This window comes from Bufo bufo, chromosome 8 (genome assembly GCF_905171765.1).
Source record: "Bufo bufo chromosome 8, aBufBuf1.1, whole genome shotgun sequence".
In the NCBI taxonomy this organism is placed as follows: domain Eukaryota; kingdom Metazoa; phylum Chordata; class Amphibia; order Anura; family Bufonidae; genus Bufo; species Bufo bufo.
The window spans coordinates 193,900,954-193,972,893 of record NC_053396.1 but is presented as its reverse complement, the minus strand read 5'-3'; the positions used below and the strand labels follow the sequence as shown (position 1 = coordinate 193,972,893).

Here is a 71,940-nt window from a genome sequence, read left to right as displayed (position 1 = left end):
GTTTTCCGTGCATCTGCAGCCAGCCAGTCGCAGGGGCAACACGTGAGGTGCACGGTGGACCGATGAGGGGCCAAATAGTATAACACACAGTTCATCAGTTTACTCCCGGTTAGCAGATAGCCTCCCTGGGCTGGCAGCACAGTGTTGAGGTGGACAGCACGAAATCCTCCAGGGCACGCTCTGTGGTAGGAAGTATCAGCCAAGATGGTGGTTGAGGTGCCCTTGATGTTAGGGGTGCTTAGGGTGCTTGTTGCGGCTGAGTCCCTTGATGGTTTTTGTCGTGACGCCAGTACCGTTAATGGTGGTACAACCATAGGTAGTAATAATGAGGTAGACGGTGATAAGATGCAACTCACAACTTTTACTGTTGATGTCTTTTGGTTGCAGCAGTACAAATATGCAGTCTTTAGATGGTACAGAGTCAATTCTGCAAATCCACTGTTTTAGACTGTTTAGGCTTCGTGGCTTTGGAGCAGTGGATTAGGTGTACCTGGTTCCTTTAGATGTGTTGGATCTGATTCCTTGACTTTCCCTACAAGCTGAATATTTTGGACAGGAAAACTCAACTGTCCCTTAGAAGGTTGGTGTGGCTGCCTGAAGCTATAAAACCTCCACCATGCAAAGGTGTCTGTGGCCCTCAAATATGGCTCTTATCACCGATGAATTCCTAGGAATGCTTGTCTCTTTTCCAGGGAGGCAAACTCTTCTCCTACTGGTCAGGGATGCAAGTCTATAGTCCGGCCACAGAAGGAAAACGCTCTTCTGCGCCTAACATCTGAGTATCGCCTACTAGCGAAGTTGGCTCCACTCACTAATCTGTGTCATGAAGTCTTCACTCTATCTTCTCTCACTAATCTAATCTGACTCCCTCAGATCTGCTCTCATCTGAACTACATCTTCTTAACTTACTAATCTCAACTCCCTCACTAGGCCTGACCTGGATATATATAGGACCTGAACTTTATCCCCATCTAGTGGCAGGATGTATAAATTACACCTAATAGGCCTGTTTACAGGGATTTTACTGATAAATACATACAAAATTATACATTACAACCTAGTGCTTTTAATACTGTAAAAAGTGCTTTTAAGCAGTGCCCACACACACGTAGTGGGACGCTGCACATCTGGGTATTAGGCTACTTTCACACTGGCGTTTTGGTTTCCGTTTGTGAGATCCGTTTAGGGCTCTCACAAGCGGTCCAAAACGGATCAGTTTTGCCCTAATGCATTCTGAATAGAAAAGGATCCGCTCAAAATGCCTCAGTTTGCCTCCGTTCTGTCTCCATTCCGCTCTGGAGGCGGACACCAAAACGCTGCCTGCAATCCGTTCAGTATTCATCAGGATGTCTTCCGTTCCGTCCCTTGTACGGCATGCTGCTGTATTTTTTCTGGCCAAAATTCCGGAACACTACCGCACTTGCTGGATCCGGTCTGCGCATGCGCAGTTCTTTCTAGCTTTGAAAAAAATCAAATACTGGATCTGTTATCCCGGATGATACCGGAAAGACTAATTCGGTATTTCAATGCGTAAGTCTAACGAATCCGAATTTTTTAAAAAAGATATCCGCTTGCATACGGATTTCTGGATCCGGCAGGCAGTTCCGGCAACTGAACTGCCTGCCGCATTCTTCTAACACTAGTGTAAAAGTACCCTAAGATAGATAAATAGATAGATAGATAGATAGATAGATAGATAGATAGATAGATAGAAGGTAAATATTAGAAAGATAGATATTAGATAGATAGGTAGATAATAGATAGATATATATGAGATGGATAGATAGATAATTGATAGAGAGATAGATGATAGATAGATAGATAGATAGGAGATAGATAGATAGATAGATAGATAGATAGATAGATAGATAGATAGATAGATAGGAGATAGATAGATAGATAGATAGATAGATAATTGATTGATTGATAGATAGATAGATAGATAATTAATAGATAGATAGATAGATAGATAGATAATAGATAGATAGATAATAGATAGATAGATAGATAGATGATAGATAGATAATTGATTGATAGATAGATAGATAATTAATAGATAGATAGAAGGTAAATATTAGATAGATATATAGATAGATAGATAGATAGATAGATAGATAGATAGATCTCCTGGTTCCTGTCTATTTTTATCTCTTTGACAGGTAATAACTTATTTGGAATCTCTTTATTACGTCACGTGGTTTTATCTCTCAGATTTGTCTCCGTCTGTATGAATCAAGCTCTGAAGTCACCTCCAGCAGTCTACAGAGGTTCCGTACAATCCTTGTAAGTGACAAGTCAGGATGACATTGTCCGATACGGGGAATTACAACGTCTATGTTCTCATTCATCTGGATTTCAATGGCAGCAGGAGAACAGCCCCTTTTGGAGATCCGCCAGTCAGCGGTGCCACAAGCCATTAATCACTGCGATTGCACAAGAGACATCAGTAATGATGCTACCATGACTAACACCGTATAGGTAGGGCATGACGCCTCTGAAGAAATCTACACACCGTTGCCAAGCGGTCTTAAAAAAAAAAAAGAGACAATTATGGCAATTATGGCTTGTGGTTGGTGTGACCTAGTTTTAATAGAAGCTGGTCTCACACTAATCAACCACGCATTGTGCCCGAATTGAGGAGCACATTATGTCCTTAGGCCAAGAGAGATTTTGTTCTGTATATTCTAGAGCCAATGAGGCCACCCTGCCAATGGATAAAGCCTATGGATGAAGGCTCCAAGCTCAGGTCATTCCAACATTGGGGCCTTGTGTTCATTACGTCAGGGAATGGGCCAATTTGATCTCCTTATAGTCCAGATAGACTATTCCACTCTTCTCCATGGTATGGGAAAGTCATCAACAGGTGAAGCTCACCTCCTCTACTACCCTAGGTTACGAAGAGGTGCAACAAAATAGGCTAAAAGCCCCAAAGACAGGGTATGGTTAGACTGGAAGACCATGGGAGACATTGTTGGGACAGTGTGGGCTGTGTGTGCAGTCGGCCAGAGTTGGGGTGTCCTGAGGCCTACTGTGAGGCCTGTCCAACCAAGTTTAGGGCTTAAAAGGGGCTGCCTTATCAGAATGGGCCATATCAGATTGGTGGGAATCAGACCCTTGGCACCTCTGACGATCAGCTGTTGGAAGGGGCTGTAACATCACATCCATGAGTCACATGGCCTTTACGCAGCTCAGTTCCATTCAAGTAAATGAGATTGAGCTGCAATACCAAGAACAGCCACTATATAATGTACGGCGCTGTACTGGGTATACTATGAAGAGATTGCACCAACTGTCCGCTTTCGAACAGCTGATCGGAGGGGAAGTTGAAAGTCAAGCCTTCGACAATCAAACATTGTTGACCTACCCTGAAACTAGGACATTAATATTCGATTCCCTGAGAACTCCTTTAAGAGAAGTTTCAAGTCTTGCATTTTGCTCTTCAAGCAGAAGAGAACCTGTGTGGAAGTTATCACTGTATTCAGAATCAAGGTTTTCCAGGACCCCTATACACCTATCCCAGGACAGGTCACCAGTGTCTTATCGGTGGGGATCTGACCGCCAGCACCACCACTGATCAGCTGTTTGAAGAGGCCGCGGTGCTCGTTGAGCTCTGTGGCCTCTTCACAGCATGCCGGACACAGCACCACACCTTGGATAGTGGCTGTGCTTGGTATTGCAGCTCCATTCACATGAAGGGGTCTGAGCTGTGCGTAGGCCATGTGACCGGTGAACGTGCTGTCACTAGAGTAGGAAGAGGCTGCAGTGCTCACCGGCCTCTTCAAGTAGCTGATTGGTGGAGGTCCCGGGAGTTGGATCCCCCCACTGATCATATATTGATGACCTATCATGAATATATGAATTCTGAAAACCCCCTTTAAAGCAGTGGTACCCCTTTTCTCAAAAGGACGGACTGTGTTAGGGTTAGGTTCACATCTCTGTTTAAAGTGTAACTATCATTCTTTTTTTATTTTTATTTGTGTAACGTATAGGGGCAGTGATACTGACCATTTTTGTAATATACTTTAATTACTGAAATTGTACATTTCTATTTGAAAAATACCCTTAAAGTGGCCCATTCTGAGCCTTAGCAACGCTCCTCTGTCTTCTGTTTACATAACATGGCCATTGTTGAGCAATTCTCCAATGTTATGTAAACAGAAGACAGAGGAGCGTTGCTAAGGCTCAAAATGGGGCACTTTAGGGGTATTTTTCTAATAGAAATGTACAATTTCAGTAATTAAAGTATATTACAAAAATGGTCAGTATCACTGCCCCTATGCATTACACAAATAAAAAAAAGACTGATAGTTACACTTTTACTGACCCATCCTGCTGTTTCAGCCGAGAACAGCCTGCTGGAGTTCACCGGTCCGGCCTCGCCAGATTGACTCCATTGACTATTATAGGATCCGGCAGGGAACCGTCCCCTTTCCGGCGAAACACTAGAAAGCAACCAGACAAAAAATGTTGCTTTCACCAGTTTTTGTCTGGCTAAAAACCAGCATTTGTCCGGCCAAAAACAAGATCCCCGGCTGCAGTATTATCTGGCTAGGCCAGATCCGGTGAACTCCGGCAGGCATTCTGATCAGTTAAACGGATGTGTGAACCTACCCATAGCTACTGTGTGGTCTAGGGACCATTCTCCTATGGGTGCAGTGTATACGCATGGCCAAAAGGTGTACATAACAGGTAGTGAGGGCCCATGGAGGTGGAGGGAACATCCATACAGGGCGACAGGTACAACCCCGCTAGCAGCACATAGATAGGGCAGGTCATGACAGTCGTTTATTAAAGACTCCCAGCGGGACATTAGGACGGGCAAAAGATGACACTTTGGTGCAACCTGGTACCTCTCCGACTTATATCGAGGTCACCATCCCCAGTGTATGGACCAACCTTCAACCTTTCAGGGGGAGATTTCTTGCAAGCTAGAGGTGAAAATGCAGATTGAGATCCCATACACATTGCCTGGAAACATTCAAAGGATCCTGAGGACACATGTGGGAATCCGTCATGGGATATGCCCAGAATCAGAAGGGAAAACCCCCTAAGTCCCTTCCTCCTGACACACGTAATTAAGAGCGCCGCCTGCCTCCCATGCCTGCAGCTCTGCCTCCACCCTCTCCTCGCATCCAGGCAGGAAATCGCTTACTTACAGGAAAAGCTTGGGGTTTCCCTGTGACATTTACACCATGCATTAAATTATATGATAGAAGACGAATTGTACAAGCATCTGTAATGTGGGAACCTTACAATCGGTGGACACAAAGAGGTCCTTCATTCCCAGCGGCCTGGAGATTCCAGATAGCCTCGCTTTATGGCGTTTTTCCTGCCTCATCAGCTGTTATTGTATTTGCCACTTTTGTTCTGAGAATCTAGAGCGGTTAGAGGTTACAGCAGGACATGCTGGGAGTTGTAGTTTTAGCACAGTTGAAGATCAATAAGTTAGAACTTACTGAACAGTTATGGCCTCTGGAAACTAAAGGATTAAAAAATTATAAGTTTTATAAGGTAAAGTTATAAGGGTTTTCTGAGATTTAAAGGGGTTATCCAAGACCTATAATGCTCCCCCCCCCCCCCCAAAATGCCCGGGTTCCTTACACAGATTGTACTTACCTCGCTCCCCGGTACCCACATCGCTTCTAGCCGCCGTTGCATCTCCCCGTTGCGCCGATGAAAACATCCAGCGTCGGGTTTTGGGGCAGCCTATAGCAGGCTGTGACGGGAACAAGCCTCCCTAGCGGCTCGTTCTCGTCGCGACCTGCTATAGGCTGTCCTACAACCCAAGCCGGATGTTTTCATCCGCGCAACGGGGAGATGCAATGGCAGCTAGAAGCGATGTGGGTACCGGGGAGCGAGGTAAGTACAATCTGTGTTAGGGGCCCGAGCATTGGGGGGGGGGGGGGGGAAAGAATTATAGGTCTTGGATAACCCCTTTAAATACTGATCACCTATCCACAGGATAGGTCATCAGTTAAGTCTAAGAAAACCCCTTTAAAAAACAAAGCCGGTCATTATAATCTTATAATGTTACATGACTGCCCCTAATGAGGAATTCAAAGCGCCACCTTAATAATGAGAATTATGGTAGCGCACCCTGCTGTTCCTTCTGATCCACCTCTTTGCATTCAAAGGTGGACTGACATGCTCAGTAGCTTCCCTGCTCCTTCCCCTCCCTTCAGTGCCGGCGTAGTGATCTCATAGATAAGCAGGTGAAGCGGTCCAGACGCCTTTCCTTCACTCATCTCTACTTCTACTTTCATTGTAATGTATATTTGTATCACTCTCTAGACCGTGGAGAAGGACATTATGGGGGCCTTACATATCATAATGTATCTCTGGGGCTATATGTGTGGGACTATTTACTATGCAGGGAAAGTAGGGGTTAACATGAGCTAATTGCAATGCGTCCTAGGAGATGCAGCTGCTTGATGAGCTGCTGCCCATCCACATAAAGGGAAGAAGGTCCTCCAGTAGTGTTGAGCGAGCCCGAACTTTGCGAGTTTGGGTACCCGGACCCGAACCTTGCCGCTAGTGGCGTGCCTATGGGTTGTTGGTGGGGGGGTGGGGGGTGCGGTCCGCCCCGGGTGCCGACTCTCAGGGGGATGCCAGAAGCAATGAGCACTTCCATCAATACAGATGGAAGCGCTCATTACTGGAGCGCTGGTGCCCACATACTGCGGAGGGGCACGGGAGCGCATAGTTCCCTGCCCCGCCGCCGATCACCGCCATTGGCTTCAGGCCTGAGGCCTATGTGGTAGTAAAATCCCGCCACAGGCGTGAGTGATGACGTCATCGCGCGCGCCTGTGCTGGGACGCAGCACAGTGAAGTGTGCGTGCCTGGACATAGGTGAGTATTTAGCTTTTATTTTTATTTATTTTTTATCTTATTTTATGTGCCAACTTTGGGGGACATTGGGGGGGAAAGTACATCGGGGGCAGTATGGGGGCAAATTACTATGTGGGGGGAAAATATTATGGTGGGATACTGTGTGGGGGCAAATTATTATGAGAGGGATTACTATGTGGGGGGAAATTACTATATGGTGCAATGTGGGGGAAACTGGGGGGGCAGTGTGAGGGGAAACTACTGTGTGGGGGAAATAACTGTGGTAGGGAAATTACTGTGGGGGAGCAGTGTGGGTGAAATTACTGTGGGGGGCAGTGTGGGGGAAATTACTGTGGGGGAAACTACTGTATGGGGCAAATTACTGTGTGGGGCAATGTGGGGGAAATTACTGTATGGGGGCAGTGTGGGGGAAATTACTGTGTGGGGGCAGTGTGGGGGAATTTACTGTGTGGGGGAAACTACTATATGGGGGCAGTGTGGGAGAAATTACTATGTGGGGGAAAATACTGTGTGGGGCAGTGTGTGGGAAATTACTGTGGGGGCAGTGTGTGGGAAATTACTGTGGGGGGCAGTGTGGGGGAAATTACTGTGGGGGGCAAATTACTATATGGGGCAGTGTGGGGGAAATTACACTGTGGGGGGGGCAGAGTGGGTGAAATTACTGTATGGGGGCAGTGTTGGGGAAATTACTGTATGGGGCAGTGTGGGGGAAACTACTGTATGGGGGCAGTGTGGGGAAAATTACTGTATGGGGCAGTGTGGGGCAAATTACTATATGGGGCAGTGTGGGGGAAATTACTATGTGGGGGAAATTACAGTGTGGGGGCAGTGTGGGGGAACTACTGTATGGGGGCAGTGGGGGGGAAACTACTGTATGGGGGCAGTGGGGGGGAAACTACTGTATGGGGCAGTGGGGGGGAAACTACTGTATGGGGCAGTGGGGGGGAAACTACTGTATGGGGCAGTGGGGGGGGGGGGACTACTGTATGGGGGCAGTGTGGGGGAAACTACTGTATGGGGGCAGTGTGGGGGAAATTACTGTATGGGGCAAAAAACGATATTGGGGCAGTGTGGGGGAAACTACTGTATGGGGGCAGTGTGGGGGAAACTACTGTATGGGGGCAGTGTGGGGGGAATTACTGTATGGGGCAGTGTGGGGGAAATTACTGTATGGGGCAAAAACGATATTGGGGCAGTGTGGGGGAAACTACTGTATGGGGGCAGTGTGGGGGAAACTACTGTATGGGGGCAGTGTGGGGGGAAACTACTGTATGGGGGCAGTGTGGGGGGAAACTACTGTATGGGGCAGTGTGGGGGAAATTACTGTATGGGGCAAATAACTATATGGGGGCAGTGTGGGGGAAATTACTGTGGGGGAAACTACTATGTGGGGGAAGTTACTATGTGGGGGAAAATACTGTGTGGGGGCAGTTTGTGGGAAATTACTGTGGGGGCAGTGTGGGGGAAATTACTGTGGGGGCAAATTACTATAAGGGGCAGTGTGGGGGAAATTACACTGTGGGGGGGGGGGGGGAGAGTGGGTGAAATTACTGTGTGGGGGCAGTGTGGGGGAAACTACTGTATGGGGCAGTGTGGGTGAAATTACTGTATGGGGGCAGTGTGGGGGAAATTACTGTATGGGGGCAGTGTGGGGGAAATTACTGTATGGGGCAAATAACTATATGGGGGCAGTGTGGGGGAAATTACTGTGGGGGAAACTACTATGTGGGGGAAGTTACTATGTGGGGGAAAATACTGTGTGGGGGCAGTTTGTGGGAAATTACTGTGGGGGCAGTGTGGGGGAAATTACTGTGGGGGCAAATTACTATAAGGGGCAGTGTGGGGGAAATTACACTGTGGGGGGGGGCAGAGTGGGTGAAATTACTGTGTGGGGGCAGTGTGGGGGAAACTACTGTATGGGGCAGTGTGGGTGAAATTACTGTATGGGGGCAGTGTGGGGGAAATTACTGTATGGGGGCAGTGTGGGGGAAATTACTGTATGGGGCAGTGTGGGGGAAATTACTGTATGGGGCAGTGTGGGGGAAATTACTGTATGGGGGCAGTGTGGGGGGAAATTACTGTATGGGGGCAGTGTGAGGGAAACTACTGTATGGGGCAGTGTGGGGCAAATTACTATATGGGGCAGTGTGGGGGAAATTACTATGTGGGGGAAATTACATTGTGGGGGCAGTGTGGGGGAAACTACTGTATGGGGGCAGTGGGGGGGAAACTACTGTATGGGGGCAGTGGGGGGGAAACTACTGTATGGGGGCAGTGTGGGGGAAACTACTGTATGGGGGCAGTGTGGGGGAAACTACTGTATGGGGGCAGTGTGGGGGGAATTACTGTATGGGGCAGTGTGGGGGGAATTACTGTATGGGGCAAATAACTATATGGGGGCAGTGTGGGGGAAACTACTGTATGGGGGCAGTGTGGGGGAAACTACTGTATGGGGGCAGTGTGGGGGAAACTACTGTATGGGGGCAGTGTGGGGGAAACTACTGTATGGGGGCAGTCTGGGGGGAATTACTGTATGGGGCAGTGTGGGGGGAATTACTGTATGGGGCAAATAACTATATGGGGGCAGTGTGGGGGAAATTACTGTGGGGGAAACTACTATGTGGGGGCAGTGTGGGGAAAATTACTATGTGGGGGAAATTAATGTATGCGGGCAGTGTGGGGGAAACTACTGTGTGGGGGCAGTGTGAGGTAAATTACTGTATGGGGGCAGTGTGGGGTAAATTACTTTATGGGGGCAGTGTGGGGAAAACTACTATATGGGGGCAGTGTGGGGGAAATTACTGTGTGGGGCAAATTACTATATGGGGCAGTGTGGGGGAAACTACTATATGGGGGTAGTGTGGGGGAAACTACTGTATGGGGCAGTGGGGGGGAAATTACTGTATGGGGCAGTGGGGGGGAAATTACTGTGTGGGGGAAATTACTATATGGGGCAGTGTGGGGGAAATTACTGTGTGGGGGAAATTACTATATGGGGCAGTGTGGGGGAAATTTCAGTGGTGGGCAGTGTGGGGGAAATTTCTGTGGTGGGCAGTGTGGGGGGAAACTACTGTTGGGGGGCAGTGTGGGGGAAATTACTGTGGCGGGCAGTGTGGGGGAAATTACTGTGGGGGCAGTGTGGGGGAAATTACTGTGGTGGAGCAGTGTGGGGGAAACCACTGTATGGGGCAGTGTGGGGGAAATTACTATATGGGGGCAGTGTGGGGGAAATAACTGTGGGGAAAATTACTATATGGGGCAGTGTGGGGGAAACTACTATGTGGGGGCAGTGTGGGGGAAACTACTGTATGGGGCAGTGTGGGGGAAACTACTGTATGGGGCAGTGTGTGGGAAATTACTGTATGGGGGCAGTGTGGGGGAAATTACTGTATAGGGCAGTGGGGGAAACTACTGTATGGGGGCAGTGTGGAGGAAACTACTGTATGGGGGCAGTGTGGGGGAAACTACTGTATGGGGGCAGTGTGTGGGAAATTACTGTATGGGGCAGTGTGGTTACTGTATGGGGGCTGTGTGGGGGAAACTACTGTATGGGGCAAATTTCTATATGGGGCATTGTGGGGAAATTACTGTGGGGCAAATTACTATATGGGGCAGTGTGGGGGAAATTACTATATGGGGGCAGTGTGGGGGAAACTACTATGTAGGGGCAGTGTGGGGAAAATTACTGTGGGGAAAATTACTATATGGGGCAGTGTGGGTAAAATTACTATATGGGGCAGTGTGGGGAAAATTACTATATGGGGGCAGTGTGGGGGAAACTACTATGTGGGGGCAGTGCGGGGAAAATTCATATGTGGGGAAATTAATGTATGGGGAGACTACTGTGAAATTATTGTATGGGGAGACTACTGTGTGGGATAAATTACTGTATGGGGCAGTGTGGGGTAAATTACTGTATGGGGCAGTGTGGGGTAAATTACTTTATGGGGCAGTGTGGAGGAAACTACGGTATGGGGGCATTGCGGGGGAAACCACTGTATGGGGGCAGTGTGGGGGAAATTACTGTGGGGGGCAGTGTGGGGGAAATCACTGTATGGGGCAGTGTGGGGGAAATTACTGCGTGGAGGAAGTGTGGGAAAAATAACTGGGGGGCAGTGTGGGGGAAATTACTGTGGGGGGGCAGTGTGGGGGAAATTACTGTGGGGGCAGTGTGGGGGAAATTACTGTGGGGGCAGTGTGGGGGAAATTACTGTGGGGGCAGTGTGGGGGAAATTACTGTGGGGGGGCAGTGTGGGGGAAATTACTGTGGGGGGGCAGTGTGGGGGAAATTACAGTGGGGGGGCAGTGTGGGGGGAAATTACTGTGGGGGGGCAGTGTGGGGGGAAATTACTGTGGGGGGGCAGTGTGGGGGGAAATTACTGTGGGGGGGGCAGTGTGGGGGGAAATTACTGTGGGGGGGGCAGTGTGGGGGGAAATTACTGTGGGGAGGCAGTGTGGGGGAAATCACTGTGGGGGGCAGTGTGGGGGAAATCACTGTGGGGGGCAGTGTGGGGGAAATCACTGTGGGGGGCATTACTGTGGGGGGCCAATTACTGTGGGGGGGCAGTGTGGGGGAAACGACTGTGGGGGGGCAGTGTGGGGGAAATGACTGTGGGGGGGCAGTGTGGGGGAAATTACTGTGGGGGGCAGTGTGGGGGAAATTACTGTGGGGGGGCAGTGTGGGGGAAATTACTGTGGGGGGCAGTGTGGGGGAATTTACTGTATGGGGCAGTGTGGGGGAAATTACTGAGGGGGGGCAGTGTGGGGGAAACCACTGTATGGGGCAGTGTGGGGGAAATTACTGTGGGGGGGCAGTGTGGGGGAAATTACTGTGGGGGGGCAGTGTGGGGGAAATTACTGTGGGGGGGGGGGGCAGTGTGGGGGAAACTACTGTGTGGGGGCAGTGTAGGGGAAATTACTGTATGGGGGCAGTGTGGGGGAAACTACTGTGTGTTGGGGCAAATTACTATGGGGGGATTACTATGGGGGCGTTGCTATTGGGGAGACACTGTAGGGGCAATTCTATTATTTCTGGGGACACTATACAGGGATTATTACCTGGAGCACAATATAGGGTGTTATTATTACTGGGGGCACTCTAGGGGACATTATAGCTGCTGTGGACACTATAGGGACATTTGGGGTAATTTATCAAACTGGTGTAAAGTAGAACTGGCTTAGTTGCCCATAGCAACCAATCAGATTCCACCTTTCATATTTGACAGCTCTTTTAGAAATCCAGTTCTACTTTACACCAGTTTGATAAATGACCCCAATTATGTCTACTGGGGTCACTATTTTTTCAGCAGTATAGTACCTGGGGCATTGGGGGGCACCACGGGCTCAGTATTGGTGGTGGCAGCAGGATGACATTGTTGTGACGCCAGGATGGGGAGGTTGATGGAAAAACTGAGAAACAGAGTGTGTGTTACAAACTCTGTAGAGACGAGATGTGGCTGAAAGAATTTGTCATGGCGGTCTAATGGAGGAGAAGAGGAAAGAGAAGGTCTACATGACAGGAGATGTCCCTGGATGTAAGAGGTATGTGGGGGAGGGGGGGGGGGTGCCAGAGAAAGGACCTGCCCCGGGTGCCAAACACCCTAGGCACACTACTGCTTGCCGCAAAAGTTTGGGTTTGAGTTTGGTGTTCGGGCATTTAATAAAGCTTGTTGAAAGGCTGCAGGGCAGCCAATCAACAAGCTTTTAAGCTGTGGGTACTTAGAAGCAGTCACAGCCATGCCTAGTAATGGCATGGCTGTGATTGGCTAGTACATCATGTGACCCAGCCTCTATACAAGCTGGATCACGTGTAGCACCGCCCATCAGCTCTGAGTAGTGCAGGGACAGGAAGCAGGCAGCTGGAGTGAGGGACAGTGTTAGGAATCTCATCTGGCTATTTATTCTGTGGGTGACCTATAGCGATTTTTTTGTGGGTGCAATACACCAGTTTTGTACCCCTGACACAGAAATATAATAATTAATCTGGCTGTGACATATACCCATTTCTGGTGTGAGGTACACCTGCACTCTATACGTGACAGGAAAATTAATATAGTTATCTAATAGTTGACAGGCACTCACTCACTCGGATACACGTGGATGCAAAAGTATTTATTATACTAAAATGTAATGCAAAATAGATAAAATAGAGTAAAATAAAATATATACTTTAAAAACAATATATCTCAATGGCTGTAGAAAAAAAACTAGATATTCAGTACATAGGTAAGTATTCAGATTGCAAAAAAAACGCATAATGTTCGATCCTGTCATATATATAACATGATCAATTAAATCCCACTATGTGCAAAGTAAAACCAGTGTAATACACTTAAAAGTAACTCGCATTTAGCGAGTCAAGAGTAAGACAGGTAGTATTGGTTTGGTTTTCTCAGCACATAAATGGGTATTCACATTGAAGTTAGAAAAAACGCATGGCGAATCACTCACTTAGTTAATATTTATATCGCAGTCAGAGAATCAGAAATCCTAGAATAGAACAAGTAGTATTATAAATGGTTTCTCTCAGCATATACATGAGTGTTCACATAGAGGTTAGGAAAACGCAGGGTGGTTCATCATTTCATATATGTAGTTGGATTTTTTGTATCCCAATATATAGGATATAGGGTAAAAGAGTACGGTCCGCTTAGATATATACCGTATATAAGTTAATAATCAAGTCGCAGTTAGAAAATCATATGTTGGCTCATCATTTTATATTATCTTACATCCGCCTGGAAAATAGTGTAGGCTAAGTAAAGGAAAGAGCCCTCCTTTAGATCGGTGTTGTATTCAACCACTTCTATCTTTTCAGGCTGTTACTCACAGTTCCGTAGTGCTGTGCCTCGGCGTGGCGTCCCACGTGGTCACCGGCACAGATGTCTCTTCTGCCGCGGGAGTAATGTTCAGCCCGCTGCTTCTGTGTGTTTTATTTATTTATTTTTTTAATTCTTTTTATTGAATTGAGATTCCATCGCACATAGAATACATATTACACATGGAGCAGTATACAATATCAAAGCTTCCAATAATGTCGACATACATTAATCCATTTGATCCAATTTTACGTTTTATCCACCCCAATAACAGTCAAAACCTTCCCACCTCCCTACTTCATCATAACAGCGTGAACACCAATCCCCTCCTCAAAAGTGACCTTTTCTCCCCCGTGTAGTACAGTACTCCATCCCTTTACCTTAACCCGCACCCCTTACTTTTTCATCCTGCCAATTTCCCCAGTTTGTTCGCAATTTGCGACTCAAGATACCATTTCGTTGCTTTGAAAGGGGCCATAAGTTCCCGGATTTCATCTTTTGATAAAATAGTCTCGATAAATGCCCTCCATTTATTGATGTATTTCTCTATAAACCTTTCTTTGTCCCGTTCTATTTCCAGTTTTTCTAGGTATAACACATTTTACATAGTCCCCATAACCTCTTCCCAAGTTGGTGCCTCCGTTTGCAACCAGCGCCGTAGGAGTGACTTCTTGACTGACATAAGTAGGATATGTATCCCCCCCCCGTCGATACCACCGTCCCCAATTCCTCCTCTTGGTTTTTCGGTATGAAATGGAAGATGCACTGCTGTGGTGTTAGTGCCAGAGTTTCATCCCATATCTCTTTAACGGTTTCCACCGCCTGTTGCCACAGAGGTTGTACCCAGGGCCGGGCCGACACAGAGGCTGGGGAGGCTCCAGCCTCTGGGCGGCAGGCAGGCCACTGACCACGTCGCTGCTGCTGCCGCGCCTGCCGGGCTGCGCTGGAGGACGGAGGGAGTAGTGAGCACTTGGCACTCACTTATGTGCTCCCTCCCCACTCCGCTGCTCTGGTCTCTGCTCAGTCGCCTGCCTGACTGGCTGCGTACAGCGCGCACTTTGACCTGACGCGCTGTACGCAGTCAGGTCACATGTGCGCCCTCTGGAGACCAGGAGCAGCGCGGGCAGCAGCAAAGCACTGTGTCACGACCCAGCCCAGGCCCCAGCAGGGATAGAGCGTGAGAGTCTGCCCTGAAGTGAAGTAAGATAGTTCTTAAATAAAGAAAATATTCTTTTCCGTCTGATCTGAGGTCTGATGAGGTTCTGGATGGGGCAAAATTACAAGGAATTGCCGGGGTGTGGGAGGTTATTTGAGGATCAGGAGGTGTTCTTGGGATTCAAATTAAGGCGGGCTGGGCACTGCAGGGGGGCGTCACTGGGCACCGGAGAGGAAAAAAAACGCAACCCCCTCCCGAGCGCATAGGCACCCGCTGCGACCTTCTGACCCCAGGCACAACAGGATCAGCGATAGGTCGTGACACCCTAGTGGCAATATGTGACAGGGAAATTAATATAGTTAATCAATCTGTTAGATTGGTGGGTGGGGGTGATCACAGACAAGCGCAGCCGCCTGTCCACAGCCAATGTGGACAAGCTCACGTTCATAAAAATGAACCAGGCCTGGATCCCACAGGACTTGTCCGTACCTTGTGCTGAGTAGACAAGTATACCGGCTGCACCCAGCCATTGTTAGGCCTCTTTCACACGGGGGTCATGGATTTGGGCCGGATAAGATGCGGGTGCGTCGCGGAAAAATGTGTTTTGCACGCGCGTGAGAAAAATCGGCATGTTTGGTACCCAGACCCGAACTTCTGTGAAGAAGTTCGGGTTTGAGTTAGGTGTTGTGTAGATTGTATTATTTTCCCTTATAACATGGTTATAAGGGAAAATAATAGCATTCTGAATACAGGATGCATAGTAAAATAGTGATGCAGGGGTTAAAAAAAAATATATTTTTAACTCACCTTAATCCACTTGTTCGCGCAGCCCGACTTCTCTTCTTTCTTCAGGACCTGGGTAAAGGACCTGGGGTGACGTCACTGTGCTCATCACATGGTCGATCACCATGGTGATGGATCATGTGACGGGCCATGTGATGAGCGCAGTGACGTCACCACAGGTCCTCTTCCTCCTGCACAGCAAAGAAGAAGAAAGAAGAGAAGTCGGGCTGCGCGAACAAGTGGATGAGTTGAGTTAAAAAAAAATTTAACATTTTTTTAACCCCTCCAGCCCTATTTTACTAACCATTCTGTATTCAGAATGCTATTATTTTCCCTTATAACCATGTTATACACTTGCTTGCTTGCAATACACTTGCTTGCGATTTTCACGCAGCCCCATTCACTTCTATGGGGCCTGCGTTGAGTGAAAAATGCACAAAATAGAGCTTTTCACACAACGCACAAGTGATGCGTGAAAATCACCGCTCATGTGAACAGCCCCATAGAAATGAATGGGTCCGGATTCAGTGCGGGTGCAATGCGTTCACGTCACACATTGCACCTGCGCGGAAAACTCGCCCGTGTTTCTCTTTGTGTTCTCTTTTCCATTTCCCAATGTTTTGGGGCCTTCCCAAATTTATAAAAAAATAAAGGGGAAAAAAAAATAAAAAATAAAATCAGTGTTGGCTACCTCCTCCTCCTCCACGTCCACCGCCTCCTTAACCTCCTACTCCACTTTGACCTCCATCTCCTAGTTCAAGATTATAATTTTTTTATTTTTTTCTATTCTATGATATTTTAAGTAATTTCCCTATCCACATTTGTTTGCAGGACAACTGTCCTGCTCTTACCCCCATTTTGCTTCCTTTTGCAGCCCTCCAGCCCTTACTACGACTATTTTACAGCCATTTTAGTACCCCAAAGTTCGGGTCCCCATTGACTTCAATAGGGTTCGAGTTCGGGTCCCAAACTTTGACCTGAAGTTCGGCCGAACCCGGCGAACCCAACTATCCACGGGTCCGCTCATCCCTACTACAAAGCCTAAGCCTAAGGCCACATGCACACGACCGTTGTTGTGTTCCGTTCCGCAAAATGGGGTTCCGTTAAGTTTGCCATGCAAATGATAGGAAAAAAACGGACGCGGACGCGCGGACGACAATCTTTTTGTGCCTCTGCGTTTTTTCACGGTCCCATTGACTTGAATAAGTCCGCGAACCGTTTTCCGTGAAAAAAATAGGACAGGTTATATTTTTTTGACGGACTGGAAACACGGATCACGGACCCGGATGACAAACGGTGCATTAGCCGAGTTTTCAACGGACCCATTGAAAGTCAATGGGTCCGCAGAAAATCCCGAAAAACGGAACAACGGACACGGAAGACAACAACGGTCGTGTGCATGAGGCCTAAGATTGCATTATTAATCCGATTTTTCTAAAGAATACATTTAGCTGGAAACTTCATTGGTTTGAAATAAAACGTCAATTAGCATGTTTTTCATCTAAATGATGTATTTCATTCTTTTTCCCCCCATCGGAAGATGTGTCACCACCGACATATAGAACAGAGTGGGGACATTTCATGAAATCACACAGATGTTAATGTCCCGCCACCAGGTTGTGGTTTATACAGTATGAACTTCTGTTCTAGATTTCAAAAATAAAGCGATAATGTTCCATTTTCACCCTATTTGACATGACACGTGAGTCAACCTAGTTTTCGCTCAATGTCTCCTGTGGGCTGGTGTCCTCCATACACGGTGTCTCAGCTTGTGGTGGCGTACTGAAAAATCTGATTGAGGCTACATGCACACGACCGTTGTGTGTATTGCGGGTCCGCAAAGCAAGGACGGCGTCCGCATGCGTTCCGCAATTTGCGGAACGGCACGGACAGCCATTAATATAACTGCCTATTCTTGTCCGCAAAACATATTTTTTTTGGTGGACCACGGAACGGAGCAACGGACGCGGACAGCACACGGAGTGCTGTCTGCGAATTCTTTGCGGCCCCATTGAAGTGAATGGGTCCGCATCCGAGCCTCAAAAACTGTGGCTCGAATGTGGACCAAAACAACGTTCGTGTGCATGAGGCCTAATACTGCAGGACTGACAAACAGTACTGTGAGAAAATAGGACAGCCTGGGTCTTCAGAGAATGTAAAAAAAATGTCGAACCTGGGAAGGAATTCTCTTAGGGATGACCTCTTATAAGACTATGTGCACACTGAAGACCCTCGGCCCCACCCTCTATGTATATAGGACCTTAGGACCTGTTTTATTAGGGGCAGGGGTGCACCTAGCCTTTCTGCTGCCTGAGGCGAAAATTTAAATAGTGCCCCCCTCCAGCTCTCACACTGTGATACAGTTGACTATAGAGATGGAAGTGCTCATTTCCCATGGCCCCGTCACCGCCGCTAAATGTCTCTAGGTTTGGCCCCACCTTGCCTCATTGGAGGTGCACCCCCGATTAGGGGTCTATTATTGTCAAAGCGTGGGCCCACTGGAGGATCTTCTGGTTCTCTGCTGGGCCAGTCCAACCCCACCGATACTGAATAAAAAAAAAAAAAACACTATACCAAAACCAGCATTACCAACAAAAACATTTAGTACTATAACGAATAATACTGTCATATTACACCATGATATTGGGGGCCCTATTCTTCGCAATCTGATGGAGCGGCCACTTCATTCATTCACCATGGGACTGCCGAAGATAGTGGAGTACATTGCTCGGCTATTTCCGATGGTCCCATAGAGAATGGGTGGAGCTGCAGGCCACATGTCTAACCTGTGGGATCAGTGGGGGTCCCAGCGCTCGGACCACCACTGCTAAGTCCCCTATCCTGTGAATAAGGGATAACTTCAAAACTTGGTACAACCCCTTTAAATTAATTCCCAATCCCCTTTTAGGCCCCATGCGGCCCCCAGCCAGCCCCACAGAGAGAGTAGACTACTAGGCAGCGAGCAGAGTAGTTTTCAAGGAATAGAAGGTAGCGGTAGCGCGGCCTACGAGAAAGCCAGGCACGCGCACTTCTGATGACTCATCATTGCGCTCATCCCGATGGCGCCATTCTGTTAATGATTCACTGGATGGTGATGGCGGTATGCACTCGGCGCGCAGCCTGCCAGAGAGTGAGTGGCATTGTTAACAAACAGTGCCCCGGCGGCCAGACACCCCTCTGCCAGTTTCGGACCCTCCGGCCGACCACTGCCCGCAGGAGTGTTGGATGTCAGACCTCTGCTGATCAGCTAGTGATGGTGGACATTGGTGGACAACCCCTTTAATACTTCTAATACTGCTGCATGCTATGGTAACCACAACCCAAGCACGAACAAAGCCCCTTAACACAGGCAATTATAGGAACTGACCTAACATTCCCAATAATAGCCTGATTGCTGAGCTGAGGTGATTGGTGCATTTAGGGTGGTTGCACAGGTAGGTGTTTTTTTTCTTCGGTTGTATTTTTTCTTTTTCTTTTTGCAAAGAACGCCGTGGCCAGATGTTACCCAATGGGAACTTTTAAAAAACACTGGTGTTGTTTTTTTTAGGCATTTACACATAGACAAAAAAAAAGGTAAAACAGGTGTAACTAAAAAAAACACCCAAAAAGGAGCTTTTAAAAGATGCATGAGTTTTATAGTATTTTTACCATAAAAGCATAAAAAAAAAATAATAATACGGAATCGCCATTAAATGCATCAATCACCTCCTTTGTATGGGGATGAACGATTGCTGCTGTGATCGCTCCTCCCCATAAAGATTCACTGATTCTCATCAATACATCCCGGTTTACACAGAACAATGTGCTGACGGCAAACAAAAATTTCTATGCGCCACATAAAAGATGCGATCACTTGGCAAATGAGTGTTTGCAGATTAGTCAGGTGATCGCCAGCACCTTTACACGGAGCATTTATCGGACATGAGCATTCCTTTAACCACCTCAGCCCTCAGTGCTTAAACACCCTGAAAGACCAGGCCACTTTTTACACTTCTGACCTACACTACTTTCACCGTTTATTGCTCGGTCATGCAACTTACCACCCAAATGAATTTTACCTCCTTTTCTTCTCACTAATAGAGCTTTCATTTGGTGGTATTTCATTGCTGCTGACATTTTTAATTTTTTTGTTATTAATCGAAATTTAACGATTTTTTTGCAAAAAAATGACATTTTTCACTTTCAGTTGTAAAATTTTGCAAAAAAAACGACATCCATATAGAAATTTTGCTCTAAATTTATTGTTCTACATGTCTTTGATAAAAAACAAAATGTTTGGGTAAAAAAAAAAATGGTTTGGGTAAAAGTTATAGCGTTTACAAACTATAGTACAAAAATGTGAATTTCCGCTTTTTGAAGCAGCTCTGACTTTCTGAGCACGTGTCATGTTTCCTGAGGTTCTACAATGGCCAGACAGTACAAACACCCCACAAATGACCCCATTTCGGAAAGTAGACACCCTAAGGTATTCGCTGATGGGCATAGTGAGTTCATAGAACTTTTTATTTTTTGTCACAAGTTAGCGGAAAATGATGATTTTTTTTTTTTTTTTTTCTTACAAAGTCTCATATTCCACTAACTTGTGACAAAAAATAAAAAACTTCCATGAACTCACTATGCCCATCAGCGAATACCTTGGGGTGTCTTCTTTCCAAAATGGGGTCACTTGTGGGGTAGTTATACTGCCCTGGCATTCTAGGGGCCCAAATGTGTGGTAAGGAGTTTGAAATCAAATTCTGTAATAAATGGCCGGTGAAATCCGAAAGGTGCTCTTTGGAATGTGGGCCCCTTTGCCCACCTAGGCTGCAAAAAAGTGTCACACATGTGGTATCTCCGTATTCAGGAGAAGTTGGGGAATGTGTATAAAAAAATGGGAAAAGTTGTCTTTTGCCAAGATATTTCTCTCACCCAGCATGGGTATATGTAAAATGACACCCCAAAACACATTCCCCAACTTCTCCTGAATACGGAGATACCACATGTGTGACACTTTTTTGCAGCCTAGGTGGGCAAAGGGGCCATTATTCCAAAGAGCACCTTTCGCATTTCACTGGTCATTTTTTACAGAATTTGATTTCAAACTCCTTACCACACATTTGGGCCCTAGAATGCCAGGGCAGTATAACTACCCCACAAGTGACCCCATTTTGGAAAGAAGACACCCCAAGGTATTCGCTGATGGGCATAGTGAGTTCATGGAAGTTTTTATTTTTTGTCACAAGTTAGTGGAATATGAGACTTTGTAAGGGAAAAAAAAAAAAATCATTTTCCGCTAACTTGTGACAAAAAATGTAAAATTCTAGGAACTCGCCATGCCCCTCACAGAATACCTTGGGGTGTCTTCTTTCCAAAATGGGGTCACTTGTGGGGTAGTTATACTGCCCTGGCATTTTCCAGGGGCCCTAATGTGTGGTAAGTAGGTAAATGACCTGTGAAATCCTAAAGGTGCTCTTTGGAATGTTGGCCCCTTTGCCCACCTAGGCTGCAAAAAAGTGTCACACATGTGGTATCGCCGTATTCAGGAGAAGTTGGGCAATGTGTTTTGGGGTGTCTTTTTACATATACTCATGCTGGGTGAGAGAAATATCTCGGCAAAAGACAACTTTTCCCATTTTTTTTTATACAAAGTTGGCATTTGACCAAGATATTTATCTCACCCAGCATGGGTATATGTAAAATGACACCCCAAAACACATTGCCCAACTTCTCCTGAGTACGGCGATACCACATGTGTGACACTTTTTTGCAGCCTAGATGCGCAAAGGGGCCCACATTCATTTTATGAGGGCATTTTTAGATATTTGGATCCCAGACTTCTTCTCACGCTTTAGGACCCCTAGAATGCCAGGGCAGCATTAATGACCCCATTTTGGAAAGAAGACACCCCAAGGTATTCAATGAGGGGCATGGCGAGTTCATAGAAATTTATTTATTTTGGCACAAGTTAGCAGAAATTGATATTTTATTTTTTTTCTCACAAAGTCTCCCTTTCCGCTAACTTGGGACAAAAAATTTCAATCTTTCATGGACTTAATATGCCCCTCACGGAATACCTTGGGGTGTCTTCTTTCCGAAATGGGGTCACATGTGGGGTATTTATACTGCCCTGGCATTCTAGGGGCCCTAAAGCGTGAGAAGAAGTCTGGAATATAAATGTCTAAAAAATTTTACGCATTTGGATTCCGTGAGGGGTATGGTGACTTCATGTGAGATTTTATTTTTTGACACAAGTTAGTGGAATATGAGACTTTGTAAGAAAAAAAATAATAATTTCCGCTAACTTGGGCCAAAAAAATGTCTGAATGGAGCCTTACAGGGGGGTGATCAATGACAGGGGGGTGATCAATGACAGGGGTGTGATCAATGACACGGGGGGGGTGATCAATGACAGGGGGGTGATCAGAGAGTCTATATGGGGTGATCACCCCCCTGTCATTGATCACTTCCCTGTAAGGCTCCCTTCAGATGTCCGTATGTGTTTTGCGGATCCGATCCATGTATCCGTGGATCCGTAAAAATCATACGGACATCTGAATGCAGCCTGACAGGGGGGTAATCAATGACAGGGGGGTGATCAGGGAGTCTATATGGGGTCATCACCACAGTCATTGATCACGCCCCTGTAGGGCTCCATTCAGACGTCCGTATGCGTTTTGCGGATCCGATCCATCTATCAGTGGATCCGTAAAAATCATGCGGACATCTGAATGGAGCTTTACAGGGGGGTGATCAATGACAGGGGGGTAATCAATGACGGGGGGTGATCAGGGAGTCTATATGGGGTGATCACAACAGTCATTGATAACGCCCCTGTAAGGCTCCATTCAGACGTCCGTATGCGTTTTGCGGATCCGATCCATCTATCAGTGGATCCGTAAAAATCATGCGGACATCTGAATAGTACTTTACAGGGGGGTGATCAATGACAGGGGGGTAATCAATGACAGGGGGGTGATCAGGGAGTCTATATGGGGTGATCACCACAGTCATTGATCACGCCCCTGTAAGGCTCCATTCAGACGTCCGTATGCGTTTGGCGGATCCGATCCATCTATCAGTGGATCCGTAAAAATCATGTGGACATCTGAATGGAGCTTTACAGGGGGGTGATTAATGACAGGGGGGTGATCAGGGAGTCTATATGGGGTGATCACCACAGTCATTGATCACGCCCCTGTAAGGCTCCATTCAGACGTCCGTATGCGTTTTGCGGATCCGATCCATCTATCAGTGGATCCGTAAAAATCATGCGGACATCTGAATGGAGCTTTACAGGGGGGTGATCAATGACAGGGGGGTGATCAGGGAGTCTATATGGGGTGATCACCACAGTCATTGATCACGCCCCTGTAAGGCTCCATTCAGACGTCCGTATGCGTTTTGCGGATCCGATCCATCTATCAGTGGATCCGTAAAAATCATGCGGACATCTGAATGGAGCTTTACAGGGGGGTGATCAATGACAGGGGGGTAATCAATGACAGGGGGGGTAATCAGGGAGTCTATATGGGGTGATCACCACAGTCATTGATCACGCCCCTGTAAGGCTCCATTCAGACGTCCGTATGCGTTTGGCGGATCCGATCCATCTATCAGTGGATCCGTAAAAATCATGCGGACATCTGAATGGAGCTTTACAGGGGGGTGATTAATGACAGGGGGGTGATCAGGGAGTCTATATGGGGTGATCACCACAGTCATTGATCACGCCCCTGTAAGGCTCCATTCAGACGTCCGTATGCGTTTTGCGGATCCGATCCATCTATCAGTGGATCCGTAAAAATCATGCGGACATCTGAATGGAGCTTTACAGGGGGGTGATCAGGGAGTCTATATGGGGTGATCACCACAGTCATTGATCACGCCCCTGTAAGGCTCCATTCAGACGTCCGTATGCGTTTTGCGGATCCGATCCATCTATCAGTGGATCCGTAAAAATCATGCGGACATCTGAATGGAGCTTTACAGGGGGGTGATCAATGACAGGGGGGTAATCAGGGAGTCTATATGGGGTGATCACCACAGTCATTGATCACGCCCCTGTAAGGCTCCATTCAGACGTCCGTATGCGTTTGGCGGATCCGATCCATCTATCAGTGGATCCGTAAAAATCATGCGGACATCTGAATGGAGCTTTACAGGGGGGTGATCAATGACAGGGGGGTAATCAATGACAGGGGGGTGATCAGGGAGTCTATATGGGGTGATCAGGGGTGATCAAGGGTGAATAAGGGGTTAATAAGTGACAGGGGTGTGTGTGTAGTGTAGTGGTGCTTGGTGCAACATATTACTGAGCTACCTGTGTCCTCTGGTGGTCGATCCAAACAAAGGGGACCGCCAGAGGACCAGGTAGCAGGTATATTAGACGCTGTTATCAAAACAGCGTCTAATAACCTGAGGAGGTTAAACGCTAGCCCATGTAAAATTAAAGGCATTAAAGGGGTTGTGCCAGCCTTAAATGTTACTTTAATACTATAATTCAGCATTAAAAAACTAGTGACTTTTGTCATTTACTTTCTGTTAGAAAAATGCTCCAGTTACTTCGTTAGAATGGTGCCACCTGGTGCTTAACTTGTATAGTAATTTGCATGTCCACCTACTGAGGTGGTCGCACATGCTCAGTTTCATCCTTCAAATGCCACTAGCGATATCTAATGTTAGACGCTGTGACAGTTACAGGGAAAGAGCTTCAGCAGAAAAACATACATCACGCCTCCCTCGAGCTGTGATTAGTAAGAGAGCTGCAGCAGAAAGGGCACACCCTAAGCTGTGCTAGGGGGAGAACTGCAGCAGAAAGGACACACACCCCTGAGCTGTGATAGGGAGAGAATTGCAGCAGGAAGGATGCCATCAATATCAAAATCCTGGACAACCCCTTTAACAGGTAATGGTATGGGCAGCATGTAACCTGATCCCTCAGCTGATAGGCCATGTCATCTGTCAAGACAGATTTTAGCAGTGAATTGAAGGTGAATGATCAGTGTAGGAGGCAAAGTAACTGATAAGTGGAAAAAGAGGCATTTTTCTCTAACAGATATTACAAATTTTCTTTTTTTCTCTTATGCTATTGGCTTACTCAAATTTAGTGGAAGGTGCAGTGTTTGTACTATTACAGCGCCCACTGCTGTTTTCAGAACCAGCTAAAGTCTATGGGGCTATTATTCACATGGGCGCTTTTTAATGGCTAGTGAATAACGGCCAGACAGACCCCACTGGGGGTGTTAAAAACCGGTTAAAGTGCCTTTCAGTGCAGAACGTGAGTTACCCACTTGATCGCGCTGCAGCAGTTTCTTCTATTTTCACTGAACAGGACCTGCGATGTGCGTAATGCCGTCACCGCGCTCTCCCACGTGGTGACATCATCACGCATATCACAGGTCCTTTGGCAGGTCCTGCAGCGCGATCAAGTGGATGAGGAGAGTTGTGTGGGTTTTTTTTAACCCCTAAATGGCCATATTCTTTTGGAATGCTATTACTGTATTTTCCTATATAACCATGTTATAACGGAAAATAATAAAATGAAGTTCAGGTACCCCTTGACTTCAATGTGGTTCGGGGTCTTCAGGTCCCGAACCCCAACTTTGACCTGAAGTTCAGGCCGAACCCGAACTTCCACGGGTTCGCTCATCTCTACACAAGGGACATATCATTTATCAGATCGAACAGATCATTTGTCAGTCTGTAAGAAACAGGCCCTAGAGATAAGTGACTAGCCACAAAGTCACCTCCAAAACAGCTTGTCTTCTGCTCGAGCTTTGGGACCTTTAGGCTGGGTTCAGACCTGAGCGTATTTGATATACGCGTTTTTGTCGCGCGTTTTTATGCGCGTTTTTTGCAATAGTAAACGCGCGTTTGACGCGCGTTTGTGTGATTGACTGCAGTGTCCTATGGCCACAAACGCGCGTCAAAACGCCCCAAAGAAGCTCAAGAACTTGTTTGAGCGTAGGGCGTTTTTCAGCGCGTTCAAACGCGCTGTAAAACGCTCAAGTGAGAACCAGGGCCATAGGGAAGCATTGGTTTTCATGTGTTGAGCGTTTTACAGCGCGTTTGAACGCGCTGTAAAACGCTCAAGTGTGAACCCAGCCTTATTGTCTCTGATCTGTGGCCCACTGGAAGATCCTCCAGCTCTATAGAGGGCCAGTCTGATCCCAGGGTGTTCATATTCTGCAGCTCCATTATTGTGAGTTTTTTTTTTTTTGGCCAAAATGTAAAAAAATTGCAAACCTAAAAAATTCTTACATACTTTTAACCCGTCTTCCGCTGCAGCTACCACTTTTTTGAAAGCACCGCAGCCTCTATTCTCACGATCGTGGTACCACGGCGTGTTGACATGACCAGCTCACCACACAAGTGGAGGACTGCCACGTGGGACTGGAGCGGAATCGGGGAAGCATATTACAAACTTTCTAGGGGTCAATTAAATTCTATTTTTAGAGGTTGGAAAACCCGTTTAATCGGATGGAAACGTACAGTCCAGGACTGTATAAACAAGGATGTACACACTGACCCTGGGGGTACAAAGTTGTTGCTGTTTTTTTTTTTTTGTTCTTTAAGGAACATAATATTTAGCAACTCGTTTCTTCCTTCCCTCACGCCGCGGTTTTCTAGTAGGAACTGAGTGTTCTAGGACTGAATCACGGCAGCTGGAACAGAGAAGTGTAAAACAGACAAGCTGTAAAGCGTGGAAAATCCCCAGGACGCGTTCCATCAGGAGAAGATTGTCAGGGGCGTCATTATAAACAATGCCGTAGCAGCTTCTTAAAGGGCCGTTACACTCATGAGTGATATTGAAGGGAAGATCCACTGTCACAATCAGTTTTATTTTTCAGGTGCATCTGCCATGAAAAATGGCGCAACTTGGCAAACGGTACTCTTTCACAGGAGCGTGACGGATTAGGTCCGGATGCGTTCAGTGAAACTCGCACCATTTTGCAAGCGAGTTCAGTCAGTTTTGTCTGCGATTGTGTTCAGTTGTTCATTTTTTTTCCCACGCAAGTGCAATGTGTTTTGATGCGTTTTTCACGCGCGTGATAAAAAAACGGAAGGTTTACAAACAACATCTCCTAGCGACCATCAGTGAAAAACGCATGGCATCTGCACTTGATTGCTTTTCACTGAAGCCCCATTCACTTCTATGGGGCCAGGGCTGCGTGAAAAACGCTGAATATAGAACATGCTGCGTTTTTCACGCAACGCAGAACTGATACGTGAAAAAAAAAATGTACACACAGCCATTGAAATGAATGGGTCAGGATTCAGTGCGGGTGCTATGCGTTCACGTCACGCATTGCACCCGCGCGGAAAACTCGCTCGTGTGAAAGGGGCCTTATCCGTGCAAATCTTCTATGCAGAACTGTGTGTCTTTGCGGTACAAAAACTACAAATGAACCTTGCGACGTCCGATTCTGCAGTCATATGTCCGTCCATTCGCCCCTTTACTTCTTGCTGACCTACAAACTGGATGGTAGTAAGAAGTAGAGGATGGATGGGAGTATGGCTGCAGGATCAGACTACATGGGGTTTGTAGTCTGTCACCATGACAACACATTTGCAAAGTTGGTTCATTTTTTCCATTTCAGATGGAGTGGAGCAAAATTATGGGGGAGATTTAAAAAAAATAATAATATCAAAACTGGCTTAGCTACCCAGAGCAAACTGGATGGTAGCAAGAAACCGATGACAGATGGGAGGAAGTATGGCTGCAGGATCAGACTACATGGGGTTTGTAGTCTGTAACCATGGAGACACATTTACAAAGTTGGTTCATTTTCCATTTCAGATGTAGTGGAGCAAACTATGGGAAGGAGTATGGCTGCAGGATCAGACTACATGGGGTTGGTAGTCTGTCACCATGACAGCACATTAGCAAAGTTTTGTTTTTTTTTTACATTTTTTCAGATGCCTTGGAGCAAAATTATGTGGGAGGTTTCAGATTGAGCCTTTTTATTTTCTGAAAAATGAAGGGTGGAATCTGATTGGTTGCCATCTCAGTTATACCATTTGTATTGTGAAGTGAAGACTAATGGTAACTGCATGTTCCTGGCACACAAAAGTTATTTTCACTTTTTAAGGCCCTGATGTCATCAGACCCGGGCTAAGTTCACACTAGCCTTTCCCATCAGTCTTCACCCTTAAATTTTTCCACTTCTGGGTATCCACCTCGCAGTCCGTTTTTGTTAGGTTCTCCCACGATGAGCTGATCACAGGGTAATGTGTGAAGGATCATGGTAGCAAGTGTACAGTTTTCCTGCAGCGCCTCTACAGGGGAAGCAAAGAATTACACATTTAAACCGATGGGCTTTCCATGTAATAGACATGCTAAGTCCCTGCTCCTGGAGTTAAATGAGGATCTTGACTGGGGAGAACTTCTTTATTAATTCAGTTTTTTATATTTTTTTGCATTCATAGGTAAATGATAAATGTGGCTAAAGATCTCTGATGCCGGACCAAATAAAGCCAAGCTGGACTGTGCCTGTTGGCATTGCCAGTCCTGCCCCCGCACACACACACAAACGGACGCATGCTCAAAATAGTTTTGGGCATTTGCATCATAACTCTGGGGGATTTTTCAGATTTTGTATAATTTCTCTTTTTTTTTATCGGCTTCCAGTTCTCCTTCTTCGTAAACGGCAGCATTACACGTGTTCCTTCCTTTTTCACAAGTACAAAAATTTCGGACAAGATGAACAGAAGAAGGAACCTGCCTTCACGTGACGATAATAAAAAAAAGTATGGTGAAACATAAAATGGCTTCTAAATAAAATGAGGACACGAGTCCATCAAGTTCGACCAAGCGATAGGTGGGGACGGAATTTTAGAAAAGGGAGCGATTAATGTCGTTTACTTTTAAGAATTGATCTAAACCCTTTTATAAACCACCCACTGTTCCTGCTGTGACCACGTCCTGAGGACGTCTATTCCACAGATTCACTGTTCTTACAGTAAAGAAGCTTTGACGCTTCCGGAGACTGAACTTTTTCTTCTCCAGTCGGAGGCAGCGCCCCCTTGTCTTTTGGGAACCGTTTTTCACCGTATTTTTTGTATGGCCAATTTATATACAGTTGAAACCAGAATATTTGACATGAAATCAGAATAAACCTTTCCTGTTTTTGGTCAATTAGGATTACCATAATTATTATTTGCCATACTGAGGTGAACCCGGCCCTGGCGGCGTGATAAACTGGACCGTCCGACTGTGGTCCGGGTCCGGTCCAGTGAGTGACTGTCCCTGAGTGAGTCCCCCGACCCGCCTGGTGGCTGACCCAGAGTGCCGGTGAGATGGTGATAAACTGCCAGACCAGTCAATACCCCCTTAGGAAATCGCAGTCTCATCAGATGTGACTGCAGCGATTGATCATCCAGGATTAATGTGCACAGTGGGAGGCCCCCCCTTTAGGTAAGTGACAAACTGCCCCACCGCCCCTCAGTCTTAGGCAAGTGACAAACTCAGCTCTGCTACATCTACAATGAGCAACTACAGCAAATGTAATGCCAAACTGCAGTTCCTCTATGTGATGCCTTGGACAGCTTCCACTGGACCCACATCCTCTTTGCACCAGGGCCCATGAGCCTATAGCTACGCCCCTGACATACATTTTATACAGTTTAAGGGCAATGGTGCCAAATATTAATGAAATGTATGTAAACTTTTGATTTTGCAGAAAGTAATAAAAATGCCTTAAAACATTGTCTCTTCATTATTCTGGCATTTGGCAAATAATAATAATAATAATAATTATGGTAATCCTAATTGACCAAAAACAGGAAAGCTTTATTCTGATTTCATGTCAGATATTGAGAAAAACATGTATACGTGTCATTTTATATTGTGTATGGAAACTTCTGGTTTCAACTGTATTTGTATAGGCTAACCACGTCCCCCCTTAGGCCTCTTTCACACTTGCGTTGTTGGGATCCGTCGTGCACTCCATTTGCCGGAGGTGCCCGCCGGATCCGGAAAAACGCAAGTGTACTGAAAGCATTTGAAGACGGAGCCGTCTTCAAAATGCGTTCAGTGTTACTATGGCACCCAGGACGCTATTAAAGTCCTGGTTGCCATAGTAGTAGCGGGGAGCAGTATACTTACAGTCCGTGCGGCTCCCGGGGCGCTCCAGAATGACGTCAGAGCGCCCCATGCGCATGGATGACGTGTCCATGTGATCACATGATCCATGCGCTTGGGGCGCCCTGACGTCACTCTGAAGCGCCCCGGGAGCCGCACGGACGGTAAGTATACTGCTCCCCCGCTCCCCACTACACTTTACCATGGCAAACAGGACTTTAGCGTCCCGGCAGCCATGGTAACCACTCTGAAAAAGCTAAATGTCGGGTCCGGCAATGCGCCGAAACGACGTTTAGCTTAAGGCCGGATCCGGATCAATGCCTTCCAATGGGCATTAATTCCGGATCCGGCCTTGCGGCAAGTCTTCAGGATTTTTGGCCGGAGCAAAAAGCGCAGCATGCTGCGGTATTTTCTCCGGCCAAAAAACGTTCCATTCCGGAACTGAAGACATCCTGATGCATCCTGAACGGATTTCTCTCCATTCAGAATGCATTAGGAGAAAACCGATCAGGATTCTTCCGGCATAGAGCCCCGACGACGGAACTCTATGCCGGAAGACAAGAACGCAAGTGTGAAAGAGCCCTTAGACGTCTCTTCTCAAGACTAAATAAATGTAATTCTTTTAATCTTTCTTCATAACTAAGACCCTCCAGGCCCCTTATCAGTTTAGTCGCTCTCCTCTGTACCTTTCCCAGCTCCAGGGCATCCTTTCTATGGACTGGGGCCCAGAACGGCATATTCCAGATGAGGCCGCACCAACGCTTTGTAAAGTGGCAATAGTGGTAGACACGGTTTATCCTGATCTTCCTGTTTCATGAACAGAACACTAGCTTTGCACACTGGAGAACAACTTTCCATGCATGCTCGATGTAAAATCAGAGGTGCACGAAGGTGTATTATGGGGCCACATAATTGTAGGGGTGCTATATGATGGAGACAACCCTCCCAGACATGGGACCTCTTCTATCAGCCACAATGTGGATCGGGCTCGTCCATGAGTTCCAGTGGCTGTCATACGGTAAAACTGCTCTGCAGTGTGTGAACACATTGAAAATGCAGAACACGTAGCGTTCATACACCCTATAGTTCCCGATTCCTCCATACACATGCACCCTCTGCCCAACCAAGCATGCATGTGCTTTCAATACGCAGAGGAGCATAGGCACTTTGACACGGGCGATGACCTGCTGAATGAATAATCATTCCCGAGAGGTGCTCGGTGTAAATATCTTAGTTTGCCGTTTAGCACATTGCGTTGCGGCTCGGCCGCGACATGTACGTGGAGGATACAGCGTGAACGGGGGGTCTTTTTCTGTAGACGTAAAAATCATTATCGACAGCTCATCTTCCCATGTGAACAAGGCGTGGGCTGGCGAGAAACCACCTATGGATGGACGATCATAAGAATGATGGGTTCGCTCAAACCCCTCCTGGTAATTGCCCTGTGAAAAGTAAACGAGCGCCGACTGACTTCCGAAATCTCAAATCAGCCCTCGGTACAGGTTAACCCATTGAAGTGAATGGGTCCGCAACCGAGGTGCAAAAAATGCGGCTCAGATGTGGAACAAAACAACGTTCATGTGCATGAGCCCTAAGGGTAGGTTCACGCTTGCGATCTGGCAGGCTGTTCGAGATCTGGCCCAGCCGGATACAGCCGTTCTCCACCAGACCCTATTGATTACAATAGGATACGACCGCTCTCCGGCATAAGTGCCAGTTTTTAGCAGGAGAAAAACCACTGCATGCAACATTTTCAGTCAATGGGGTCTGGCGGTGAGCGACATTATCCAGCCAGGCCCGATCCGGTAAATTCCAACAGGCTCTTCTCTCAGCCTGCCAGATCCGTTTAAGGTCTCATGCACACGGCCGTGTTTTGCGGTCAACAAATCACTCACGGATCTGCAAAACACAGATGCCGGCGGGGTGCAAAAACCCTAGAATGGGCCAAACGCCGGACCTGCTGTATAGTCCCGGGTGCAATGACGTCTCTTTAATCTGATAATCCAGTAAATGTGACAGCCACCACAGATCTGTCATAGAACGTGAAATTTCACAAGAGCGGAGGAGAAGACGGAGATGAGAAATCCCCGATTACAAAACCTCAACATAGTTTATATTTCAATCGGCAACTGATTTTTACACCGATAATCCAGTCATTTTACTGTATAGGTGGAAACTAAAGGGTTAAGTTCGCTCACAGGTGAATGGGGTGGGGGGGGATTATTTCGGAGATTTAAACAAAGCAGCGGTCGGCGGTTTGAATAGTCCCTTTGCATATCACAACATGTCTGTACTCCGCTCCATCACACACAGCAGGTAAGATAGTCCATGGCCCCGCGGCACCGAGCAGAGGGCAACTGCATAAAGGACAATTCCCTAACATAAGTATTATAAGACGGGCTGCTATAGGGGTGTCTGTAGCAGATGCCGGTTATTCCATAGACTATACCTGACCATACCTCTGCAAAGGCTGGCCGTTAGCTATTCCTCCTGAATCCCCTACACACCTGTATGCTTGGTCCGGCCAAGTATGCACGTGTTTGCTGTGCCAAGAGAGGAGAAGTTCCCAATCCTTCTCTGCCCTGGCATTGTCCGTCGGCGAACAGTTGGGAGCCCCCCATACACAGTAGATAGATATAATGTGTATGCAGGGGCTTAAAACTCCAGAGCAATTTAAATTTGCATGGGGGGAAAGTTGGGCAAAGGTGCTCCTTGCAGGTCTATAGTAGCACTAACCGATAAACTGATGTCCAACTGGTGGCCCCACGTGGCCTGTGTTGTCCAGGTCCCAGCCGGAAGAAGATGAATCGGGTGAACTGCCTTCATCAGGATTAAAAACGAAACAGGATTGCTTCTCTAACAATGCCGCAAAAAACGGACAAGAATAGGACATGTTCTATCCGGCCATACAGAAAGGGAATGAACACAGTCATTTCCGTTGAAGTGAACGGTTCCGCATATGGGTCGAAAAAAACAACCCATGGCTGCTTTCTTCCAAACAGCAACACCCCTGTGGGGCAGAGCTGCAATACCAGACGTAACCAGTGGACACGGGTGGTGCTGTTTGTGGAGGAAATCAGTCATGTCTTGATAATCCCAAACGACCTCTTTAAGGCTAAGGTCATCCCAGAAACCATTGGGGACATTGTCGGAGAGCCGGTCTACATCCCAGAATCCATTGGGGACATTGTCGGAGAGCCGGTCTACATCCCAGAAACCATTGGGGACATTGTCGGAGAGCCGGTCTACATCCCAGAAACCATTGGGGACATTGTCCGAGAGCCGGTCTACATCCCAGAAACCATTGGGGACATTGTCCAAGAGCCGGTCTACATCCCAGAAACCATTGGGGACATTGTCCGAGAGCCGGTCTACATCCCAGAAACCATTGGGGACATTGTCGGAGAGCCGGTCTACATCCCAGAAACCATTGGGGACATTGTCCGAGAGCCGGTCTACATCCCAGAAACCATTGGGGACATTGTCCGAGAGCCGCTCTGTTCTCCTCCTGCTGCATCAGGGAGACCGCCACTGCTCGGTGGTACAGGGGCTCATGCTTCAGACAGCATGATGGGGTCCTTCTGTTTTAGATGCGGTCTCTATTAGGCTATGTGCACACACTGCAGGCACCATTTATCGCGGTTTTGATGCGTTTTTGTGCAGATCTCATCCCTCCATTGAAAAAGGCTGAAATATGCACAAGGAAAACGCACCAACAGTTGACATGCTGCAGATTTCAAAATCCGTACTGGGGGGTCAATGTCCACGCCTAAGAAAAAAAAAGCAAAGCGTACGTGAGATTTGTCTAGTCTCGTACACTTTGCTGGTTCTGTATTAGCCCCCATTCACACAACCATATGGCCGCGGGTCCGCAAAACGTAGGCACCGGCCGCCTGAACTCTGTATCGCCGTGTGGACCCATTGACGCGATCTGGAAGATACGGCAAAAGATACGACATGTCCTATCCTTTGCATAGAAAGGCCTCCGGGGGCTTCCAGTTTGTGGTCCGCAACACGGCGGCCATACGGTCTTGTGAATGGGGTCTACCGCTGCGGTTTTTCCACACGTAATCTGCACTTAAGGGGGTTGTCTCACCTTGGACATTTGGGGCAGATTGCGGCCGCCCTCCGTTCATTTCTATGGAAGCACCAGCTCAGTAATTTCCGTAAGTGAATGCAGCGGCGGCCGCACATGCGCGGTGCGCCCTCTGTCACTTTACAGGCTCCGTTCTAGAGCTAGGATGGATCCCAAGATGGGAATAAACCTTTAAAGATCAGGTGGTTTCCTGAAGACGTCACCTAGAGAGACCCTGCGGCTGACTCCACGCAGAAACCACAACCGACCTGTGAACTCGTCCTGAAGGACAATTGCGAGGAATCGTGATAACCTGCGGCGCTGTAAGGGAATTATTGGATCCTTCTCGATTACGAAGGCAGCGATGACATCATCACCGGGGAACACGGCTCCAAGGAATAAATGCATTTAAAATCTAAAAAGCTGGAAACTCATTCAGTTTTATTGTACACTTCTAAATAAAATTTATAGGGGGAGATTTATCAAAACTGGTGCAAAGGAAGACGGGCTTAGTTGCCCATAGCAACCAATCAGATTCCACCTTTCACTTTTTCAGACCTCACTTGGAAAAGGAAAGGATCAATCTGGTTGCTATTGGCAACTAAGCCAGTTTGGATAAATCTCGCCCATAGTGACATTTGTATCGCACCTCACTTACAAGGACAGAACGTATCTGTTAGGCCCCCTTCACACGGGCGAGTTCCACGCATTGGACTCACTGCGCGAGTATGCGGCAGCTCCCGGCCTGACCGATCCCATAGGATTATACTGATTTATGATGCTATGTAACCCTTCGAGGTCTGGAATAATGTCGTCAGTGTTATCTAATACATTCCAGAACTGTAAGGGTTACGTAGCATCATAAACCAATATAATGCTAGTGCTGGGAGGTCAGGACGGGAGCTGCCGCATATTCACGCAGTGAGTCCAATGCGTGGAACTCGCCCGTGTGAAAGGGGTCTTATCCATGTCCAATTCCTCCTTAAAATAAAAAAATAAAAAAAATGGAATCAGATTGATTAGATCGTTGTCCTGGTTTCTCTATGAAAAGTGGACGCTGGAGACTAGGAAGAAAAAAAATAAAAATATTAATGGGACCGAGTTGCAATACTAGATACAACCCATGGACAAGGGTGGCGCCGTTTCTGGGAAAACACCACCAGTACCATTTTGCAGTCTTCTTCATAAAACCTTGCGATGCTTCCTATATGGGAAACACAGAAAGGTGTAAAGGAAATCTGGTTTAGTCGCCCTCAGCAACCAATCAAATTCCACCTTTAATTTTCCAAAGGAGCTCTGACAAATGAAAAAGTGGTATCTGATCTGGTTTGATAAATCTCCCCCCAAAGTGGTTTGACCAATAGTGACTAACAAAAATGTAACCGGGCCGATTCATACCCAACATGCCCACTCTTAGGCCTCTTTCAACAGTGTTTTGCGGTCCGTTTTAAACTGATCCGTTGTTCCGGGGTTTTTTTTTGTTTCCGTTCCGTTTTTCCGTATGGCATATACAGTATACAGTAATTACATAGAAAAAATTGGGCTGGGCAATAAAATTTTCAATAGATGGTTCCACAAAAACAGAACGTTTTTTTTTTTGGAGGACCCATTGACTTGAATGGAGCCACGGAACGTGATTTGCGGGCAATAATAGTACATGTTCTATGTTTCAATGGAAGGGAAAAACGGAATGCATACGGAGTACATTCTGTTTTTTTTTTGCGGAACCATTGAAATAAATGGTTCCGTAAACGGAACGCAAAAAACGGCCCGTAGGGAGATGATAAATCTCCATGTGTGTTTCAATTCCACACCATTTTTAACATCTCTGCCTGCTGTCAGTGACTGAATGTATGTAGTTTACGCCGAGTGTTCCGCTCGCACAGGTGCACCGTTTGGTAATTGTATCAGAGCACCCTTTTCAGGCACTGGATGGAAACAATGATTGCCAGCAAGCAGAGATGTGGAAAATAAGGAACTGAAAGCATGTTAGAAAGCTAGGACTAGGTCCTGTCCGAGAGCCATGCCGATTGCTGCCGGTCCACCCGACGTGGAGGGAGCCTACAGTTAGGGTGGGGGTCCCTCCGAGAAGGCGGGCATCCTCTGGGAGGAGCGCTGTTTGATTTGTGTAGAAAAGATGGAGGCCAGGTCACGTGTTAGAGTCTGTCCCTGTGAGCCACGATCCCAAGGGCGTGCCAGCCTGGTCTGAGGGGGCTCAGGGCGAGGGTCACAAGACGCCCTGTGTGGTTGGAGTCTTCCCGGTGATCTTTTTGGAACACTCCAGAAGAGCGTTATGGATGTCCTTGGCGCACGCGATCTGAGACTTGATCATGCTCAGGTACTGGGTGTAGGGCAGGCTCTCCGTCTGAACGGCGTCTGGTTTGGTAGCTGTAGGCACCAGGGTTGGCGAATGCTTGGCACTGTCGTAGCTCTGAGAGAGGCACTCGTAGGCCAGCCGCTGGGTAAAGGGACAAAAAAAATAAAAAAAGTCAGCACACAGCGAGAGAGCGCTTCCCAAATTCCTGTAATCCTAATCTGCCGATCCTTCCCACACCCCCAACTTCCGCAGCCCACAGCCCACTCGTATGACTCCGCTACCACAGCGACACCTCCCTTCCACCGAATGTGAGCAACAAGGAATCCTAAGCACGTCCCAGCTCAGAATACGAACCCCCGGCTGGGGGGAGAGGGGCTGACGGAGCGGTATCGCATTTACATTCCTGGCATTCCTCCATAATACCAGCCTCACGGCACAGAAAACTCGCACTTTAAAAGGATTTTCTGGTATTAGGTCAAGAATTTAAAAAAAACCTCTGCTTGCTGTCAGTGGCAGTCATTTTTAGATCCGGAAGCTGAAAACCTCCAACCGTGCAGCGGTTGTTACAGCGCCCTCTCTTATAACCCGCTCTACGCTTGACAGAATATCAGTCTTTGGGTGTAAAAGATGGAAGTCCATTCACTGACAGCAAGCAGAGATTTTGTAAACTGCATTCAACAGATGCCCTTTTAGAAGAAGAGTCACGTTTCCAAGGTGCTCTTTGCGCTCTAAGTCAAAGAACAGCAACTTTCCGCACTCCAGCTGCTGTTAAACTACAACTCCCAGCATGCAAACACGCTCGGCTGTTCTTCTGACTCCCATAGAAGTTAATGGAGCACTCTGGGAGTTGTGGTTTCAGAACAGCTGGAGCGCCGGAGGTTGCTGATCTCTGCTCTAGGTTCCTAAAAGGGGTTGGTCACCTTTTTGTTGGGGGGGGGGGGGCATGCCCCCCCAATTCCCTTCTGGCCAAACCTGAAAAGGAAAGCACACTTACCTGCTCCCTGCTGCTGGGTCCCGGCTCCTTCACTTCAAAGCCACAGCTGCTGCGCTTTCGTCCTCTGCTGACCACATGCGTTTTAGCTCCACTGCGGCCAGTCATTGGATGCAGCAGCCCCAGAAAGGGTGTGAACGTTAGAGGACCCAAGGCTGGGGAGCGACCTACCTCTCCCAGGTACCCCGCTGTCAACATCCGCTTTGATGCCACTGCAGGCTTGACCTGCACCCCTTGGTCATGCGACGCAAGGAGGGCAGGTCACGGCCGCAACATCACGAAAAAAGGATGCCGACCGCCTGAGAGAGGAAGCGAAGGAGCAGGGAGCAGGCAAGTATGGGGGGGAAGGGGAAGGGGGGGGGGGGGGGGTGCCAAAACCTTAAATGGTGGCCAACCCCTTTAAAAGGTCTAGACTGGTGGGGGTCCGACCGCTTGGCTGTTTTTGGCAGCACTGAAGACTGAACAGAGCAGCGGGATTAATGCTCGACCGCCGCTCCATTCAAACTCCTCCCAGTTCAGCAGCCGTCGCCCCGACCAATGGTGTATAGGAGATGACAGCTTCTGACCAGGATACCCCTTCAGGGCCACAGGAAGTAATATGACTGGGGAAAATAAACCCCCCTTTTGTGACATCACTTCCTGCTCTGCAGCTATTGGCTGAGATTGCACCTGGCAGACTTCCTGCTGTGCCCGCCCACTTCAAGCACTCTCCACATTATCCTGGCACTAGGACAGCCCCCGCAGGGTCCTCGATACCTACCAGACACAGCTCCAGCTGGTCACACAGGGCATAGAACTCCTCCAGACTCTTGTCAAACCTCTGCACGCTGCCGTCCCCAATCTTCCTGTGGGAGAGACACAAGAGGGCAGTAGTGAGCGGCTGTACGACCACACAAGACGGGAACCTAGAAGCCCTGAATGTGAAGCAGCAGCTACCCGGGGATGGGGGTCAGCCACATTCAGCACTCCAGCTGCCCTGAAACTACAACTCCCAGCATGCACACTTGCTCGGCTCCCATAGAAGTGAAAGGAGGGCTCTGGGAGTTGTAGTTCAGAACAGCTGGAGTGCCAGAGGTTGGAGATTCCTGTAGTAAGAAACTGCTCATCTCGCAATCCCTTGATGAAAAAAAACTCCCGTTGCGTAAAGCGTAGAATTTATCAGCCAACTAAAAATAAGATTTAGGCCTCATGCACACGACCGTTGTTGTGTTCCGTGTCCGTTGTTCCGTTTTTCGTGATTTTCTGCGGACCCATTGATTTTCAATGGGTCGGTTGAAAACTCGGCTAATGCACCGTTTGTCATCCGCGTCCGTGACCCGTGGTTCCAGTCCGTCAAAAAAATATAACCTGTCCTATTTTTTTCACGGAAAACGGTTTGCGGACCCATTCAAGTCAATGGTAAGGTGAAAAAACGCGGAGGCACACAAGATTCTCATCCGCGTGTCCGTTTTTTTCCTGTCATTTGCATGGCAAACTTAGCTTAGATTTTTTTTTTTACTTTCCTTCATGTCTGGTGATCCTCCAAAAATAAAGGAAGACACACGGAAACAAAAACTGAAACGGATCACGGAACAACGGAACCCCATTTTGCGGAACGGAACACAACAACGGTCGTGTGCATGAGGCCTTAGGGTGAATTCACACTTCACACGCAGCAGATTTCATTGCAGAAATTTCTGGCGGCCGGCACAAGGACGCCTGCGGGCGCCATTCAGATGAAAACATGAAAAACATTGAAGAAGCTGCAGCGCTTGGAGGAGCACCGTGGTGATGGGTGGTAGTGCCCCCCCATCTAGTGGTAATACGGGTGGTAGTGCCCCCCCATCTAGTGGTAATACGGGTGGTAGTGCCCCCCCATCTAGTGGTAATACGGGTGGTAGTGCCCCCCCATCTAGTGGTACTACGGGTGGTAGTACCCCCCCCCATCTAGTGGTACTACGGGTGGTAGTGCCCCCCCCATCTAGTGGTACTACGGGTGGTAGTGCCCCCCCCATCTAGTGGTACTACGGGTGGTAGTGCCCCCCCCATCTAGTGGTACTACGGGTGGTAGTGCCCCCCCCATCTAGTGGTACTACGGGTGGTAGTGCCCCCCCATCTAGTGGTACTACAGGTGGTAGTGCCCCCCCATCTAGTGGTACTACAGGTGGTAGTGCCCTCCCATCTAGTGGTACTACAGGTGGTAGTGCCCCCCCATCTAGTGGTACTACAGGTGGTAGTGCCCCCCCATCTAGTGGTACTACAGGTGGTAGTGCCCCCCCATCTAGTGGTACTACAGGTGGTAGTGCCCCCCCATCTAGTGGTACTACAGGTGGTAGTGCCCCCCCATCTAGTGGTACTACAGGTGGTAGTGCCCCCCCATCTAGTGGTACTACAGGTGGTAGTGCTCCCCCATCTAGTGGTAATACCGGTGGTAGTGCCCCCCCCCCCATCTAGTGGTACTATAGGTGGTAGTGCCCCCCCATCTAGTGGTAGTGCCCCCCCATCTACTGGTAATACAGGTGGTAGTGCCCCCCCATCTAGTGGTAATACAGGTGGTAGTGCCCCCCCATCTAGTGGTAATACAGGTGGTAGTGCCCCACATCTAGTGGTAATACAGGTGGTAGTGCCCCACATCTAGTGGTAATACAGGTGGTAGTGCCCCACATCTAGTGGTAATACAGGTGGTAGTGCCCCCCCATCTAGTGGTAATACAGGTGGTAGTGCCCCACATCTAGTGGTAATACAGGTGGTAGTGCCCCACATCTAGTGGTAATACAGGTGGTAGTGCCCCCCCCCATCTAGTGGTAATACAGGTGGTAGTGCCCCCCATCTAGTGGTAATACAGGTGGTAGTGCCCCCCCATCTAGTGGTAATACAGGTGGTAGTGCCCCCCCATCTAGTGGTAATACAGGTGGTAGTGCCCCCCATCTAGTGGTAATACAGGTGGTAGTGCCCCCCATCTAGTGGTAATACAGGTGGTAGTGCCCCCCATCTAGTGGTAATACAGGTGGTAGTGCCCCCCATCTAGTGGTAATACAGGTGGTAGTGCCCCCCATCTAGTGGTAATACAGGTGGTAGTGCCCCCCATCTAGTGGTAATACAGGTGGTAGTGCCCCCCCATCTAGTGGTAATACAGGTGGTAGTGCCCCCCATCTAGTGGTAATACAGAGCACAGATTTGTTATAATGAGACAGTGACGTCTGTGCCTGCTGCAGGCCGTAGGGGGAAGGAAGCTGCTGCGACTACTGGGGGGGGGGTATAGGTTCCTGATGGCTGGGAATAGTTAAAGAGGAACTCTCACCTCTACTGACAGGTCTGTTTTGGTAACTACTTGCATCCCCCCCATGTAATACCAACTCTGGAGCATCTATTCTTATGTCTCTATGCTGTACCTTTCCTCTATTATTCCTGCTAGAAGTTTACAAATGGATTGCTAACAGGAGGGGGGGGGGGGTCCCTGTACAGTCTGACACCAGCAGCACTGATTGGACGAAGTCAGACGCACCCGCTACAGGAAAGGATGCAAGTAGTCACTAAAGAAGACATGTCAGGAGAGGGGACGGGTCCTCTTTAAAAAGGAGAGTTCATACAAATTCCAGATTTTTAGAATTTCTGAATTTTCTCCTTGCGGATGACTACAGGAGGGTCAGCTCTGCAGCCGAGCCGCCCTACATCTGCTCCATGAGAGGCGTGGGACAATAGCGTTTCTCAGACTCTGCAGGAAAGTGGCCGCTGGTAGCAGAATGAGTCAAGAAGTGGTGAACCTATCAGGTGTCAGACGTGTGACGAATAATGAAACCACGGCTGACTCACCCGGTAGTCACAGCCGTCAGCGCCGCGGCCCTGACCTCCGAAATACAGCAGCTTTCCTCATTTTCTATGCTCTGTGACAACCTGGAAGGACACGGGGACGAGGACCTCAGGTGTTGTCACCCAGACTCCCGTCTGGCGAATCCCCTTAGTTATGCAGCATTGTGGGAGTCTGGCCGCATGACTAGTTAGATCGGCCCGCGAGGAGTCCGAGGAACCCAACAGGAGTCCTACGGGTTGTCCCCCAGCTCTCGGAAACTGAAAACGGAGGGAGACGTGTAGAAACCGGTCTTTGTTGCCCATAGCAACCAATCACTGTGCAGCTTTCATACTGTATTCTGCTTGTGAAAAAATAAAAAAATAAAATATGGAAACGCCCTTCGAGGTGATGCACATAAGTTGCAGTGAAAATGCCGGACTACAGTGACTGAAGGACACTTTCAGGGCGATTTTTTTTCTGATTGAATCTTACTCATTTCAAGATCAAATATTTTTTTTCACTCAGTCTTTATTAAAAATGTTCAGACATTTCTGAAATACAAAAGGTTAAAAAAATAAAATAAAAATCTGTCTGTTTGCAGGCTATCACAGTCTGCTTTCTTGGAATCCTGTCATCTGACTGCTCGTGTAGCTCGTATCTCTGATCCCATTACCTCATAAACAGTCATTACAGCTTAATTCTTACCAGGCCTCGTCCACGTTTTCGTTTTCCACTGACGTGTAATGTCTGACAGCACACGTAACCCACTGACATGACTGTGTCTGTTCACACCGCAGTACCGGGGGTCAGTGAAAGAAAACCTCATGAAGACATGCACTACTGCATGATGCGGACCAAACACGCCCATTGAAGTCTATGGGTCCGTGAAAATGACAGACACAACACGGATGACATCCGTGTGGTGTCCATTTTTCACTGAAGACTCATAGGAGATAGTCTGGAAATTAATTTTCAGCTGAGCAATGTCCGTGGATTACGGATGACACGGAGGCTAAAAACGGACACGCGGACCAAACATAGATCCTTCACGTATGAAAGAAAGACGCTTTTTTCATGGACTTGAAAATGACACGGAAAGTTGGATGAGGCCTCAAACTGATAAGATTATGGCTTAAAACCCCCATAATGCCCAGGCCCCTCACACAGGTTGTACTTACCTTGCTCCCCAGCATCCGCGCCCCATCTGGGGTTGGAGAGAGAAGAAAAGAGAGAGAGAAGAAAAGAGAGAGAGAAGAAAAGAGAGAGAAGAAGAAAAGAGAGAGAAGAAGAAAAGAGAGAGAAGAAGAAAAGAGAGAGAAGAAGAAAAGAGAGAGAGAAGAAAAGAGAGAGAAGAAGAAAAGAGAGAGAAGAAGAAAAGAGAGAGAGAAGAAAAGAGAGAGAGAAGAAAAGAGAGAGAGAAGAAAAGAGAGAGAGAAGAAAAGAGAGAGAGAAGAAAAGAGAGAGAGAAGAAAAGAGAGAGAAGAAGAAAAGAGAGAGAAGAAGAAAAGAGAGAGAGAAGAAAAGAGAGAGAGAAGAAAAGAGAGAGAGAAGAAAAGAGAGAGAGAAGAAAAGAGAGAGAGAAAGGCTTTTTTCACTGATGGTTGCTAAGAGATGTTGTTTGTATACATTCCGTTTTTTATCACGCGCGTGCAGAACGCATTAAATCGCAATGCACCCGCGCGATAAAAACTGAACGCGGTCGCAGACAAAACTGAATGGCTTTGTTTACGAAATCGCGCATTCTTCACTAAATGCATCCGCAATGCATCCGGACCTAATCCGCACACGCTCGTCTGCAAGGGGCCTGTTTATCAGGTCAGAAGTTAAAGGGAACCTGTCACCAGGATGTTGTGTATAGAGCTGAGGACATGGGTTCCTAGATGGCCGCTAGCACATCCGCAATACCCAGTCCCTATAGCTCTGTGTGCTTTTATTGTGTATAAAAACCGATTTGATACATATGCAAATTAACCTGAGATGAGTCAGAGCTTGAAAATATGACTCTTCTCTGGTCACACAAGTAGGATATGACTCCTTTGTTAATTTGCAGAAAAGGCGGGAAGTTAAAAAATGCATAATACTTATTGAATTTGCCTGCAAATGAAATTAAAAGTGTAATTTATATCTTTAGGGTAACACAATGAACATTTAGAAACGCTCAGTGAGGGTAGCATAGTAGAGGTGACAGGTTCCCTTTAAGAGCTACATGAGCAGTCAGCTGACAGGATTCAAAGAAAACAGACTGACAGCTTGCAAACAGACTGATTTTTAACCCCCGTTGCTCAGAAACTGCTGGAAATTTGTAAATGAAGACCACCTGAAAAAAAGTTTTTTAGCCATTTTATGTTTTATTTTGGAACTTTTTTTAATTGCTTTATCTAGGTCCTATAAAGAAGTCTACGAGAAAAAAAGGACAGGAGGGGGAAGAAAAAACAACAAAAAAAAAAAAACACATAACTTACCAGAACATGCTGTAAAATAAAAATAAAAAAGCCACTGACCCAAAAACAAGCTTTAAAAATGTACGGTACATGGCTTTCTTTTGTAACACATTTTTTACATGAATTTTCTTTTCAGGAACTTTAATTCCAAGTCCAATGGAAAACCCATAGGGGAAAGAAAAGAAAAAAAAACCCAAGGAACACGATTTCAAAAATAAAATAAGAAAACAAGAAAATAAAAGAATAAGGCCCCTTGCAGACGAGCGTGTCTGGATTAGGTCTGGATGCGTTCAGTGAAAACTGCGCGATTTCACAAACAAAGCCATTCAGTTTTGTTTGTGATCGCGTTCAGTTTTTATCGCGCTGGTGCAATGCGATTTACTGCGTTTTGCACGCGCGTGATAAAAAAAAAAACCTGAATGTTCACAAAGATCTCTTAGCAACCATCCATGAAAATCGCATCGCAGCCGCACTTGCTTGCGGATGCGATTTTCACGCAGCCCCATTCACTTCTATGGGGCCAGCGTTGTGTGAAAAAAAATAATAATTAAAAAAATAAATAAATAAATAAAATCGCAGAATATAGAACATGCTGCAATTTTCACGCAACGCAAAAGTGATGCTCATGTACACAGACCCATTTAAATGAATGGGTCAGGATTCCGTGCGTTCGCATCACGCATTGCACCCGCGCGGAATTCTCGCTTGTGTGAAAGGGGCCTTATTTAAAGGGGTATCCAAACCCTATAATGCCGCCTTTAATGCCCGGACGCCTCACACAGATTGTACTTGCCTTGCTCCCCAACACCCGCGTCGCTCCTGATGCCCGCCGCTGTATCTCCTCGTCACGTGGATCAAAAACATCCAGCAACAGGGTGGGCAGCCAATACAAAAAATGTAAAAAAAAAAATAAAAAAAAAGGGAAGAAGAAACCCAAACTGTGTAAATCCACTGTTAAAAAAAATAAACATTTTTTTTTTTTTTTACTCGGATGAAAATTTTTGGGTGAGTTTTGAGTGTTAAAAGGGTCCCGCAGGATATTTCCCATGTGTTTCAGCTCCTGAGGATACTGATACATCCTGGTGCAGCAAAGGGTTAAAAGAGGAAATACAATATGTTGTCAGCGACAAAGCGTCCGTGTCATTTTGGTTGCATCAGAAAATTCTTTTCTCCATTCATTTCTCGAGAAGTGGAGTCATCGCCCCCCCCCCCCCCCAGAGATCCATTTAGTCAGCGGCCAATGGACCCTTGATAGATGCGATCAGCTGCCGTAAATGGGCCGCCGCAGAAGTCAACAGGAATTTCTAGCTAAAAACAGCAGAATCCAATTAAACAAAACTAAAATAAACACACAACAAAAAAAACAACAAAAAAAAAACGTAAATTGCACGTCCTGCTTCAGGTCATTCATAAGAACAGGCAACGGAAGTGCAGCGAGAATCTAACAGGACAATATGGGGTTACCAAATACCGACCGCCCCAGACACAGGCGGCCATAAAACAGAAGCCATAGAGAACCACCCAAAAATAAAAACGTGTTGCTCTAAGCAGCTCCAGCTCTGGTAAACCCCCCGCGTACAATACCGACGCTGCTCTCTGCAGGAAACACTCTGCAAATGGCCATTTTCTAAGAACAGCGCCACTCTTAACCATAGGCCGCGCCTGGTACTGCACCGTTCAAGCTGCAATACCAGACTCTGCCTATTGACGAGAGTGGCGCTGTTAAAAAGACATGGTTTCTCTTCTTCCAGCAACATCGCCACTCCTGTCCGCAGGTCGTGTCTGGCGTCGCATCCGAGCTCCACTGAAGTGAATAGGGCTGGGATGCAATACCACACACAACCTATGGACTAGGGTGGTGCTATTTTTTGGAATGAAGCTGCCGTGTTTTTCTGTTCCCATTCAGCCCCTTTAATCCGCCCATGTGACCTCGGTTAGCCTCACAAGGATGCCTGCGACATGGCCTCGTTACGAATCTGGGCCCATCTCATCAGAGGTACAACTCACCCTCTTATTTTGCTATAAAATGTAATGTTCCTTTCTTCAGTGCGGGTCACAAGATCTCCCCCCTGAACACGATCGCAGGTGTAGGGCCCTCCATGTACTGGACTCTTCCTTGTTAGCCCCTTTAAAAGGAAGTAGAACCGACCCCGCTCTTCCCTGGTGCAGTTTACCCAGCGACTGATCACCAATCGAACAGGTTGTGCTGCCGCTTCCTTAGCCTGCAGCGCCACCTGGTGGAACAGATTACAATCTACACGTCAAAATGCATTGCACATACAGCATAGGACCCTTCAAACCCTTAAAGGCAAGGGTGCCGGGAGTTGGACCCCCCCGGATGTAATATTGATAACCTATCCCCGAGGGTAGGTCATCAATATCTTTACACTGCACAACCCCTTTAAGGATGTGGCCGAGACTAAGCCTTAAAGGGGTTTCCAGCTGTTAATATTGATGACCTATTGTCAAGATAGGTCATCAATATCTGATTGACAGGAGCGACACCTGGCGGCACCCCCCCCATCAACCGTTTTTTCATTACACTGCCCCTCGTCTCTGAAATGTGGTGTAATACAAGTACCCCCTCCACAGGAGACGCCGCGTACATATGGAGTGCCACCTCCTCATCAAACTACTGATCAGCGGGTGTGGCGGGTGTCGGACCCCCGCCGATCAGGTATTGATGACCTATCCTGATGATAGGTGATCAATACTAATGGCTGGACAACCCATTTAATATCGATAGCCTATCCTCGGGATAGCGGGCTACTGCAGCAAATGGAGCAGCATTGCAGTAACCAGCTCCCTCCTCTGCACAATAGATGGGGCTGCGTATGGGTGAGGGGAGTCGGATATTGATGGCCTATCCCATATTAATATCCTGGACAGCCCCTTTAAAGGGTTTCTACCACCAGAAATACCGTTATGTAGCTGACTGATATAGCAATGCGCTAATGTCAACACTACATAACTGTATGTTTCTAACATTTGTCCCTGCAGCCGTTTTTGTAAAAAAAGCACTTTTATTATATGCTAATGAGCCTCTAGGTGCTATGTGGGCGTAAAATCAGCACCTAGAGGCTCCGTCCACTCACCCATTATCCCACCCAGGTCCAGTGTTCTGCCCGCCCCGCTCCTCTTGATTGATGGCACGATCCACCGCATCATTGACGAAATCCCGCGCCTGCGCCGTTCACTTCTGTCTTCGTGAACGATGCGCTCCTGGTGCCTGCAGTCCCGGTTGCCATGGTTACTTAGCAATTTGTAGAAGCATTATACTTACCTGCGAGCTGCGATGTCTCCGTGTCCGGCCGGGAGCTCCTCCTACTGGTAAGTGACAGGTCTGTGCGGCGCATTGCTTAATGATCTGTCACTTACCAGTAGGAGGAGCTCCCGGCCGGTCACAGACATCGCAGCTCGCAGGCAAGTATAATGCTTCTACAAATTGCTAAGTAACCATGGCAACCGGGACTGCAGTAGTGTCCTGGTTGCCATGGTTACCGATCGGAGCCCCAGCGATTAAACTGGGACTCCGATCGGTACTCTCCGCTGCCACCAATGATTGGGGGGGGGGGGAGATTTTAATTAGGAGGGGGAGGGCCCACTGGCCACCAACGAGTTAACTACAGGGGAGGGAGGGGGGGGCCGGCCGCACTGGACAACAAAGAGTTAACTACAGGGGAGGGAGGGGGGCCACTGGCCACCAACGAGTTAACTACAGGGGAGGGAGGGGGGGGGCCGGCCGCACTGGACAACAAAGAGTTAACTACAGGGGAGGGAGGGGGGCCACTGGCCACCAACGAGTTAACTACAGGGGAGGTAGGGACGGCCGGCCGCACTGGACAACAAAGAGTTAACTACAGGGGAGGGAGGGGGGCCCACTGGCCACCAATGTGTTAATTACAGGGGGGGGGGGGCAGTCATGTAACAGTTCTTTTAGTATATTCTCACTATGGGAACGCCTCTGTGTTAGAATATACTGTCGGATCTGAGTTTTCACGAAGTGAAAACTCAGCTCTGAAAAAGCTTTTATGCAGACGGATCCGTATGTATGAAAGTAACCTACGGCCACGGATCACGGACATGGATGCCAATCTTGTGTGCATCCGTGTTCTTTCACGGACCCATTGACTTGAATGGGTCCGTGAACCGTTGTCCGTCCAAAAAATAGGACAGGTCATATTTTTTTGACGGACAAGATACACGGATCACGGTCTCGGCTGCAAAACGGTGAATTTTCCGATTTTTCCACGGACCCATTGAAAGTCAATGGGTCCGCGAAAAAAAACGGAAAACGGCACAACGGCCACGGATGCACACAACGGTCGTGTGCATGAGGCCTTATGCAGAACGGTATACTTCTGCTGACGCCATTTGGGAAACATCTAATGTATTGAATAACTTTTGTTAATTTGAGAAGGGGGCCAAACCTCCCCCCAGCCATTTTCAAGCGTTTTACAATGTACACGACACGGCAGCTTTATTCTGCACGACTACAGTGATACCAATGGGTCGTCTTTTTTTGTAGGACAAAGCACACCGTGTTTTTCATGGTATTAGACGCACACAGGTTATCAGCTGGAAAAAAATAAATAAAAAATCACAATAGTTCAACATAAAAAACATGACACCTACATTCTATGGGGTTAGTGGGATTATCCCACATATGTATAGGGTTTTTATGTTTTACTACTGATGCACAATAAAAAGTTTTAGAAACCGACCTGGTTTCTAAATCTCAGGCTGTATGGTGGCTAGCACCGCTAGATTCTTAGCTTTGAAGGGGTTGTCTCGCTTCAGAACATGGCATCTATCATGTAGAGAAAGTTAATACAAGGCACTTACTGATGTATTGTGATTGTCCATGTTGCCTCCTTTGCTGGCTGGATTCATTTTTCCATCACATTATACCCTGCTCGTTTCCATGGTTATGACCACCGCTGCAGTGCAGATATGAGGTGGTCGTGATGGCATCTGCGGCACATGCATGCCTATTAGCATTCCCACAGTCCCAGACACCAGAGAGGCGGCAGTTTTTCGTAAAGTATGCAAGCGCGACCACCACTAATGGATTACAGGGTGGTCGTAACTCCTGGATATGAGCAGTCTATAATGTGATGGAAAATGATAATTACGCTTACTGGTAATTGGATTTTCCAGAACCCATGACAGCACCACCATAAAGAGATGGGTCCACCCCCACAATTGGACAGGAAGCCTAAGAGCATCCCCTGGAGGAGCTAACGGATCTGCCGCAAGAGGTCCAAAGAGCCCCTTGGAACCTTCAGACCGCCAGAACTACTGCACGAAGGACCCCAGCAGATAACTGCCGACCCTCCACGACCTCCCTGGGAAGTTCTAGATTGGCGGCAAATATATATGCGCCATACCTCCTGTAGGCCATCCAGACTAAACGTTCCGGCCCATCTTCTTACTCCCAACCAGGAGCCATATAGGGCTTTGTTGGAGTGCTATGCTTATTGTAGACCATTAAACTACAAATTGACAACCAGACATAGCCACAGAACTAGTTCACCCTGCATGCATGGCCTCCAAGGTAGACCGCCACCGAGACATGGCGACACCTCAGGCACGGCTGGTCACAGACACCCACTCAGAGCCAAGTACAGCCATGCAGACACGGCCGCAGAAGCCGCCAGCCATGCAGACACGGCCGCAGAAGCCGCCAGCCATGCAGACACGGCCGCAGAAGCCGCCAGCCATGCAGACACGGCCGCAGAAGCCGCCAGCCATGCAGACACGGCCGCAGAAGCCGCCAGCCATGCAGACACGGCCGCAGAAGCCGCCAGCCATGCAGACACGGCCGCAGAAGCCGCCAGCCATGCAGACACGGCCGCAGAAGCCGCCAGTCATGCAGACACAACTGCACTAGATAAGCCCAGCAGCAGAAGCAGACAGCTACAATGCAAGGCTGCAGGAGCAGTCATCCCAGCAAGCATAAACACAGAAGCAATCAGCTCCGTTGGTACATGAGGCCATCCAGGCATAGACTGGAAAGGCAGCCAGACAGAGTCTCAGAGGCGTTTGGCCCCGAAGCCAATGAGGCAGCCAACCAGGCCCCGAAGCCAATGAGGCAGCCAACCAGGCCCCGAAGCCAATGAGGCAGCCAACCAGGCCCCGAAGCCAATGAGGCAGCCAACCAGGCCCCGAAGCCAATGAGGCAGCCAACCAGGCCCCGAAGCCAATGAGGCAGCCAACCAGGCCCCGAAGCCAATGAGGCAGCCAACCAGGCCCCGAAGCCAATGAGGAAGCCAACCAGGCCCCGAAGCCAATGAGGCAGCCAACCAGGCCCCGAAGCCAATGAGGCAGCCAACCAGGCCCCGAAGCCAATGAGGAAGCCAACCAGGCCCCGAAGCCAATGAGGAAGCCAACCAGGCCCCGAAGCCAATGAGGAAGCCAACCAGGCCCCGAAGCCAATGAGGCAGCCAACCAGGCCCCGAAGCCAATGAGGCAGCCAACCAGATTCATACCAACCACATAACACAAATATTTGCTGTATAACCCAAGTTCAATCCATCATAAGGTGTTCCTTGTTTCACAGCCCTGGTTCCTCCAGGCTCCTCTGTCCGGAGGACAGGAAACCACACTGAGGGAGGAAGTGGGTGCTCCCTTTTGGATTGCTCTGAGGCTTCCTGTCCAATTGTGGGGGCGGATCCATCTTTTTCAATGGTGCGGTCATGGGTGAAGGGAAAGGCAATATGGAGAATCACCATACATTATTAAGTGCCTTGTATTTACTTTCTCTTCATGATAAATGCCATTTGCTGCAGTGAGACAACCCCTTTAAGACAAGGCCTAGCTCACAGCTCTAGCTGCCATACAGCTGGAGATAGAGCCCTGAGTAGCTGCTGGTCTCCACTGAGTGACTTTGGACTGTAAGACACAAGCGACTTTTTAGGAAAGTTTTTATTCTTGATAGAAAAAAACAATGTCTTAGGGCTCATGCACATGACCGTATGCATTTTGTGGTCCGCCAAAAATACGTATGACATCCGTGTGCATTCCGTATTTTGCGGAACAAAACAGCTGGCCCCTAATAGAACAGTCCTATCCTTGTCCGTAATACGGACATAATAGGACATGTTCTATTTTTTTGCGGAACAGAAATACGGAAACGGAATGCACACGGAGTAACTTTATTTTCTTTAGCGGATCCATTGAAATGAGTGGTTCTGTATACGGTGCGCAAAAACAAAACAAAAAAAACAAACACGGAAAGAAAATATGTTCGTGTGCATGAGCCCTTATAGTCAGAGTGATTTGCTTTTATTCCTTTTTAGAATCTTTTTATTTTTATACCCCAAGTACATGGTAAAAGGGAAAAAAGAGCTTTTTTACATATATAGAAGCCAGCTGCCAAGGCAACCCGTTGGCATCCTCACCATCGCACTGTGTGCTTACAGACCGGGCCCTCTCCATCTTAGAACTTGACCCACCCTTGCCACGGGTACAGCTCCTGAGGCTGCACAGTCACTGCCCTGTCATAACCCACTCACAGCAACGAACTAGGGTGGGAAAGGGTTAAAGCCAAAACTACAGACCGTTATTTTTTGGCATAAATCTGGACCCACCGCAGAACATCCCGCACCTGGCTGTGCCGGATTACCTGTATGTCATAAAAAGCACAGACATCAGGAGTCCTGGAGCGCGGCCCCAAGCCTGGAGCCTAATCTATCGGATTGCTCGGAAGTCTCCCAAAATAGAGGGCAGAGCAAGTGAGCCACTGCCACTAGGGGGAGCTGTCACATCCTGCTCCCATTGACTTTCATGGAAGCTGTAGAAACATGCATGTAGTGAGCGCCCACTAGTGGCAGCCAGAATTTAACATTGGGATATATGGCTACGTAACAGAAGGCTCTGGCTATGCAACAGGCGTACGCCATGTTTAGTCCTTGTTCGCTTCTGTGACAGAACTGAAAAAAAAATATATAATAATAATAATAATACAAAATAGGAAAAACTCTATGAATTCCCCAAATTGTGGATCGGTGCACCCATAAAAGCGGTCCAGGTCTAGGACATTGTGAGCTCCGCTGAACACTGGGAGGGGGGGATTTATCAAAACTGGTGTAAAGGAGAACTGGCTTAGTCGCCCATAGCAACCAATCAGATTTCACCTTTCATTTTCCAAAGGAGCTCTGTAAAATGAAAGGTGGCATCTGATTGGTTGCTATGGGCGACTAGGCCAGTTTCACCCCAGTTTGATAAATCCCCTCCATGTGCGCCAAAATAAATGACTTGTTCTGTAAAGTGTCGACCCTGTGACGCCGCTGACGGGTGACGATACTTACTGCCCGTTATCAATGTTGGTGTTCTGGGCCAGATTCAGAGCCGCAATTTTCATGAGATTCTGGAAAAAAAAAAATTGAAAAAAAAATAAATAATTAAACAATGTAATACGGGTGCTTTAACCCCTTCAGGATAATTTTAAATGTTGACATTCTCCATCTTTTTTTTTTTTTACATCAACGCAGCAATATGGGGTGTAAGCACCTGAGGGGCAATTTGTTTCTACGCGTGACAATATGGGGTGCGTATAATGTAAGCGTTTAATTAAAAAGGGGGGGGGGAGCAAAAAAAATTATAAAATAAAATATAAAAAATAGATTTTTTTTTATTATTAGGTTTATTTATTATTCTGGATTTTATTTTATTTATTTTTAAATCTTGACTCCCTTCACTGAACTTCTGTTCCCCACCCCTCAACTTCTTGCATGGGAGAGGAACTTAAAGTGGCCCTGGAAAAAATACTAAAAGTGGCCCCGTTTTGTAGTCGGGTCCAACTTGATGGAAGGCAGGGCCAGCAATACCCTATTGGGGCACATTATACCGCCCCAACAGAGCCAAATACCACAGTCCATCCCAAAATCCATCCCCAAAAACTTCCAGTGCCCGGCTGTGAGGAGGGCTCAGGCCGCTCCCTGGGCATCGGCCCACCGGGAAATTTCACTGTAAGGTCTATGGCCAATCCGCCCCTGGAGCTGCTGAAGCCAATGAATGGCCTCTGCTGTGACGTGTCCCCCAAGCATCACATGACGCAGCAGTGTCCGCTCAGGGACAGGTCACCCCATCATTTTGGAAGTTGAGAACCAGAAGACAGGTGAAGAGAACCCGGGCGCCACGGAGTCCAGATAAGCCCTGAGGACATACATCTGGTACCAGGTGATGCCAGGCCCAGCAATCATGAATACCAGGGGGTTCCCCTGCTCCTACAGTCCTGTGATCAGTTTTGATTGTGGCACTGAAAAGACTAATCGCCAGGATCGGCGTTTTTGCCAATGCCAGCTAGGTGCGCAAGCGACACAAGGCCCCTGAGGTACCATGAGGGGGTTAAAAGGGCTCTCCGGGCATTACAAGGCTAACCTGTGGTGGGAAGCTTTTACATAGTCCTTACCCTCCCCCGACCCCTCCGCTGCCCTGGCACACGTTCCTGACCAGACGTGTCCGCTTCTGTTCAGCTTCATTATAGTCATTGCGGCTGAACAGAAAAAGAAGGGGCCCCATCCGGTGGGGACCCGCAGCGAAGACGTCGGCATCAAAGGAGGGTAAAGACTATGTAAAAAGCCGTCCCTCCTCAGGTTAGCATCATCCGTTAATTAGACGAAACGCCCGGAGAACCCCCTCTGGGCCCCACACAAGGCAGGGGCCAGGGCAGTTCTGCACAGTGGCTCATCCTCATGAATGGCCGTGCCTGGCTTCCCCCACGCGCCCCAAGTCTGATGAAGAGCCACATCACCGCGCCAGGACCATTCACTGACTGCAAGCAGAGATTGTATAAACTGGAAAAGACCAGCAAAGTACCTCAGGAAATTATACAACTTTTTGGAACGACGGATAGAAAAAGAAAAAAAAGTCAATAAGAATATTCCTGCCGCCCCCAAAAAAAAAACAAGGGCAAATGAATCAGCTGGCTGCTTATAAGATCCACTCTTCCAATCAAATTACTGCTTTCATTTCCAAGCCCCTTAGAAAAGTAAGAGCTGAAATCTAATTGGTTGCTATGGACCACGCCTGCTGCTTTTCACAGCAACCAATAAGACGGCAGCTTTCGTTTTTCTAACATGGTGTGCTAATAAAAGCAGTGATCTGATTGGCTGATCGGAAGAACCCGCGCCCCTCCCTCTTACCTGAAGGCTTTCTTTCAGCTGCGGGATAAGCATCCTGTATCTCTGCACCGGATCGAATTCCTGTTGTTGTTGGGCGAGCCCAAGTTGCTGTTGCTGCTGTTGGCTTCCTCCAGGGACAAGCTGGGCTCCGGGAGCTCCACTAGGACCCGGATTTTGAGGCCCTAGAGACTGACTCATGGGCGCCGCCATCACTGAACCACTATTCCGTATACTCAGAGCGCCCGGCAACTGATAGGACGCTCTTACTGCCACTCAAACGGCTGATGGCGTCACTGTTGGATTTGCATAGTCCCTCTCTTCCGCTGCTACTATGTTATGCCACAATAGATCACGTGCTTCTGCCGAGACTACATATCCCGTCATGCATTTGTAGGCGAGGGGCCTTTAGGGCTGTCTTTTGCGAATGCCTGGTCTAAAATTAGAGGAGGGCGGAGCTAGTGAGGACCCCAAATCCCGGAGTTGCGCACGGTTGGTGGCTCCGTACGGTAACGTAACATGGCGCCCACTATACAGACTCAGGCCCAGCGGGAGGATGGTCACCGGTGAGTAATGACGTCAGAATGTGAGATCATGTCGGTAGTTATGGTCTCAGCCCATATTCAGACAAGGCTCCGAATGTTTACCAAATCCTGGACTAGAGCAGTAGTCGCTGGCATCAGTGCATGCTGGGAGTTGTAGTTTCGCTGCAGCTGGAGAGGTTGGTGACTGCTTCATTAGAGCAAGTAACGCTCAGTAATGTCTCTGTGGTCCACCTCAGGCTTTTGGAGCATGTTGGGAGTTGTAGTCCCCTCCCTGCACGTTTTCTGTCCTCTCATCTTGTCCTCTTCTGTCTTCCAGGTCCAATTCCCACCGGACAGTCCCGGAACGGTGAGTGACGTTTAACCCCTTCAGTCACCAGTTGCCATCAATGTTCCAGAGGAGACGACCCCTTTAAGATCCACGACGTTGGGCATTGTCATCATTATCGGATAGGACCCGCTCCTATCTCCAGAACGGGCCCCTCCGAAGTGAGGGGCCCGCCCTCCGATTCACTGGCTCGCCCTCCGATTCACTGGCTCGGCCATTTTCAGAACAACCCTAGCGGTGAATGGAGAGTCCCCGCACATGCGCAGTGTGCCCTTCTTAACTTTTGAGGGGCCCATTCTGGAAATAGGAGCGGGACCCGCTCCTGACAATGATGGCAAATCCTAGTGATCCTTTGAAGAGGAGCTGTCCCCTCTCCCTACATGTCTTAGTAACTACTTGCATTCCCCATGTACTTTTGTCGTTCCTCTATTACTCCTGCTAGAAATTTATGAATGACTTGCTAGGTGTTACCAGTTAGGGGTGGGTCCTTGCACAGTCTGACAGCGCTGATTGGATAGTGTCGGCGTGCAGGGGCACACCCATTACTGGTAACACCCAGGAGCACCCGCTGACCATTCATTCATACATTTCTAGTGGGAATAATAAAGGTATGGCACATCATATCGTCATAAGAATAGACGCTCCACAGTTGGTATTACATGGGGGGGATGCAAGTAGTTACTAAAACAGACATGTCAGGAGACGGGACAGGTCCTTCTTAAAGGGGTGCTCAGGATTGGATGGGTGGGGGTCCACCCTCAGCTGTTTGAAGAGGCCATGGCGGTCATGCAATCACTGAGACGCCTTCATCTCCGTGCACACTGACGGTGGCGGTTCCGGCCATTATTTTTTTTTTTGGTCCCGTGAATGGGACACTAGGTAGATGGCGTGCACATAGACCGGCTGCAGTGCACCAGGACTGTCAAAGTTGCACCGATTCTGAAATTTGACATTGTTGTCTCCAGTCACTTCCAAAGCAGTTTCCAGAATTTTGTTGACCGCCGTCAGAAACACGGACATCTGGCTCCGCCCCCTCATGTAACCGAACCGCTGGGTTTCAAATGTGCGACTGCTATACGCACTGCTGTCCGGTACCAGGAAACCAGCAGGACTCTGGAAGCAGCTTTAGATGTGAATGGAGAATAAAGTGGTAACTGAACATCCATTCTGGTTCCTGGCGTTGACATTTCCTTCTTCTGCAGGTCGGGAGTGGTTTGTCGAGTGAAGTATTGCAACAGTCTCCCAGATATCCCCTTTGACCCCAAGTTTATCACTTACCCCTTTGACCAGAACAGGTAAGTGTCAGCAGAAGAATTGTATATTGGGGGTGAAGGTCGCCTCCTCTCACCACGGTCCATGTCTTCTAGGTTTGTGCAGTACAAAGCCACCTCCTTGGAGAAGCAGCACAAACATGACCTGCTGACGGAGCCGGACCTGGGTGTCACCATCGACCTCATCAACCCTGACACTTACCGCATCGACACAAATGGTAAGGCCGGGAGCGGAGCCGGGGGGAGGTCGTGCGATGGACTCTCACATTGTCCTCTTTGTGATTGCAGTTCTTCTGGATATTGCCGATGAGAAACTTCTTGAGGAGGAAATTCAAGCCCCCAGCAGCTCCAAGAGGTAAGTCCTGCCATGCAGATAAAACAGATTACATGCGCCCCCTACTGGTAAGGGTCCATTCACACGTCCGCAATATCGGGAATGGGTGCGGACCCATTCCTTCTCAATGCGGCTGGAATGGATGCGGAGAACGCACTACGTGCTCACCACATTTCCGGAGCGCGGCCCCGAACTTCTGGGCTTCGTCCCCGAATTTCCAGGCCACGGCTCCGCAAAAAAATAGGACAAGAATAGGCAGTTCTATGGGGGGTGCCGGCCGGGTGTATTGCGGATCTGCAATTTGCGAATCCGCAATACACCACGGTCGTGTGAATGGACCCTTAGGCTGAATTCACACGTCCGTGGAACATGGTCTGAGTGATACCGGCCTGGATTTCTTCTGAGTGCAGGAGCGCACGGCGTCATTGGTTGCTATGACTCCGTGCACTTCCTGCTGCCGCCGCAGTACAGTAATGCGACCGTTGTTGTGTTCCAGTCCGCAAAATGGGGTTCCGTGGTCCGTTTCCGTGTGTCTTCCTTTATTTTTGGAGGACCACAGACATAAAGGAAGGTAAAAAAAAGTGACAGGTTTGCCATGCAAATGATAGGAATAAAGCGGACGCGGATGACAATCTTGTGTGCCTCCGCGTTTTTTAGCTGTCCCACTGACTTGAATGGAACCGCGAGCCGTTTTCCGCGGACAAGAATAGGACAGGTTATATTTTTTTGACGGACTGGAACCACGGACGGTAAACTGTGGACCATTTTCAACGGCTCCATAGAAATAAATGGGTCCGCATCTGGAACGCTAAAATCGGCGGAACGGACACGGAGACAAACAACGGTCGTGTGCACGAGGCCTTACCCTGAGTTTTTGGCAGGAGGGAAAGAACACTATTGTGTTGCCCTGTCCTCAGGTCATCAATATCAGACTGGTGTGGATGTGACTCGCGCCACCCGCAAAATCAGATGTCTAAAGAGCTTGTGGTACTTGGACAAGCGCTGCACCCAATGGACAGTATAGCAAGCACAGCGCCATCTATTGTATAGTGGCTGTGCTTGGTACTGCAGCTCTGTGCCACTTACTTGAATGGGTCTGAGCTGCATAAAAGGCCATATGGACGTGACATCATAGGTGGAGTGGCGGAGTCAGTCAGATATTGATGCCCTACCCTGAGGACAGTTCATCAATATTCATATCCCGGAGAGCTCCTTTAACCCCTTGACATGTACAGTGGATGTCATCTCTTTAAAGATGGCGCCCACTCCAGAGCGGAGTGAGCGCAATAGCTGGCGGGTGCTTGCTGTCTCACGAAGGGGCTAATGTCTGAGATTGGCGATAACGCAGATGGCAGACATTTAAGCCCCTCAGATGCTGTGATCAAATGTGACCGACGCATCTGAGCGCTGGAAACCCAAGAGCATTGCGCTCTCGATGCTGGCACAGCTCCCCCCCTAACGGTGAACGGGGAAGCAGTTCTTTTTCTGTGGCAGGCACGGCCTTGTCTGAAGGATCCGATGCCTATGGTGCCAGCTTTAGAAGATCAGGGTGATGCCGATGCTTGGTGACACACCTGCCTGTCCTCAGCCCACCTGTGTGATAGTGGGGAGGGGGGGGGGGGGGGATGCTGATCATTTCACACTCTGTTCACCCAGACCCACTGCCACCTGGCTTACTGTGGGGCACCCCTTTTAATGGAAGTTAAGCACTTCTTCAGTAGGATTCCCTTGTTTTGGGTGCCTTTGGCTGGCTGTGTTCCATCGCCTGTTTCCGTGTTCACCCTCTGTTCTTCTCGCAGATCTCAGCAGCATGCTAAAGTCGTCCCCTGGATGAGGAAGACTGAGTATATCTCCACAGAGTTCAACAGATACGGCGTCTCCAATGAGAAGCCTGAGGTCAAGTAAGTGACATGGCTGATGTTTTCATGTGCAGGCCCCACATCTCTAAGTCGGCCATTGTGTGGGTGTGCACCTCCGAGCCCTAAGAGCTTAATGTGCAGCGCAGCAGTGTTGACCGTGGTCCTAAAGAGATTTATGGCATATTAATAGAATTTGCCATGAATCTCTGACCTGGTGACTGATCCCCATTCTTGGCAGCACAGGTGCAATAACCCTTCCCAGGGCTGAGGGCTCTGACTTGGTTGCTTTTGGGCTTCTTTTCACAGTCGGTGTGTGCGGCCCTCTTACTTCAGAAAGCAAACGCCCCAAATCTTTGGTTTCGATGAGGCATTAATCTTCCTGGGGATTGGATCTGTACTAATATTTGGTATTTTCTTGTGCCCAGGATTGGCGTGTCCGTCAAGCAGCAGTTCACAGAGGAGGACATCTACAAGGACAGGGACAGTCAGATCTCTGCTATCGAGAAAACCTTTGAAGACGCTCAGAAAGCTGTAAGCGCAAAGGAACAGAACCCAAGATGGGAAGGCTGCCCCCCATATATTTGTGATCATATTAACTCTTTTCTTCCCTCCATCAGATTACTCAACATTACAGCAAGCCACGTGTCACCCCTGTGGAGGTCATGCCGGCCTTCCCCGATTTCAAGGTATTCAGATGTTTGCTTATGTCTGCATGCTTCCCCCTCCTATATGCAATTGAAGGCAAACCTGATGCTCATCCCCCGACTCCCTCTGTTTCCAGATGTGGATCAATCCGTGCGCTCAGGTCATCTTTGACTCTGATCCTGCTCCTAAGGAGGCAACCGGCTCAGCGGCGCTGGATATGATGTCTCAAGCCATGATCAGGTGAAGACTGCCGCCATATAACGCTGGGATTGTCTGTAGGCGGCTGTTTGTAAGACAAGATCATTCATGTGGTTTTTTTTCTTTCTGTATCCACAGGGGTATGATGGATGAAGAAGGAAACCAGTTTGTGGCCTACTTTCTTCCAGGTGAGGAAACCATGCGGAAGAGGAAGAGAGACCAAGATGAGGGTCTGGACTACATGGCAGAAGATATGTAAGTGAACGGCATTCCCGTGGTAATCTGGCCTTACACTTCAGTTGGCCGACCTCCATTCCTCCTGACCTCTCCATACACGTGCACACTCGGCTTGGCTCAGTGTGCATGTTTTCTTAACAGAGTGGAGTAAACTGCTGTCTCAGCTGAGGGGAAAAAATGGATTGGGCGTGTTGAAATCCAACATGCCAATCCTTCTTTACTCCGAAATCTGCTGTCAGAAGGGGGTTTGGAGGCCCCCCATACAGATTGGATCAGGGTTCAGCAACCTCCGACACTCCAGCTGTTGGGAAACTTCAAATCCCAATATGCACACTTGCTTGGCTGTTCTGAGAACTTCTATTAAAGTGAATGGAACATGCTGAGACTTGTAAATTCACAACAGCTGGAGGGCCGCTCATCCGAGATCGTTGGGTTCAGACGATCTTTAATGTGTATGGCTTGGCTTCAGCCTGGCAGTGATGGTCTTGTGGTTAGATCTTCTTTGCCTCCCATTCACCAGATAACGTTTTCTCTACAGATACGATTACAAGATCGCCAGAGAGTACAACTGGAACGTCAAAAACAAGGCCAGCAAGGGATACGAGGAGAACTACTTCTTCATCTTCCGTGAAGGTGACGGCGTTTACTACAATGAGCTGGAGACCAGGTGGGGAACATTTATACTTTAAAGGTGCATTAAAAGAGTTTTCAGAGAATTTTAAATACTGATGACCTATCTTCTGGTCGGCGGGGGTTGCCAAGCACAGCGCTGTACATTGTATAGTGGCTGTGCTTGGTATCGCAGCTTAGCCCCATTCACACCTAGGCCGTGGGTCCTCACTTGGCCTAGGGATAGCAGCGAGAAGGCCGCAGCACTACTGCAAGCTCTGCTGCCTTCTCAATCAGCTAATCGGCAGGGGTTCTGGGTGTTGGACCCCCACCGATCAGATACTGATGACCAATCCAGGGGATAGGTCATCAGTGTTTAAGTCTCGGATAAAACGCTTTAAGGCTAAAGCAAGTAAAGAGCTGCTGAAATCCACACATACATAAATGCACATAGGGCACCCTAGGGTCCCTTAATCATGCGTTCCCCAGAGAGAGGTAGAGGATAAGGGCTTTTTCACACGAGCAGATGCCGTGCGGGTAATCCGCTGCGTGATAGAGAGCCAAGCCGCGCTCTGGACGGCAGAGACACGGAGCAGTAACATGACTGATAATGCTCCGTGCCGCCCTGTGATCTTTTTATTACAAAATCACAGCAAGATAAAGTTGTCGCTGAGCTTGTAGTAAAAAGGTCGCAGAGAGGCAAAGGGCATTATCAATACTGTTAATGCTCCGTGTCTCTGCTGTCCAGAGCGCGGTTTGGCTCTCTATCACGCAGCGGATTCCACGCACGGCATCCGCTCGTGTGAAAGAGCCCTAATACTGATTTTCAGCCTGCTCAAAGATCCTGCAGTAGAGGAAACCTTTTTCAGCTGTTATGGTGCACTTCATAACCGCAGAGCTTTAGTTACCGCCAGGTGTCGTTCTGAAAGCGGCAAGTATTAACCACAATTGTGGTATAGAGCGTAGGTTAGTATATATGGACGTGCCAAATAGTTTCCAAAGAAATGCCAACAAAACTCTTATTTCTAGTACATTTCAATAAAACTTTCTTAAGTTGCTTACGCAAAGTTTTTTTTATATTTTTAAGAGCAGTAGTAAGTGTACGTGTGCGCACTGCAGAAAATCGTAGAGATCATGACAGACATTTTTCTGGATGGCAGTATGTTAATAATCGCACTGACAACACTACGATCATTCTCCAGTACAGCTGGAGCAATAAATTACATTTAACTGCCGAGTAAATGGAGATATGGGTTTATTTCACCGATCCTGATATTGTGAACTAAGTATCATGACATATACAGCGGCGCCCAGGGATCTCACTGCACTTACTATTATCCCTTGGCGCCGCTCCGTTCTCCCGTTATGTCCTCCGGTATGTTCGGGGACTTGGTTATAGTAGGCGGAGTCTGCCCTTGTTCTGCTGGGCGTCTCCTTCTCCTAGGCTGTAGCACTGGCCAATGGCATCGCAGAGCTCACAGCCTGGGAGGTTTTTTCTCCCAGGCTGTGAGCTCTGCGCTGCGATTGGCCAGCGCTACAGCCTAGGAGAAGGAGACGCCCAGCAGAACAAGGGCAGACTCCGCCTACTATAACCAAGTCCCCGAACATACCGGAGGACATAACGGGAGAACGGAGCGGCGCCAAGGGATAATAGTAAGTGCAGTGAGATCCCTGGGCGCCGCTGTATATGTCATGATACTTAGTTCACAATGTCCGGATCGGTGAAAGGTCCTCTTTTAAATGGTTATCCCCATCTTACAAGAGGATGGTATATCGTTAAGGGGGGGGGGGGGGGGAACATCTGTTCCCCCCCCGATACTGAGAATTAAAAGGGTTTTCTGATATTTTAATATTGATTTACCAATCCTCAGCTGATCAGCGGTGTTGCTGGGTGTCGGACCACCCGCCAATCTGATATTGATGACCTACCGTGAGGATAGGTTATCAATATTAAAATCCCAGAAATCCCTTTTAAAGGGGCCACAGCACAGATTTCGCTCTGCAGGCCTGTATATAGTGTGTATACAGATGCTGGTGAAGGCAGGCACGCTGTGTGAGGTTCACGAGATCAGTGAAGAGGATTTGGGATGGGCAGCGGTGCAACCGGGTTAGTCAAGATGCACAGTATCTTTAAAATATGTCTTTATTGAAGTTGTTTCTTTACAGGTGACTCATTTCGGGGCCGGACTGGCCCCTTCATCAGACCAAATACCCGGATTAGTCTGATGAAGGGGCGGATTCGGCCCCAAAACACGTCACCTGTAAAGAAACCACTTTAATAAAGACATTTTAAAGACACCACACATCTGGACTTACCTAGTTGCGCCGCCGCTCATCCCGCATCCTCCTCTTCTCTGACATGTCGAGATATTGGTAAGCGTAGGTTCTTGGTGCTCATGTTTGGCTGTTTTGTTTGGGGACTGTATGTGGTTAAACCTCGAGGCTTCTTTCAATTTTGCAGAGTGCGTCTCAGCAAGAGGAGGGTGAAGGCCGGCGTCCAGTCTGGAACAAATGCTGTACTTGTGGTGAAACACAGAGACATGAATGAGAAGGAGTTGGAGGCTCAGGTACTAATAGGGGCTCAAAAGGAAAAATGCTGTAGAGCAATGGTCGGACGCCTGTGGCTCTTCAGATAAAACTACAACTCCTAGTATGCCTTGACACCCTCCAGCTGTCAGTGGAAGCTGGAAGTTGTAGTTTCACCACAGATGGAACGCCGTAATTTGCAAACATGTGAAAGTTCTGATCTGATATTAGTCTGTGTTTCGGGGGGGTTCTGATTGTCTTCTCTGGACTTGCAGGAAGCCCGCAGAGCTCAGCTGGAGAACCATGAGCCTGAGGAGGAAGAAGAGGAGATTGAGGTGGATCGTGAAATTCCAGGATCAGGTTAGTGATAACCCAACACATCTTCAACTATTCTCTTTTTATTATCCCGACCTTCCATGTTTGGGGCTTTGTATCCAAATCCTCTTCCTGTTTTTAAAGTGGTTTTCCAGGACTTATGGATGCCCTATGCGTAGTATAGGTCTTCCATATCGGATTGGCATGGGTTTGACTCCTGGCACCCCCGCCAATCAGCTGTTATCACAGGCTCCGCTACCGGTGTTACTCTATATAGTGGCTCAGGCTGGTTACTGCTTCTATAGGAAAACAGCTGATTGCTGGGAGTCTGACTCCCAGATGATCTGATATATTGATGACCTTACCCTAAGGGTATGTCAAGGGAAACCCTTCAAGCAGGCAATAGCGTTGTGATAACATGCCAGGTGTGTGTGTGTTAATTTAAAAAGGGCAGGAAGCAAGCAGTTGGCAGATACACCTGATGCCGCTTATCTCTGGGAAATCGGCCTGCTGGATCCTTGTTTTCCCTGCTACAGGATAACATTGCCCAGTCCCCCACATACCTTAAATTGTTAGATCTACCAGGAAAATCTTATGTTTTATGTTGCTCTGAATATTCCTTACAGTTATATCTTTTTGCCACAAGAGGGCGATAAGTTAGCACATTGTAGGTAGATTTTCATCTGCTTTGAAACTTTACTCAACCCGATTCTTGCCTCGTTCTTTCACAGATGCAGAAGATGGAGAGAAGGGCAGTGAGAGCGAGAAGGAGGGGAGTGCCGGCGAGGCTTCTGGCAGCGAAAGCGAGCGGGAAGACGTACCGGAGGAGAAGGAGGAGGATAAGGAAAGCAGTGAGGAGGACAGAGCTGCTCGAGACAAGGAGGAGATCTTTGGAAGCGATGATGATGACAGTGATGACGATGCCCAGAATGAGAGTGGCGGTGAGGCAGAGGACAGCGGCAGCGAAGAGGAGGAAGAAGAGAAAAACAGAAGGAGCCGCAGTGCCAGCAGTAGTCCTTTCGGGAGCGACCGTTCCCAGCAAGATAACGAAGAACAGAGCGGCAGCGAGCAGGGCTCAGCATCTAGTGATGGTAGTGACAGTGACTGAGCCCCCACGCATCAGATATCTGGTGGTTTTGTATATATTTGTTTGTATTATACTTTTAGTTGAATAAAAATTTTCCATGACTTGGTGTTGACCACATTTATAGCAGAGGAAGAGGTGTCTGAAGATGAGGTGTAGTATGGCAGACTTCTGAATCCTGTCTAAATGGTGGAAGTCGTGAACGTAGAGCATCTCATTCTGCGGCAAATTTGCTGCAGGGCTAGACACTATTAGTTTTTTGTCCAACTTCATATCACCTATGGGTTGGCTTAAAGGGGTTGTCCAGGTTCAGAGCTGAACCCGGACATATCCCCATTTTCACCCAGGCTTTTTATGGAGATCTGGTGGCATACTGCGCTCTCCATAAGGACTGCTAGGCGGAGGCTTCCACCTAGCAGTGAGCCTGGTGACATCACCGGCAATGATGGGCAGGATGTAGCGCTACCCTAGCCTGTAAAACGGCTGGTGCAGCGCTAAAGTCCGCCCATCAGTGCCGGTGACCTCACCGGGCTCACTGCTAGGAGGAAGCCTCCGCCTAGCAGTGTACCAAAGAAAACAAAAAGCCCTTGCCCTGCTCTATACAGCGCAGGACAAGGGAGGGCATCGGAGCATGAAAGGTTAGAGGGGTGAAAATGGGGATATGTCCGGGTCCAGAGATGACCCTTTAAGATGCGACAGCATTTTGTGCCAAAATTCTGGCACGTCTTAGGCTGTGCCCACTTTTCAACAAGCCACTCCTCCTCTTCAGTTAAGCCACGCTCCTCACGTGGTGATATTTAAACGTTCAAAACCCTACAAGAGATGGTGGTTACATCAGACATGATTACAGGTTTTACGTTGGAAATTATGGTTCTGTCCAGTCACTTATGTACAGAGTCTAGTATAATCCTTGTGTACCGTGTGGTCACTAAGAAGGGACATGATGCCATTTAATTCACCGGCGCAGAGAGAGACATAAATGGCGGGTTACATATGTCACGTGTGTTGTCACTGAGCAAAGGATTTCAGTGTCTCGTGAGCACCGGCTGTACGGCTCGCCACTGCCTGCTAATCCAGTACATTTGCAATGGTTCTAGCACAGGGATCAGCAACCTCCGGCCCTCCAGCTGTTCTGAACCTACAACTCCCAGAATCCTCCTTTCACTTCTATGGGAGTTACAAGAACAGCCGAGTAGGTGTCCATGCTGGGAGTTGTAGTTTCACAGCAGCTGGAGTGCCGGAGGTTGCTGTATCCTGGTCTAGCAGGAAACTCTCACCTATTTCTATAGTGCAAAGGGAAGACTGCTTACCTGACAGGAGGGCAAGCTATGGAAAAACGTAATGATGACTGCTCCTTTAGGGTCCATTCACACGTCCGCACCTGTTCCGCAATTTTGCGGAACGGGTGCGGACCCATTCATTCTCTAAGGGGACGGAATGGATGCGGACAGCACACAGTGTGCTGTCCACATCCGCATTTGCGGAGCGCGGCCCCGATCTTCGGGTCCGCAGCTCCGCAAAAGATAGAACATGTCCTATTCTTTCATTTCTATAGGGGTGCCGGGCGGGTGTGTAGTGAGAAGTAGGCAGGTTGGGTGAGGAGCCATGCTTATGTTTAAAGGGATACGGAATTATGTCAAATGTGTTGAGGCATTTGGACAGTTCCCCAAACCGCGCCCCCATATTGGCCAAATATTCGGACCGCACGCTGCCCCCATTCTGAAAATGGCTGCCAGTGGAAGGGAACATGATGCAACTCACCCATTGCCATCTGCCATTGAAGCATTAGTGTCCTTCATGTCTAAGTGCTGTGCAGCTGAAAGATGGGAGAGAAGACTTGGCTAACAAGGGAGCATGGCCGCAGAACTTACAATCTAGTAAGTGTTAATTCAACACGATAATACGGACAGAGAGAACGGCTCCCTTTAATAGTCGTCATCTAGTTCTGCCAGATCCGACATTGGGTGTGGAGAGCCTGTGCTATACGCCGGTCACCATCCAGTATCCTATACAGGTTAATTAGGACAGGACGTGTGCGTGATGGTCACGTTGCATGTGACTCGCAACCATTTCTATGTCAAATGTGGCTTTTGGGGCACGAACGGTCAGGGAATGCTGAACTATAGCAGCAAGCGTCAGGTAGCTGCTGCCAAGACCAAGTCGAGGGATGCATCAGAAAGGGTCTACACCTCGGACAGATCACTATTCAGACTGCACATACAATGATGTATGATTTTGGTCATCGCTACAGGAAAGGTTTCAGCATCATAGACCGGATTCTTTACTGTAAGAGCAGTGAGATGATGGCACTGTCTTCCACATGAGACGGGCAGGCTTAGTTCGTTGAATGAGTTGGCCCTCTGCAGATTCTTGAACAATTTTTTATTTTTTTTTTTCAATTTTACAAACTAAGGCCTCATGCACACGAACGTATTTTATTTCTGTGTCCGTTCCCTTTTTCTTTGCGGATAGGATGCGGACCCATTCATTTCAATGACCGTGTGCTGTCCGTTCTGTAGCCCCGCCAAAAAAATAGAACATGTCCTATTCTTGTCTGTTTTAGGCATTGTTACAATGGATCCGCCCAAAAAAATGTATGGCATACGGACGTCGTCCGTTTTTTTTTTTTTTTTTTGCGGACCGCAAAACAGATACGGTCATGTGCATGTAGCCTTAGGGGCACATTTATTAAGACCTGTGTTTTAGACGCCGTTCTTTATAAACCCTATAGCTGGCGGTGGATCTGCTGAAATTAGGAAGAGGTCGCCGGCCTCTACATAACTTCAGCATATCCACCACCGATTCTAAATTTAAGGGTCCATTCACACGTCTGTAAGTGTTTTGCGGATCCGCACATCACAGACACCATAATAGAAAATGCCTTTTCTGGTCCGCAATTGCGGACAAGAATAGGACATGTTCTATTTTTTAAGGAACGGAATTGCGGATCCCTAAATGCGGATTCGCATCCGTTCCAGCCCCATTGAAAGTGAATGGGTCTGGAAATTGCGGAACAAATGCGGACCCAAATTACGGACGTGTGAATGGACCCTAAGACTGCTTTCTTGCTGTCTTACATTTAGACCAATTTGTACTCCTAAAACAGGCGTCGAAAATGATGACTGAGATGGGTCTTCCCATCTTTGCACTGCAATCTGTGCCAGAAATACGCCTAATATAGGCGTATTTCTGGATATTAATTGACCCCCTATGGCGCTATGTTCATAAAGCGAAAAATGGACGCCAGCGGGGGTAATGGGTGGCTGTGGCAGCATTACCGTCTCCACCTGCTCGGTTTTCGACCTTGTTCCCTGGCGCCTCTGCTTCTTGCTATGCAACCACAAGAATTCTCTCCTTCGCCTCCTCGTCACCTGCTCTTAGACAATGGGCTAATTCTCCTGTCCGCTTTGGAGGACGTGTTCTTGACCTGAATTTTTCACAATGTCATCTTGTACATTTTTTCTGGTTAACCGCAGATCTGACTTATGCCCATGGCAGCGAGTAGGATTCCCATCGGAAAGTCTGACACATTCCTGACCGGAGCGCGGTAGATCTGTTCACGGGGCGGTTTATGCGATTAAGAAGACGGAGCGTCGTCCTTGTAGATGTCACTTCCCACTCCTGGACTGCCAGGCCTGATCTAATTAACTGTCTGTAACAGCCAGAGCCACCTACCTGCACCTTTAAAGGCAATGTGTCCGCAGAAAATGACCTATTATTTAAATCGCATTTTTATGTTTAACATATTTTTAAAGAATTGTGGATTGTTATTTTAAATTTTTCATGTCACTACCTGTATTTAAACAAAAACTTTAAATCCTGCAGTTTTCCCACTGGCCACTAAGAACAATGATGGGCACTAGTGTTGAGCGAGCATGCCCGGCCGAATACCAGTTCAGCTCGAGCATCGCTATGCTCGGCACATGGCGGTACTCGGCCGAGTGCCATAATCGAGTCTCCTCCTCTGCTAAGCAGCCAATAAACGTGCAGGTAGGTACTGCCCTCACTGTAATGTTGTAGCCATGTTGGCTACTGGCATTACAGTGATTGGCTGGCCGAAACGCGTCGTCGGGTGCTATATAGCACCCAATGGCGCGTGTTCGGCTCATTCGAAGTCAGGGAGAGCTGAGCATAGGAAGGGACAGACAGTGTAGGGAGTGTAATTGAATATTATTTCTGTACAAAAACGTTTCAGAGACTCAAAAGTCCTTGTAAGGACTATTGTGTGTGACAGTTTGTAGCGCAAAATACAGTGTAATAGGCCACTGCGGACAGTTAAATTAATCGCGCCACATCTCCTGTGTACATTGTGCGCATCCCTAAAATATCAGTGACATCCAGCGCACTTTTTCCGTAGATGGTGTCCGCTGCAGACAGTTACAGGTGAAACTTGAAAAATTCTAATATTGTGCAAAAGTCCATTTATTTCAGTACTGCAACTTAAAAGGAATTGGCCCCATTACACGGTATTTTGTGCAGGATGCGGAACAAACTGTCACACACAATAGTCCTTACAAGGACTTTTGAGTCTCTGAAACGTTTTTGTACAGAAATAATATTCAATACGCTCTCTGCACTCTCTGCGCTCTCTGCACTCTCTGCTTAAAATTAGAATTTTGTGAAAAGGTTCAATATTCTCGGCTCAAAGTGTCACACTCTCGTCAGCTGACTAACCCATACCCCCTGAGCAAAGGGGACCTCAAAATTGTGACTTTGGGGTTTCATAAGCTGTAAGCCATAATCATCCAAACTATAACAGACAAAGGGTCCATTCACACGTCCGCAATTTCGTTCCGCATCAGGAATTGCGGATCCGCACTTCTGGGTCTGCAATTTCGATCCCGAAAAAAATAGAACATGTCCTATTCTTATCCGCAATTGCGGACAAGAATAGGCATTTTCTATTAAGTGCCGGCCATGTGCGGTCCGCAAAATGTGGAAGGCACATCGCGATGGCCGTGTTTTGCGGATCCACGGATCCGTGGATCCGCAAAACACACACGGACGTGTGAATGGACCCAAAGCATGTAATGAGTCTATCCCATATGTTAGTTTCACCTTTTAAGTTGTATTACTGAAATAAATGAACTTTGCACAATATTCTAATTTTTCCATTTTCACCTGTAAATTATCTGCGCCACATCTCCTGTGTAAAGTGTGCGCATCCCTAAAATATCAGTGACATCCAGGGTACTTTTTCCCTAGACGGTGTCCGCTTCTGACAGTGACCTGACCAGGCCCACATCTGCTGTGTAACGTGTGCGCTTCTAAAATTTTTCTGTGACATAAAATTTAATTTTTCAATAGACGGTGTTCTCTTCTGACAGTTGGGATTGGGTAATTTGCGCGCCCCCCGCTTGCCTTCCTTGGATGTGGTAGCCGTTTCTCGGGCTTCCTCTCTGGAATCGAACACTGATTCCCCGTTACCCGTGGTCACCATGTTAGGCGCATAAAAGAACATCGAAAGTTGATAGGGAAGACATCCACATGGATCATCAACGTCATGGGGACGTGCAGAAGTTATCTAGAGTCAACAAAGCGGCAGCAGGCCCTCGCCCATAATGTTTGCGATGGTCAGCTCACCTGCAGGCCGTCAACCATAATTTTTTCGATGGTCATCTAAGCAGCAGGCATTCTCCCATAAGAGTCTGGTCAACACAATCCTCACCGCCAGGGGTCACGTAACTAATTAGCACGGAGGAGTCTCGTTGGTTATCGGAATTAACCAGACAAATCGCTCCACCAACTAAGAAGCGTCAATTTTGACGTAAATTTGTTTTCCCTTAGTCCTAACAGCAGCACAAGTGGGGTATTCGCCCCTGTGAAGCTGGTCAGGACAGGCGGAATTTTTGCTGAATAAAATTCTGCATCATAAGTAATTAATTAATTAATTAACTCCCCCCTCCTTATATAGGCCGCCCTACACAGGGCTAGTTGCTTTTTTAACAAGTAATCATAACAGCATAGAGGGAGGGATATTTGTGTGCTGCTGTTAGGACTAAGGGAAAACAAATTTACGTCAAAATTGACGCTTCCCTTTCGTCCTAACCAGCAGCACAAGTGGGGAAGTAGCAAGGAACCTCGCACAAATTTTGGGAGGGCTAAAGGACTACTACTAAGTAGCTGGATTATCCACAGGAGTTAGAGAGCTGACCTATGGACGAGCAGCATTTAACACGGACCGTCCAAAGGCTGTTCCCTGTAAACGCCTATTCTCCAGGCGGTAATGGGAAATAAAGGTGTTTTGCGTGCTCCACGAGGCAGCCGCACAAATTTGCTCTAAAGGGATTAGTTTCCTTTCCGCATATGACGTAGAAACTGCCCTTGTAGAATGGGCAGATAAGAAGGATGGCGGTGGTAAGTCTTGGGACGTAAACGCCAGCTTAATAGCCTCCTTAATCCATCTGCTCAAGATGGGTTTGGAAACCTTGAGCCCTCTGTTGTTCCCCGAATAAGAGATCAGCAGATTTTCTGATCTCCTGAACTCTTCCGTTCTATTTAAATAAATTCTAAGGACTCTTGAGATGTCCAAGGAAAGTAATCTCTCCTCCTCAGGAGTGTTAGAGGTAGGAGAAAACACCGGCAGTGTTATTGTCTGGTTGGTGTTCACAAACGAAGGCACCTTTGGTAGAAAGGTAGGCAGAAATCTTAACAGGACCTTGTCCTGCAGAAAACTTAAGTATGGTTCCGCTGCCCCCAGAGCCTGGAGCTCCCCAACCCTCTTGGCTGAGGTTATGGCCAAGAGAAAGGTAACTTTGAGGGAAAGGTATTTTAAGTCTACCTGTTCCAAAGGCTCGAAGGGGGGGGAACACAACCCCCTTAGGACCACTGGCAGCTCCCACTCAGGGATTGGTCTCTGGATGCTGGGCCTAAGCCTCTGAGCACCTTTAAGGAACCTCTTAATTAGGGGGTCCTGAGAAATTGGCTTACCAAGGCATGCTGACAAGGCAGCAACGTGAGCTCTCAATGTAGATGGGCTTAGACCCTTGTCTAGACCATCTTGCAGGAATTGAAGAATCTCAGAGAGAGGAGGATCTGAGGAAACTACCTCTCTATCCGTGCACCATCGCATAAATATCTTGAATATGCGGGAATATTTCTGATTCGTAGAATCCGCTCTGGAGTGAGAGATTGTTCTCAGGACCTCCACCGAAAGCCCTCTAGCTTCTAGAAGGGACCGGTCAGTCTCCAGGCTGTCAGACTGAGTCTCCTCAGATCTAGACAGGGACCTGTGTCCTGATACACAAGGTCCTGTATTAGGGGAAGTCTCCAATAATTGCCCTGACTCATCTGCATGAGCTGGGTGAACCAAGACCTCTTCGGCCAGAATGGGATGATGGCTATCACTGAGGTCTGGTCTTGCTTGATCTTCATCAATACCCTTGGTATCATGGAAATTGGAGGAAATACATAGGCCAGCCTGAACCTCCATGTTATGGACAGAGCATCTATCGCTACCGGATTGTCCTCCTTGTACAAGGAGCAGAATTTGCTTACTTTGGCGTTCAGACGGGTTGCCATCAAATCGATCTCTGGAGTCCCCCAGCGTTGGACTATCCTGGAGAAGATGTTGTCGTTCAGGGACCATTCTCCTGGTACCGGAAGGCCCCGACTTAGACGATCTGCTACTATATTGAGATCCCCTCTGATGTGGACTGCCACTAGATGAGATAGATTGCTCTCTGCCCAAGATAAAAGTAATCCCACCTCCCTCAGGAGGGTCCGGGATCTCGTTCCTCCCTGTCTGTTTAGATAAGCAACCACAGTCGTGTTGTCGGTCCGTACTCTCACGGCTTGACCTTGGATGAGAGGTGAGAAGTGATTGAGGGCTAACCTCACCGCCCTTAGCTCCCTCAGATTGGACGACAGGAGTCTCTCCTGAGGATTCCAGGTATTCTGAACTGTATTGTGTCCCAGATGGGCTCCCCAGCCCAGAAGGGAGGCGTCCGTGGTCAGGATCACCCAAGTAGGTTGGGATAAAGGCATTCCATCCACTAGGTTCTTCCACCCACAGCTCGGCTTGTGCGCACTTCCCTGTCTAACTTACCGGCTACTACAGCCAGGATATCCACATACTTACGCTCCCAGCAAGGCAGGAGACGGCCGTCCTCTGCCTGAACCTATAAAAGAAAGTTTATAACATAAGGCAACATAAACATGCAGAAATTTAGCAAATTTCTCCCCAAACTAGTAAGGGAGAGACTCTGAATAGAGTCATGCCTGTCAGACCAACACACAGGACAAAATAAAAGCAACTAGCCCTGTGTAGGGCGGCCTATATAAGGAGGGGGGAGTTAATTAATTAATTAATTACTTATGATGCAGAATTTTATTCAGCAAAAATTCCGCCTGTCCTGACCAGCTTCACAGGGGCGAATACCCCACTTGTGCTGCTGGTTAGGACGAAAGGGAACGGCCATGCACCACCAACCACAGAATCGAGAAAGAGCTATCAATCTGTCAATCCTTTCCGGGCCGGGTGAGGTTTGCCGTGTTGAGTCAAATTAAGCCGCAGGCTCCATTCCGGGTGGTGCCCTTCCATCAATTAGTTTAGGTTTCAGCTTTGCAACCATACTCCCCCCGGAACCCAAAGACTTTGGTCCATG

At 48.0% G+C, this 71,940-nt stretch overlaps 2 protein-coding genes across 2 annotated transcripts; one reads left to right on the top strand and one right to left on the bottom strand.

The window, feature by feature from the left end:
- Positions 1-35,520: 35,520 nt before the first annotated feature.
- On the bottom strand, positions 35,521-53,724 carry MED29 (mediator complex subunit 29). Its single transcript, XM_040405260.1, has 4 exons — positions 53,411-53,724; positions 51,575-51,633; positions 37,813-37,897; positions 35,521-36,202 (listed from the first exon to the last, which is right to left on the bottom strand). Exons 1-4 carry the CDS (start codon positions 53,597-53,599, stop codon positions 35,972-35,974), a joined length of 564 nt encoding a protein of 187 aa, XP_040261194.1. The 5' UTR covers positions 53,600-53,724; the 3' UTR covers positions 35,521-35,971.
- Positions 53,725-53,810: 86 nt separating this feature from the next.
- On the top strand, positions 53,811-63,438 carry PAF1 (PAF1 homolog, Paf1/RNA polymerase II complex component). Its single transcript, XM_040405259.1, has 14 exons — positions 53,811-53,952; positions 54,248-54,277; positions 55,459-55,551; positions 55,624-55,745; positions 55,816-55,882; positions 57,661-57,762; positions 58,146-58,251; positions 58,338-58,406; positions 58,502-58,605; positions 58,702-58,818; positions 59,339-59,467; positions 61,871-61,976; positions 62,211-62,295; positions 62,982-63,438. Exons 1-14 carry the CDS (start codon positions 53,906-53,908, stop codon positions 63,356-63,358), a joined length of 1,554 nt encoding a protein of 517 aa, XP_040261193.1. The 5' UTR covers positions 53,811-53,905; the 3' UTR covers positions 63,359-63,438.
- Positions 63,439-71,940: the final 8,502 nt, after the last annotated feature.

Bases quoted from the DNA above. Each gene is read 5' to 3' on its own strand.
- MED29 (XM_040405260.1), bottom strand. From the start codon at position 53,599: ATGGCGGCGCCCATGAGTCAGTCTCTAGGGCCTCAAAATCCGGGTCCT. The intron at 51,634-53,410 runs GTAAGAGGGAGG...TTTTTTTTCCAG, and splicing joins AGCTGAAAGAAAGCCTTCAG to AATCTCATGAAAATTGCGGC. The intron at 36,203-37,812 runs GTAGGTATCGAG...CCCTTTACCCAG, and splicing joins ACCAGCTGGAGCTGTGTCTG to CGGCTGGCCTACGAGTGCCT.
- PAF1 (XM_040405259.1), top strand. From the start codon at position 53,906: ATGGCGCCCACTATACAGACTCAGGCCCAGCGGGAGGATGGTCACCG. The intron at 58,252-58,337 runs GTAAGCGCAAAG...TCCCTCCATCAG, and splicing joins TTGAAGACGCTCAGAAAGCT to ATTACTCAACATTACAGCAA. The intron at 59,468-61,870 runs GTGGGGAACATT...TCAATTTTGCAG, and splicing joins TACAATGAGCTGGAGACCAG to AGTGCGTCTCAGCAAGAGGA.